Below are 72,089 nucleotides of genomic sequence, written 5' to 3' on the forward strand. Positions count from 1 at the left end.
TTGTCATTCAGGAAAGGCAATGCCCCTTCCAAAGCAAGGGAGCAAAAATGTTTACCTAAATTGGAGCTATCTGGACTGACAAGCCTCATGTCTCCAGGCAAGAACAGGAGATATGGAACCAGTTTCTTCAGCCTGGGAAAGATCTTTTTCCTGGAGAGCTCTGATGTCACTCAGCTCCTGACTTTTTCAATCTGTCACACGCTTTGAACAGAGCTGCTGCTTTAGGCTTTCACTGTCTACACCAGTTTTTTCTTCCCTTCGGAGCTGTCAGTTCAAAAGGAAACTAGTCTGGCAACAAACTGGACTTTTCAAAGTTTGTCCTCTATTTTTGGTCATGTTCTGAATAGTCTTTAAACAGCCACGGTTTACTGAGAAGAGGGAGCTGTAATCATCAGGCAAGTTTTGCAGTGCACAGTACCTGGACTTTGTGTTGCAGGAATGGTGACATGGCTGACAGGACTAGGCATGTAGAGGTCTTAAGAACTCTAGTGGCAAAAACGCCAAAGAATTAGAATCAGTATTAAAGCATTTTGGTATTCAGCCTGCTTGTTGGTACAAAGCAGAGCAGCAGTCTAAAAAGCTACTACATGCCTGTAAACTGAGTAGAAGAGCAGGTTTAATTTTAGGTCTAATGATTGCTAACAAGTTCCTTTTTATCACATCTTTAGCTCCACTTTAAAATATCATTTGAAAAGACTAGACATACAGTTTCAAACCAAAACCCAGCTCTGGATTCCTCATCTATTCCATCATTTCTTCCTAAGTTGCCTGTCACTGCAGCAGCTGAATACCAGCTGCCCTCATATGGGGGAGCTCAGGTGTCCTCCTGACCTGTACTGCAATATAGAATCTGTATGGAGAGTAAGACCAACTGGGAATGGTGCCACAAAATTTCATTTGCTGAAGAGGCTCTTTTCTAAATTAAACCGGTTAGAACTAAGCTGATTCATAAAAGCATGCTGCATTTTTTAAAACTCCACTTCTAAGTTATTCTCCCATTGCTTGAAGAACACCTATTGATTAAGGCCTGTCCTAACACACAGTAGCTCTTCAGTAATGCTGAAACCAGAGCAGTTGCCAATACAGAGTACCTAGATCATCCAAATAAAATGAAAGATCTTTAACAGTCATCAAATACAGTGACTGGAGATATTGGTATAGCAGAAATTACATGAGAAAACCAATGAAATGTTTTTATTCCTGCAAGCTGGGCTTGGTCCAGCTGAGGACAGTGCTTTTCCTGAGTTAGGCTGTGCAGTACAAATGACCCTACTGCATGTGGGAGAAAAAACAATGGTCAGTAACCTTGAAAAGAAGAGATAAAATTAGTTCTTCACAGTAAATTTTCCCTACATTATTCTAGGCAACTTTCTAGAGTCTTTCCATCCTTAGCCCACTGTAAAACAAATCCAAGCATTACTTTATCCTCTGTATGTTCCAGGGCACTTGCAGCAGGAATAGCATGAATTCTTGTATTAATCTGTCCTGGATAACAAGCATTTGCCGTACCACTCTGTCGCCCAGGAATGAATGTCCCAGGAATTTCTGGACCCAGATGTAGGGCCCAGAGCAAAAGCAGAGGCATATAGAAAACTGACTATGGTCTGAGTCATACTAATTTAAATTCTTCCCATTCCCATAGTTTCTGGGGAGTCAATGGGTCAGAGGCTCACCAAGATACTGACTGCCACCCCACAGAAAGCTCTTCCCCTCCACATAGCAAATGTTCATAACTAGACAGGTTCCCTCCTCCCAAGTCTCTTGGAGGTTTTAATGGCTCACAGAGAGACCTGATCTTGGTTCTGGGCTCCAGCAGAACAGAAACAGCAAAGGCAGCTCCTAAAAAAGATGTCACAAATGAAGGCAAAGTATAAACCAGCACACACCTAAATGGGCTCAGTGTTGTTAATTTCTAGGATGCTCACCCCCGCCCCCGCTCCCGCTCACATAATAGCAGATTATTATTCACCTACAGTAACATCTGTTCCTTTGCCACAGTCTCACCAGTGTCAGAGCTGTGCTGGAGCAACTTCTACATCCCCATCCAGGAAAATCTCCAGTGAGGCACAGTATTATAATGCCTGGCCATTGAGAGTTGTATACACCAGATGGATACTACCAACCGGAGCACTTTAAGCACATACACCCTACAATTAAAGCAATCAGTCAGCCTCAAAGAGAAGAAAGAAATATAAGCAGGGTTTTTTCTGCAAAAATTTCAGCTTCTCAATAAAAGCTGCAATGCTGCACTTTCAAAAGGTAAAAATTGTTTGATTTCATTAAGAGCATTAATTCTTATTTTTGTTTTCTGACTTTGTTTGTTGTTTTGTTGGGGGTTTTTGTGGCATGGTAAATTACCAACACTGATATTGTCTATTTACTATTTTAAAATACGAGAGGTCTATCTTTAATTCATTGAAACAAATTTATTGTCAGATTCCAGACTGAATTTTTTTTCTGAATTTATTTTCCCTTTGAACCTATCTCTTCCCCACCCTAAAGTTTCAGACTCTGCCACAGAAAAGCAATGCTGTTTCCTGAGCTCCTTTGTGCAGAGTATATACAGACACTGCTCTAACCTGTATAACTTGAATTACTCCCTTCAGCACTTATCAGGGGTTAAAACATCCTTGGTAAGCTGAGGAGTTAAAAGTCCTCTGAGAATTCCTCCCCATTCCTGAGAGATGTTGCATTGCCTGGAAGCCCCCAGTCACAGACATGTTCTCTGTCAGGGTTGAAGAGGGCAATCTGGAAGGGCTAAGTGAAGCAAAGGCACAATTAATGTAGTCCTCAAACCAGGGGCTGGTCAGGAAGATGAGCTCTATAACAGCTAGAACCTTCCACAAAGAAGAGAAATATACCTGCCTGGCTGCAATTCAAGGTCCTGTCTGATACAAAGCGGTGCAAGTCATTTTGTGGCAACCACAGCAATGTATGCCAAATTTGTTTCACCATTATTTCACTCTTCCATCAGATCAGGGTGCCAAAGGTGATGTGCCAGCAGTTTAATCAGTTTGCCCCTCAGTTTCTTCTTCCTTCCTGGCTTTTAGCATCTCATCTGACAGCAAGCTGCCTGAGTTCAAACAATCTCGGCAGCACTCACAAACCATATCCTTTTTGTTGTTCATTTTACAAAATTAAAAACATTAAACATTAATGTCTCTTGAGTTTCCTCTCCCCCTCAACCCTCCCACCTCCTGAAGTAAAATATGTTTTTGTGATTCCACATCAGAAGGAAACAATACTCTGTTGTGCCCAATACTTTGTGGGTGTGGGTGTTTTCAGGAACCACATCTAAGAAGAAATCCCAGAGGTTATTGTAATCATTCCTTTCACTCCTGGGTACTCAAGCACAGGATTGCCTGCAATCAATTTGCTCTTGCATCCTCGTATTAAACTCCTTGTGTATAAAAGTATCACCAGCACTTTCTATATTAATCTATGTAGCAATGTTCTAAAGAGCTTTTTATTATGCTGCAAAGAAATTACAATGCAGAGCAAAAGCCACTAAAGCCTACTTGAGCATTACCACCAAATATGAAAGTTGGGTCTGATCCTTCAGCCAGTGAATTGGAGGAGTATTGACTGCACTCACAGACTTTTCAGGGAAAATTCAGGTACATGTCTCTGTAGTCTACCTTAATCTTATAACAAGGAGGATTACAAATCCACAAAAAACATGAGAGGAAATTACATCACATGTAAAGCATATAAACAGAGATCCTGACTACTTTCAAGCTCAGGGTTTTCTTGGTTGTTTGGCTTTTTTGGTCAGTTTTTTTGGGTTTTTTTCTGGGTGAGTTTTAGCTTTATTTTTTGTTGTTGTTTTGTTGGTGTTGTTGACTTTGTTGTTGACTTTCTGTTTGTTTTTTGTTGTTGTTGTTTGGGGTTTTTGGGGGGTTGTTTTGTTATTTGGTGTTGTTGTTGTTGTTGTTGTTGTTATGGGGTTTTTAAAATATCAAATACTTGAATCAACAAAGATCCCAGAATCATAGGCTGGTTTACAAGTAGCCCTGCAAGAGGGTTTAACCTTTGAGCTCTATGCCCTGAAATTATCATCTGAAACTACCCCAATATTTGCTAATAGTATTAAATGTACTATTTAGAACTAGTGTTTGGGGAGCATGAGGGATTAATACAAAAAAACTTGACACTACTTTCTCACCTGCAAATTAACTTTAAGGAACTCGTACCACTCTTCTGTCTAGTCTTCTCCTTCCCAGACAGAAAGTTTGTCAGGCATTCTGAGCTAGTCTGTTTCAAGCTATAAACAGGAAGCATCTCTCCAGACAACCTTGCTGGATATTGGTGGAAGTCCACAGGTAATAATCTCACATGTCGCCTTTGAGAATTTTCACTCTGGTTAACTTTTCTACAAAGAATATATGAGCAGGACATGATGCTTCACTATATTTTTAACAATTTTCAAAAAGGTTGGGAGTGTTGTAGTTCAATTCCAAAAAAAGAATAATAAACAAATTTTCAATTTGTGTGCTGAACTGTGCCAATTGAGAGGACAAAATTCCTGTGGCCTTGTTTGCCCTTCCTGGCTGGACATGCACATAGACATTTCTACGTTGCACATTAACTTCTTATCAGCTCCATGTGCCTTTCCCATGAATGCTCAGGCACCAATTGTAAAATTCACTTTGATGAACATACTGAATAAAGCATTGTAGTGATTCAATCCCAAAATCATACAAACCTACCTAAAACAGAAGCTTCTCAATATTTGAGTAATTATACACAAAAGTACCACAAATCAATGAAAATGTACATTCTATCTGCCCACTTGTGGTAACTTGTGCAGGCTGGATTTGATCCAAATATCTTGCAGGGAGATTCCTTAGCTCTGCATTAATCCTTCACATCAACTCTAATCCTCTCAGTAAACTGTTTGCATTTTGCAAGTTTTCATCATAAATGACAAGGAATTTTAGGTTAGATATCAGACAAAACACAACAATGCAAGAAAGGAATAAATAAAGCAAAGCTATTCAGGGTCTGACAGCACTGAACAAGCAAGCAATATCACCCACAGGGCGAAAATAAGAACAAGAATGAACATGGGACTATATGTAGCAGGTTTTGTAAAATGCAATATAGGTTTGGAAGAGCCATAAAAGCAAGCCACACAGTAAGCAAATGCAGCTGTAACTGGAGTTTTATGAGTGATGGATTCCAAGAGTAGAAAAAGAAGCAACTCTAACCAGAAAACTGTGAAAACATGGGAGAGTTTCATGCTGCTGTAGGATATTTGAGTGTATGGAAGGGAGGAGAGGAGAGGAGAGGAGAGGAGAGGAGAGGAGAGGAGAGGAGAGGAGAGGAGAGGAGAGGAGAGGAGAGGAGAGGAGAGGAGAGGAGAGGAGAGGAGAGGAGAGAAGAACCCTGCAGCCTCTGAGACCAGTGACAATATTCACAAATGGTCACACAAATGCTCAGCGTATCCACAGATATAACCCAGCCCCAGAGGCTTTTCTCCCACATTATAAAGTCTTCTTTCTAAAGCTGGTTCATCTTATTTATTTCTGTTCTTTTTTAGTCATTCTGTGTAACTGAGCCATTGATGACAAAAATCCTGCATCGTAACAAACACAGAGATACTTTTAAGACTTCAAAGAACACATCTTTTTCCTGACAGCTTTTCAGTATAGCCATTTCGGTATAGTAACAATCTTTATAATGAAAATTGAATTGACAGTGATCATAAAAGAGTGAAGTTCTTTAAACAGGCCATTTTCCAAGGTATTGTCAGGTAATTTATGTATAGTTTTAGGCTAAATCTCAAATAGCTATCCACAAATCAATATCAAAATTATGCTTATTAAGTGCTGCATCAAAAGCAAATCTGAATTTGTGAACTTAAAAAGAACATGAATGAGAGAAAAAACAGAAGAGCACAGAAAGGAGATCATCACATCTCAAGTGTTTATGTTTATGCACCTGCAGCTTAGAAAAGTTATTAATACAACAGGGATTCTCCTGTTACGCTTTTTACTTTCATCATTCATGCATTTGCAAATACAGACCTTTCAAAACTCCAACAGCAGTGACAGTACTTCCAGCTGCACAGGATCTACTGGTTTTCTGAAGGCCATCAGGACAGACAAAAAAAGTCAGCCAAAGGTTCTTTTTTAGCAGTCACACAAGCCTTAGGGCCCAGCCCTCTGTGCTCCTAAACTCTGACTTAGAGCTCACAGAGTCAAACCCTTAAGTGTGGTATCAATGAAAAATAAGCAGAGGCTCCAGAGCAGAGAATAGCAACTTGAAAGGCCCCCCCACAAATCACCCAGTTCTGGAGGTACATGGACTCCATCAGTTGCACATCACAGAATTTGTGAGCATGCAGCACTCAGACGAAGCCACTGTTTGGTCTGCTCGGACAATTTCCTGCTGGTGACATGGGGAAAAGGTATCAGTGTCCAAGAACCTCGCTTTCCCCTTTGGCTTTTGGAGTCACTTCTGCACTCTCTGCTCATGATCTTTGACCTCCAGCATCACAACTGCACTGGGAGAAGCAGAAAGCACCCATATTTTTTCTTACTTTTCTCCTTTTACTGGTGAAGGAGCAGATGGCACAATGGCAACATATTCTCCTGTGACCTGGGAGATGGAAGTTTACTTCTTTACTGAATTACCCCCAGACATCCCAATCCCAGATGGGACACCCTCCAATATTTTAAACCAATATCACCTGCGCTGTTCACTCATAGTGAGGCTATCAAGATCTGTCTCAAGCTGATGGAAGCATTTTCTGAGTAAAGTCTATGAATTCTGGAAAGCACTTAAGAATTCTGACTGTATCTTATCCTCTTGCCAGCTCCTTTGATTGCATGTTGCTTCTGAGACTCTCTTCAGACATTACACAACCTGCAGCACAGGGTTCTGTTTGAGGAGGCACCTTTTCCTTCCATTGAATCTGCCTCTAGCCTGACCCGTCTTCACTGCCCTGGTAACACAGAATTCAGTCCAAGAACAAGGACAGCATCATTTCTTCCCTTTTTCTTTCCTCTTCTACACATTCCTAACTGAAATACAAAAGGTCTGCTGCCTACTATATGCAGGATCTGCCTGGTTTTAAAACAGCAAAATACAGGCCTGGTGCTCTTTAACAAAGGAATAGTGTTCCGTGAAAGACACCATGACACAGGATGCACATAGTGTCATGGCATGCCCATCTATCAGATTTCCTTCAGACTGGTTCACAGTTTGATGTCAAAAGAGGGTGGCTAAAGTGGATTCCATATTAAATAGTATCAGTCCTTTAGTATTAGTTGAACACAGGATTTTCAAAGTATAGGTTTATAAATCTCTACTTTGTAAACTGAGTGCTTTTCAACTAGAGCTCTAGAACCCTAGAGAGCTGTCTTTAGGAGGCTCTGATCTTTCAGGAGCACCTATCTTGTGTGTCTGTAATTGCCCTAGTTTAACAAGGCTCCATAACATTTCAAGAAACAAAAAAACCCTTTTATTAAGTCTGTTAACCTAAGTGACCATAGTGATGGAATGTGTTGCTGTGGGTACCCTGTAAATCCCCTGAAAGCAAAACCCAAAAGAAGAATCTCCATGATGAAATTAAATGAAATATTTATTAAACATGTTGCCAATGTCCCAGGTGGTATGAAGAAGCTTTGTGGTATGCTGAAAGGCTTGATCTTTCTAAGTATTATGAATGCTGATTTAAATGATTGGGTGAAAGCTGAGGAAGTTATGGCTGAAATTTTGGCTAAAGATGACAGGTCCGGGTTTCAAGTTGCACAAAGCGGTCTGAGGGATTAAGCCAACAAAACCCACTCAAAGATATCCAGTTTCAAAAGGGTAATCTTTGTATCAGTGATTCACACTCAGACAATGGTGAGGATTCCTCATTACTCTGACTTTGCCATATTAATCTTACTTTACAAATACATGCAGTGATTTATATCATGTTTAATTAACTGATTGAGGGCTCCTGTGGTAAAATGGCATCACATTAAGCTCTGTCCTTATGGCAAATGCGAATCACATCTTTAGCCTTGCAAGAACAAAATATCATGGGATTCACTGATGACAGGATGTAGGAATCGAAATAAGGTCCCTCCTGTTGTTTCAGAATCCAGTAAGGGTGGTTGCCATATGCTCATCATTTCCAAGGGAAAAAAATGACAGGATAGAAGAAAGAACTGCTCTAGTTCATCCAATATGTTCAAATCTCAGATGAAAATGATTGTACAGCAGTTCTGTATTGAGGCCAAGTTTTACATGAAAGTGCATAACAAACTTTCAGAAAGCTTATAATTAGAGATCTTTCTAATATGATTTTTTTTCTGTATTTAAATAAACTGCTGCATGAAATGACTCCTTTTTTGGAGAAAAAAAAAACACAGAAAAAAGAGATGAACTAAATAAAGAAAGGCTTCTCTGCCAGCAACATAAGACAACGCAAAATTAACTTAGCTTTTGCTATGAAGAGTTATTCCCCTCAAGCATTCACAACCTGTTTTTGAAGATAAAAACTACAACGGTTATCGTCTGATAAAATTAGATGTTGTATATAATTTGCTACTAACATTACCAAGATTAAAAGCCTTGTTTATGTTATTACAAAGTTTCTTAAAATTCAGAAAGCATTTTATTTTTAAAAGCTGTCTTATTAAGAGACTGCAATTTTTATACTTACAATGAACCTTACATCCAGTAAACTCCCTAGCCATTGACAAATCATTTTACATGAATCACACTTTGCTCCGAGGAATTCAGTGGATTTTTGCAATTTGTTTCTATGGCAAAGAAGATAGCGGTGGGATGGGAGAAGCAGGTTTTGCATTTTACAAAGCTATTATGCAACTTCAGAAATGTTCTCATTCCTCTCCAGGACCAAGATTTTAAAATTTTATACACAAGAATGAGAGATGAGCAGAGTATTTAAAAGGTGGGTAAGCAAAGCACTCAGTGCTGCCTGTTTTGCCACTCTCTCCCATTTTCCACAAATTGCCTCAGGTCCTAGTCTAGTCCAACACATCAGGGACACATCAGGCCTCAACACCTCCTGCTCGCTAGCAGGATTCCACTTTACATAAACAGTTAAATGCACAGCAAGCAAACAACTCAAGAGCCTCGTTCAGGGCACTCTGTAAATCTTCAGGGCACTCTGTAAATCTCATGTTCAAGTCCCCAGGCCTGAACCTCGATTTTCCACATTCCAGGTGAGTGCTCTGACCGATCGCGGTGCTACCTGATACTCCAACTTTGCCATCTCCTTCTGGTCTCGACCAGAAATTCCATCCGACGGCTGACAAATCTCTTCTGATGAGTTTCTTTGAAATCGATACCTGCCTGCAAAAGAAAAAGTTTCAGTTTCCTCAAGCCAGCCTTTTCAATCAAAGAAAGAGAAAATTCCCAACCCGTTCTAACCATTTCACTGACGGCTAAAATTGAGCCACTTGTATAGCTGGGCAATCCTCAACTGGGCTGGTGAGTTTGGCAATGCAGCCAAAATCAAGGGGTGACATTTTTGCCCACAAACACCTGGGCAAACCATCTTTCCCACCAAATGTGCTGAAGTAACAAATCTGCTGACTCTGTAACATCATGCTCCTGTGCCCCCTCTTCGTCCTTTATCAGAAGTCACTGTGCTTCACTGCTGCTAGAAACATTAACATGGTTTTGTGATTAGAACAGTTATGTACACCTTACAGTCAGTCACATCATCCTGCCCTTGTTCAGGTCTCTTAAAACTGAGTAGAAACAGGGTAATTATTTTCCCTTTGTGATATATATAAATTCCAAATCTTGTCATATATCTTCTCAAAATTTCACCATGAAGTAACCTTCTCCCTTCTCTCTGTGCCCATTACAACATTTGATATTTTTAAAAGCTTTGAAATTGTTTTCCAAATGTGAAGCACTGACAGGATATCAAAACCAGCTTGGTTTGTACTTACTTAGTAGGAAAACTGCTATCACAATAGCTGCAAATAAATGTGTAGTATTTCATATCTTCTGTTAATAATTTTCAAACTTGCAGGGATTTTAACACCTGTGCCATTAGTCCACAATAATTTGTGATAATTTCTGAAGTTCTGAAATGTATTTTTAAATTTGAAACATAATTTCAAAGGTATTTTTAAATAAAGGAATTCAACATAATCCATAATGATTTCTTGCCAGAAAAAAAGAATGTCTAAATATTCTAATAATTCTGATCCAATGCTAGGAGAAATTCAAATTTGACTGCACATAGAAGAGCATTTTGATGCTGAACAAACGGATTTTAAGACACAGATATATATGGTTTCATATTCTGAGATCATTTTCACATTCTATGGAAAATTAGCTACCTCTAAAACATACTTTTCATTTTACTGTTTTAACAGTCCTTTTAAAAGTTTAGCAATATTTAAGATATAAATATTGATAGAGACAGAGATATATGTAATATAAAATATCCTGAGCAAGGATGATTAACTATTTTTGGCTAAATTTTGCCTAAAATTTACTATTAACTATTTTGGCAGCTAAACTGCATTTCCCTTCAAAAATAGTTCACATTTGAATTTTTTTAATATTTAGAGTAGAGCTTTAAGCTATGTAAAAGTACCTTGAAATATGTGCAGGTCAAAGTAAAGCTTCATTTTAAATATTTCAAACTGTTATAGTTACTGCTTTGAGATAATATGACATTTACAGTAATTGCTGAAATTCCAATTACTTTCAGTAAAAGCTGCTTCTTTTGCAAGCCATAAAAATATAAAGGTGCATTGGATACTGCATTGCTGGAGACAGAGTCTGCAAGTAAAGGCAATTAAATGTGAGTTTGATGATACACAACGTACTGGACTAACATTAAAAAGACTTTTCCATGTTTGACTGTTTACCAGTTTTGTCTTTAAATAATAGTCTTCTTTTGGCATGTAATGTATATCTGCTTGCACTAAACATAATTTATGAATATTTTAACACATGTGTACTCAGTGGGGTGTATTATCATACTGATATAAATAGAATTAATGAGCAGTCAACCTGCCACATGTCATGACATATGACAGGGCAGCCAGAGCATGGGAATAATTCTTTCTGTTTCATATTAGAGCTTCTTTTCCCAGTTGAATTTTTGTTCCCAGATGCCAATGGACCTAATTTTCTAAGGACCATTTACAAAAATAGTAAGAAATTACAAACCTGGACTAATTTATCATGGGTAATTTCAAAGAATGATTATTTTTATGCCATTTCAAATGCTTAAATAAACAGGTTAAAGGAAGCAGCTTTTTTTCCAGTTATTTTTTTTAGGGTTTTCACAATGAGAGATTAGATATCAGCCTCAACTTTCCTTCTTAACAAGCAAACATTTTATTTGTTGTTGACTTTGAATTTGTTTCAGTGTCATGTTATAAGTTTCATCTGTTAAGGGTCTAGCATAGAATGACTGCCTAAATACAAAGATTACATGTACCAGGTAAACAGAATTACTTTGCAGAAAGAGATACAGATGCAGGTAGGCAATATCATTTTAAGCAATTATTCATTCTAATTTCAAAGGCTAGGTAACAATCTGATGAACATAACTACTAACTTTTTTTGAATAAAGATACAGAATAAGTTGGCAGAACACACAGAATACAAGGCTAGGCCAGATTCCCTGTTTGACACTTTATTTGAAAGAAATACTGAAGTGTAATATCAATTCTGTTTACAAATAGCTGCTCAGTCAGTTAAAGGCTAAGGTTCATAACAAAATTAAGAAATTAATATCAGTCAGACTGACCAGCTAGCCTCTAATTAAAGATTGCTGACTTGAAAAGTTTTCAGCAAAGAATGCAAATGTTCTTTGACGTTGCAGTGCTGAGCTACTGACAACAGGGAGGAAGGTACATACATTGTTCCTTCTTCTTTTTGATTTAAAAGCACTTTTTAAAAAATTATTTTACTGCCCATTAATCTTTGAAGTCATGACTCATTTTCCAACAGGAACAAGAGGGTCTCCTAAAGATGGATCTAGTTCAGGTTTGAAGAGTTGAAAGACATAAAAGAGACATATTGGAACAAGGAGTTGGAACAATTATATTAAAGAACAAGGAGACATTCCAAGTTTTTGTGTCCGATGTTTTTCCTGGTAGGGCAGCATGTCCCTTGGGAATCCAGCTCTGTCACTCTCAAAGAAAAGGGGCACCATCTAGTGCTTTTTTGGAGGAAAAGCTGCTAATACCAGTAGGGATGTGGCAGGGGAGGAAGGAACACGCGAGGGGGAGGGAGAAGAAATGACACTCCATTTTTTTCAAAAGACAAAGAAAACCTGTTGGCCTGTTTCATCTTCCATTTTGAGGCACTGCAGTATTTAGCTTCAGGCTGTAAGTAAAAATTGTCAGCTTTCACAAGGTGGAAGGATGGATTCCTAACAGCTAAAATAATATATACAATTTAAAATAGATAGGGGGTTGGTATACAGATATTTTCCTGCTTAACAGGTATTTCTTCTGCCTATTACTGTATCAAAACATTTCCCTATCACTCCTTTTCATTATATATTCTCTCTTTTATTAATCTAAAGAAAAACCTTTTTAAGTAACATTCATTTCCTTGAAGACTACACTGTGCTGTAAAGTTCTTGAAAATATTCTTACAAATCATCTTTCCAGAGTTCACCCATAGAGATTTTATGAAAAATTATTTGTAGCACAAAATTGTTTACAGTGCAATAAGATCAAGTTAACCACTGACACTGCTAGAAAAAAGCTTGAGAAGTTTTATCTGATTGACAAAATATGTTCATATCTGAGTCCAGGGAAAGAGTGCCCTTTGATAAAATTTCACAGCACTAAAGTCTCTATCTGAATGATTTTTGAAACCTCTTTGAAAACAACTTAGGGGGAGGGACGAGGAAATATTCTTTTCTACTGTAGCTTAGGGAATAGATGACTTTGGAAAAATTGTGAAATAGCAGCTGAATATTGTTTAATTTACTGCGACTATGAATTGACAGAAATTGTATTAGTCAAACTAATAAGTTCTCAGTGAAAATAACCAATGTTTCAAAGGTACATCTGCTCCTTGGGAGCCCCAGGCTGGAAATATTTGTTGTGGACTACAGGAGCTGCTGCCTTCAGACACCCAGAACAATCCCAGCTTTACAAAGAGTCAGAGATCAGGACATGCTGAAAAATTGAATGTGCTGATACTCCAACCAGAGGCCCCAAAAAATCACAGTTAAAATCAGTGCTTGTTTTTAACTTCTGGGCATAATCTTGGATTCCCTGGGTGCTTCAATCTCTTACTCAAATGTGTTGTAGCAACAAGGGAATGTCAGACCAGTGCATAAGACTAAATAAACAAGAAATATTTCTAATAGAATAGTGCTGAGCAAAGCAAATATTTGACTGGGTGAGTAATTCTCAGAGGGAAGCCTATCTCAAGAAACAAAAATATATTTTATGTTGTTATAATGGTTTTCTTGTGAAGTTGATCATGCTTATTAAGAAGATTTCTCACACAGAAAAAAAAATGCAGGTATAGAATGAAGAGAATTGACTAAGAGCAGGTAAGTGGGGAGCAAATATGAGTAAAAAACATCAGATTCCCAAATCCTAAATGGGGCTAGGAACCACATGCAGGTCCTGACAATCACGAAGGAGTGCTCTGGTCTAGTGGTCTGACTACAGGCTGGGGAACCATACTTGGGAGATACTTGCTCTGCAGAAGATTCAGCACATCCATTCAGGGCCTGCTGTATAGATATTCTGAGCACCCTCGTTTTCTAGTGAAATCAGGAGCTTGGAGCTTCTGCTGTTTGGATCGTGGACTCAAGTTGCTTCATTTTAGGCACCTATATTTTCAAATGGCACTATTTAACCTCTCTGCCTCAGTTTCCACATCTGTAAAACTTGATAGCTATGCTTACCTTGCATGGGTGTCAGGAAGATTATTTCAGGTCTCTAGAGAACTTTGAAAAGGAAAAGCAAACCAAACTGAATTTATTATTATTTGTAATTTTTTTATCCCATAAAATGGAAGTCAGATGCAGCCCAGACTGTGAACTATAACAAAATGTTCAACTAAGTCTTCCTTATGTCTCTAATGACAAAAGAACTGGTGAATTCAGCATGGCTTTGCAGGAAGAAAGCAGCTTCCCCATCCAGTGACCTGGCAAGACTCGGGGTAAGTAATAAGTTTATGTCTTAAATAATCCCAACATTTACTTAATTATTATTATTATTATTCTATATGTTTCCTTTATATTTTTAATTCAACTATCAGTGCAGTTCACTGTATTTCTGATGATTTAAAAAAAAACCTCTCTTAAGGAGAAGAACTTAAGCAGAGGGAACTTACTTTAGTGGCAAGAAAAAAGTTGCCAATAAAATCTCTCTTTGGGGTTTTCCTTGGTGCAGAATGTGCCTCATAAGATTCCAGCCTGACTCAGTCCTGCCTTGGCATGTTTTAGACCTTCTAGAATTGATTAAATGAGCCCATTAGAAAAGTCTACATGAGTTTATCTCTAAACCTGAAGAATAATGGGACACTTTACCTAATACATCCCCTTTAAAGCAGCCAATTGCATCCATGTTGGGTACTTTCACAAACTCTTAATGTGCCTCCAACTTTTTTGTCTGAAGCTTCCCTTCCCTTGCTCAAAGTATGCCATTTTTCTCTGGTCTTCCCAGTGTCACTTTCCAGACTCTATAGCTCAGTGAAACCCTCTGGTAATGACAGCACTGGAGTTATAATATACTTTCCTGATTTCCTGTTAATAGTAGCACTTGATCCAGCAACCAGTGCCAGCTCAGTGGCAGAAGGATGCTTTAATATTTTCTAGAGGTAAAAGGACCATTTAAATTTATAGCCTCAGCTAACTCAGCAGTTTTGCTCTGTCTTGGCACAGAAATTGGTGTTTTAGTTAAAACAAAGGTAAAAGAAAAGAAAAACAATCCCCCTTATTTTGCTCAGTGTCATGCCAAACAAAGTACAATTGTATTTTTCTCCCTGAGGTAACTTGTGAAAACTGCAAAATGCAATGAAGGAGTTAAAATAACTGAGGGGAAGGAGGGAAAATAGAAGGGGCTAAACAGCAGCATCAAAAAGGAAAGCAATTTGGTTTTCTATTTTATTAAGAGACACATAATCACAGACTATCCAACAATACATGTACCCTTGCTGAAGAGCTGCTGATATTCTACATTAACCTTTGATAGAGAGAGGTGTATTTCCCCTACTGTTTTCCACAATAAATTACGTTCTATCTGGCATCCAAAGCGCTAGGAAGTGTTCAGCCAGCTGGAAGCACCAGATTGGCCCAACATCCCTAACGTTCAGATTATAAATAAAGGGCACCTCATACTGCTTGTGTAACAGAAACGAGAAATGCAGAGGAAGGGCAACTTCCCCCCTGCCCACAGAAGCAAAAAGAGTCAGTTGGGGAATGAAAAACAGGAATTCCAGAGGGCAGAGTTTCTGCAGTGAGATGCAGTCTCCAGCACTCCAACCCTCAGACAAACGCAGGACATCAGCAGAGAAATGAGACTTCACCATTTGCATGTTTACTGAGGATTTGCACATTTAAAAAAAGCCAAGGGGAAGTATATCTGGCTCTGCTCTTCCCAGATGGTATAACCACACAAACACAGACTCACACAGACACATATCTTCCCACTCTTTAGGCAGCATTGTCTGTTCTCTTCCAGCCGTGAAAATAATTAGCTCAACCACAACCTCAGTTTCAGAGGATGTGGTCAAATGTGGCATGCTGCATGTTTCTCCCACGCCCTCAAATCAAGGGATATTACGGCTATAAGTATGTAACAGCATTGTGATAAAGTTCAGGAAAACCCTGCCTGTTATGATCTGGAAGGGGAAGATATCAAATAGGAAGAGAACAAAAGACAATCCCAAGACACAAACTGCAGTATCTGAGAAAGGTTATAAATGGGCTTTTTGGGTCCAACTGTTCTCAAGGAAATCACTTCATTAGCTTCAGTAGGAGCACAACTGAACCAGTGCTGAGAGCTGCTAAACCAACTCTACAGATGGAAAAATTAACCAAATCTATTTATTCTTAGGGCTAGACTACGGTGGTCCCTGGTGAGGATGTAATGGGAAGTAAGACACAAGGAGCTGTTCTCCTCACCACTCCTTTTTGGTAGGGGCTGGCCACAGCTGCAGTGCCTGTGCTCTCCTGAGGGCCAGAATTGGTCCCAAATTGGTATATTCCATCTTCATTATTCCAGCTACTATATTAACATGGCTATATGCTTGCTTACTTAAGCTGAAAAATGGAAAAGAGGAATTAAAATTAAGGTTAATAGAGCCAGACAGAGTATTCCCCATTTACTTTGCCCTCACCATGGCTGCTTCAACCCTTCTGCCTTGAGTGGATGCTTTCTCCCATAAAAGCACTGTTTTTCTCTTTTCCTCTCTTCTCTCTTCCCTTTTTTTTCCCCTGATGCCCTCTTCTGTCCCTCTCTTACTGCTTCTGTGGCTGTTTAAGTTTCTCTATTTATTGTGCCGCTTGAAATTTTTGATAGATACTAATACAGGAGCTGTCTCTCCCATATCTATTAAACCATGGGTAACCGCTCTGAAGAATTTTATTGATATTATTTTGGAAATTTGCTTTGTCTTTTGTTGAATTTCATGTCTGGAAGGATCTTGAAACTGGGCAAAGAAATGGCCAGAAAGATGTCTGCTAATGTCTATCCATCTCTCTCTCCCTAAAGTTGGTCTATGCCTTATTCGGAAAATTTCCATTTAATTCCCCTTTAGGCAACTGAGATGCTGCCTGAAAAGCCTCTGATCTGTTGGGATTTGTAGGCCTGAAAGGGTTGCCGAGGTGAAACACATGCCACAGAGTAAATCAGATGCCCTGATTTATTTCAGGAACATGTATTTGCTCTCCTCAGGACAGAGGGGAGGCTGAATGCAAGAATCACAAGTTTGGTACTGCCTGTACATCCCAGGTTTAGACAACTCTTTCATGTTGTCAAAACAACACCATGGCTGATGTTTCCCACTCAAAAGGTAGTTTGTTCAAATCCACTTGTCCCCCAAAAGATTGTTTGGAGGTTTTTAAAGAAATGGTGCTCCATCCCAAAGAAAAAGCACAGATGTACTGTTTTTCTCTAACACTAGTTATACCAGTATGAGATTTTTCAAAGACAAGAAAGACACAGAGAAAAAGTTTTGAAGAGAGAGGCAGATCCACAGCATTTGAATCCATGCTTTTTTTTTTTCACTGTTGGGGACAACTTTCTGCACAGCTTGTTTAAGGATTCTGGATAGTGTAGTCCCAGAAGACATTTCCTGTACTAAGATATATTCTCATTAGAATACATCTCCCAAAAGGGAGTATTCAAAACATTATTTATCTGCATATAATCACTGTATCAAGCCATGTAGCCTTTATTTTAATTTCCACTCACTTGCTAATTACACACCACACTGAAGGTCTCACAACTGCTCCCCTTTCAGCAGCTTTGTTTGCAAAGTGTCTGGCAATAATCTCCCAGCAGTGTATTATCATGCCCTTTTCATCACACTATTTAATCAATAGGGTAATGACCTCATATAAGCTAGTTCCAGGACCTAGCTATGCCATGCTAAATAAATGAAACAAACAAAACTCTGGGCTACATGCCTCCTATTTTAAAATCCTGGATGTGAACCATTCCAGCATTAAAAATTATTATAATATATAGAAATGGCAAATTCTTCACATCTCTTGCCAGAAAAAAAAAAAAAAAGAAAAAAATAAAACCATTCTACAGTACTGTAGGGAAATAACTGCTTTCTTTAAACTGACATAATTGCAAAACGTGTGTTCTTGGTCAAGTGTTCACAGGAAGATTTATACTGATAACACTGACAACAACCCTTTCCCCCATTATATCACGTCATCACTTACAGGACCAAATGGTGACCATCACAGCTAATGGGATGAAATCACACGCAGCACACTTCCAAAGCAGAGGTTAGAACTAGGGTTCTTTCCAAAAGGACTTCTGTTGCAGTGAGCAGAAGGAAAGCAGCTTCTCTCCATTTCCTGAGCTGTAAACTCACAAAGTGTGGTTCACTTTGATTTGCATTCCATGTCTGGATTATATTCTGTCTAATAAAGCGCATGTGAGATGTGCTTAGTAATGTGTGAACCCTGGAGCACATGTAGCATCACTCTAGTGAGGCGATTCTCTTGTCCAGAGGAATCGGGGTAGTAAATTGAGTCTTTCTGCTCTTTTTAACCACCACTTTTCCTAATACTAGTAGGAATTTAATTTCAGAAATAATTTTTACATCGAATTTTGTTGTAACTGGTCAACGGAGAGAGGAACTCAACTGACTGTCTGGCACATGGAGTGACTGCGTATCCCTTCTATTCTTTGGAAAATCAGGGCAAAACATTCACAAGAGCACAGAAGTTTCACCCCACGAAACCTCTGAAAAAATGGCTAGGAAAGAAAATAAACTGTTTTCATGACATTAATGCAGCTGGAGTTGTTCAGGGACATCTGAAAAGAGGATGAGTATGCATTAGAAGAAGCATAAACCACATAATTTTGTGTTACCATGGCATTATCACCATACACTGCTTTCACATGAATGGAGATCCCTCCTCCCTATATAGTGTGAAAGAAAAATAATAGTTTTTAATCTGTTTTATCCCAGATATTACCTGAAACCAGCCATATACCTTGAGACAAATTTTTACTGGAAATTTTTCACTGCATCAATGCCACTTAGGTTCTTTTGGCACCTTCCTTTTAGGTGTGTTATGAAAATGACAATGTGCCAGTCATCCAAGCTGTCAGCACCAGCTAAAATCTGTTCTGAGGCAGAGTAATTTACACTTGGATGAACACCTCCCAAGAAATAATCATGTAAATACCTTCACAATGAAATGCAACTCATTGCTGGTTAGATAACTCCTATAACGAGCCTAAGTGTGATCTGTCTTTGATCTGAAGATCTGAAAAGATCTGAAATTGCTTCAGTGCAAATATTCTTTTAATATGATGTAGATGTTGGAGAGGTAACTATGTAGTGCTGTGAAACACTTGCTGTGTTGCAAGATATTAGTTCTGAACTACAAAACTGCATCTTGGAAAATATTCTCTCAAAATGTCCTATATGACACTAGTATGGCAAAGTAGGAATTAAAAAAAAAACAACACCCTCAGAACCCTAATGAACTGAAACTCTCCAACTGGCCCATTTGGTCTTCTGGCCCCTGCAAAACTATTACCTTTACTTCTGATGCAGTGGAAGAAACAGCAGACAATAGCAAATAATGAAGGAAGTTATAAGACTAAGGAAAGAGAAGAAAGAAAATTCCAGACACCTCCTATTGAGGTGAATTAACTTCCAACAGTGGAGGGTTTCACTAGACATTAACTTGATCCCTGATACTTATCAGAAGGCTCAGAATTAGGCAGTGTGAAATATCATTGCCAGGTGACACCACCTTGCCTCTCATCAAAATCTGTCCTTGGATTATCCAGAAAAAAGGACATATCATTGAACTATTTCTCTAATCCATCTTTACAGGAAATAAATTATTCCTATAATTGTTGACATTGCAGTCCACCATTTGTTAAATACAAGAAATCCTGATGCATCTTGTGATAGGATACACTTCTACAATGGCAAAACATCCCTCCAACAGATGAACAGGAGTGGCTGGAATGAAATATAAGACCCTCTGTCCTTTGAGGTGCTGCTCAAAATCTGACAGAGGGATCAGGCAGGACAGGATGGTAATGACTTGCCTTCACAGCTCATCACTTTGATACCAGGTAAATTAGCATTGTAGTATTTCAATTGCCACCAATAGTTTCTAAGATGACATTGACTTGAACAGTCTTGCAAGAGTATTTCTTCTCTGTCAGGTAGTTTTGAGTTTTGGGGAGTCTCCATATCAGGAAAACACCATTGTGTATATTTTCTCCTATTGCTTTTGTTCTGCGAGCATTCTTTTAATTTGAAGGCAAAACATCTTATTCTGGAGCATTCTGCTTATGCAACAATATTAATTAAAAAAGATCAGGTTCTTAACTGAGCAAGTAGTACAAGGTCACAGTTCCCTTCAGCCCTGTACAGTTCTCTTCAGCCCTGTAAGCCTTTCTGCAGTCAGAGGGTGACAGACTACCTTGGTCTGCCAGACATCTCTATTTTACAAAGAAAAAGAAATGAGAAAGATGAAGAAAAATCAAAAACGTGGCAACTTTTCCTGAGATATTAAAACACAAAAAGTTTAAAGCCACGCATGTTTGGAAAGAGAAGCACACATTCTAATATATTTATGAAATGTTTTACTTTAACTCCTAAAAAACAAAACCTGAAAACAAACAAACAAAACCCACCAAACCAAACCAAAAAATAGCTAAAACACCCCCAAAACCATTACCTCCATTGTGCAGGTTGCAGGACTTAACCATACGGACAAGCTGCATAGAAAGGACATCTTATCAGAAATAGCTCTAAGTCATCCAGAGACCTCCTGGTGTCTGATCAAGGACTGAAGGAGTACCTCAGAGAAAAGTCCATCTGATATAGATGGGGTGGAAACAAATAAAAAAATCTAAGACATCAGAGCCTCAGATTTTTCACAGTTTGGATGTGTGTCAATATTAAAGTAAAAAAAAAATTAGGGATTTGATAAAAGGATCTGATAAAAAAGCAAAAGAGGTATATAAGGGATAACTAATCTGATAGAGAACTAAAAGGGATAATCAAATTAAAGTTGATCCACATGGGTTTCTGGAAAGCAGATTTTGTCAAGCTAAATTGATACCATTTTCTGATGTGATCACAAATGGGACTGCTAAAGGCAACCATTTTGATAGATGCCTGTAAGAGAACTGGCTTTGCATCACACCACAGTTTGATGGAAAAGCTAAAAAGCATAAGAGATGGGATTCATCCACACTAATTATAGCTGTCTAAAAGTTTGGCAGCTTGTCTTAACTTCTCTATGTTCCCATTATAGTCTATGAAAAGAAAAAGACACTGTCAAAAAGTGATTTATGGTTTTCCAGATAAGTCCACTACATCTTTCTGCGAAGGTCTCCATCTCTCCTAATTGACTATTAAGAGCTTTGAAAACTAACAATCATTAGAAACTAATTTTTGGATGGCTAAAATGAGATACAGTAAATTACAATGGCATCCTAAACTACTTATAAACTATGTAGCAGATATATCTAGCCAATCATTATTTGACTGGGAAACAAGGCACTAGTATTGGAATTGGCTCTTGCCTCCTAGACTACTTTTCACTTTTTTTTGAAAAATCACATTTTCACAATATGGGAAGATGATTAAAAAATGGAAAATAATGGAGAAGATAGTTGGATTAGGTGACCATAACCAGATATTATGTACCTCAGTATAGCTAACAGGAAGGCCATGGATCACGGAATTAGTACAATGAGACATTTAATGAGGAAAGACTCAACTCTGGAAAAAAGAGATCCCACAGAGGAGGCAAGGTTTTGGGATCACAGGCCATGACAAGTAACCAGATTACTATGAATTTTTAGAGAACTGCTAGAGTACTTCTAAGAGTACTGAATTTTTAGAGTAACAAAAAGCTACCATACTCATCAGATGTATGAATAATAATAAATAGGAATAGGGAGGTTGTATTTCCTTATTTTGCATCAGTGAAATGACTAGTAGTTTCACTGTGTTCCTGGTGTTGTTTTAATAAAGACTGTGAAAATTTCCATAGATTATGAGGAAGCCAGGGGAACAATTACAGTATTAGGAAACGTGTCTTACTACAAGAGACTCAAGGCACTCAATCAATTAACTTATCAGAGTAAAAGTTAAAGGATTATTTGATCACAGGCTACAAGTGCCTCCCACAGGGAATAAAAAATTGATAATAGAGGGCTCTTCAATCTAGCAGGCAGAGAAAGAACAAGATCGAAGGGCTAGAAATTATAGCAAGACTAATTCAGTCTAAAAATAAGGTGTAAATTTTAAACATTTAGGGAATAACTTGAAATAACTTGCCAAGAACTATGATTTTTTATTTTCTGTCACCAGAAAATAAGTTTTAATCAACACTTGGCCTTATTAGAACTTTATACTTCTATTTCTAAGCTTATTAATACATTAATTCTAAGAATCTCAGAACATTACTATGGAGAAAAAGAACATATGTTGTAAGTTGGGAAGTGCTCACTGCAATTCATAAACAGCCAAGAGATTTATTTTCCATTTGACCACCAACATTGAGTGCCTTGACAGACTCTCTACCATGAAGCTTCCCTAACTGAAACACCTTCTCACTACTCCACACTGTGCAAACCTTTTTGGTTAAAGAGTACTAATTCAAAATGGATTGCGCTAAAATTAGGAAGCAGGAAGAAATCACAATTTGTAATTATCCCTTACAGAAATTCCTTAGTACAAAATTTCTGAGTCCTTTTAGGCATGCCATTGTTTTCCAAATGTAAACGTAAAACCCAAATCACAACATGGTAAAGATCTCTCGGTAGGCAATTAAAAATTAATCAGCAAATTAGATCAAATGAACAAGAAAATAAGGCTCAGAAAGACATCCATTCTAATTAACATAATATTAAGTTACAAAAGACCTTTTCAGACATAAAAAATTGTCTTTATTCCAACTGTCAAACCAATCAATAAAAGGAAACAGTTATTTCTTACCTTGTTATCCCTATGACCAAAGCCACAAGGAAATTACAGTAAGAGTGAGTCAACTGCCTGTGCCTGTATTAATTTCTTATTATTTCTAATCTTGTTAACTATTTGAATCCATAATTTAACCAGATTATATTAAATTTATGGGGATTCTACCTGTATTGTGCTTGCTCTATACTTGCTGTGTCTGTTAAGAATCTTCTAGGTTCCTAAAAACAAAATTAATGTGATCAAAAGTCTCACCTAGGTTTCTCCTTAGCTAGATGACTCCTAACTAATGCACAGGGCTTTACTGTGGAGACAGAGGATGTCAAAATAAGAGAAAAAGTAGAAGGATTCTTAAGTCTGTGTTGGGAATGATAACATATACTCACAAGGAAGGAAATAGCATTATAGGACACCTTATTGAATAAACCTTACTGGTTAAGCGGAAATGCTCAGGCAATCAGACAAGGAATGGGGCATGGTTGAACCTAATTAGATAGATTGCACAGATTAAAAATACCTGCTATTATAGGACAGTTCCTAAAATATTTTTTCAAATGTCATATTACTCCAGCAAAGACCAACGACCTCAACCTTCTCGTTGGAGTCACAGGACATATGCCACAGACTTCTGGGCACACCAGGCAATTTGGCAGCTGGGAGATGACCATGATTCCCAGCAATCCAGTGCAGCCAACATGTGGATGGTTCCCTGCATTACCCACAAGCAGAGCATTGTGCAGCCCTTCACAGATGTTAATATGTTATCCAGATTAATAATATCCAGTGACCCCTTTCCAAACAAACATAGCTTCCCTGTCCATCTCATGAGACAGGCCTGGTTTGGGAACAATCCTTGGACAAGAGCTGCATGGGGTGCAGTGTTACAGGCCAGGCAGGACAAAGTTGCATTATTTACTTTTTTGGGTGGGGAAAAGAAATCTAGAAAGTGTGTGTAATGGTTTGGAAACAAGCTTTGCAAACCAATTCCATAATGAATGTATTTCACTTTGATCACCCCTTCTAGCCCATAACAAAATTGAGGCAGTATTTTGTTTTGCAGAAATTAGTACCTTCAAGACCTGCAGTGGATTTATTATTTCTGCTAGGGCTTGCACTTCCTTTCTGATCCATGGCTGTAAAATCCACAGGGACAGAACAGCACAGAAAATTACTGCAAAGATGTAGTGTGACATAGGAAGAGTCAGAGGCATTATGTGTGAACAACACGACAAAAGGAAAAGCCATCTGAAAATAAATGAAAAAATTAATAATCAAAAGGGTGTCTAATTCTTATCTGGGCACTTGTTTGCTCACTCTATGAATTCAGACGACCAAGCCATGGCATATAAAGCTGGAAGGGACACTGGGCCCAGAACTCAATCCTGCTTTAAGGAAGGTGCCATTCCTCAAGGAATGCTTGATGAAGCAATCATTCCAGAGAAAGAAATTCTTCCACCAGAAAACAAGTGAGGCATCAGAAACATAAATTTTTCTCTTGCTTCATTCCTGAAACCAGGGCTCTAAAATTCCAAGTCAAACCTCCATATCCAATACTAGCTTGAATCTTGCCACCAACAAATTAATAATGGTAGTTAGGGCACCTGTAGGGCCATGAGGAACCAGTCCTAGACTTCAAATCATTATACAGTGATTACAAAACCACTGTTGGGAGATGGTCACTTCTAATCACTTCAACATTAAAATCAGCAGAAGTTTATGTTGCATAATAAGTAACACACTCACATGGAATAGGGAGACTTCACTGTTAAGCATTTCCATGTAAACTTGACTTATAGCTAACGGAATACAGGCTCAAAGGATAATGCATAGAATTTATAAAATGAAAGCCTCAAAAAAGGCACTTTGGTAACAGAAATTGTTTTTTCAATTGCAAGCAATGTTCCCTGGACACAAAAATAGTCTATCCAGAAATTGCTGAGTATATTGGAGAAACAGAGAGAATGACTGTGTTTGGAGAACTTCATACTAGTTTGATCATTGATTTTTTAGTAAGCTATTTAGGCTAAACATTCTCCTGGAACAGATGTGTCATCAAAAGCTAAACCTGCTTTAAATAAATAAGCAGTGCATATTTTCTTCACCAGAATTCATGATCAAAAAGCTCTCCTCTCTGACCATCCACTGCTTTGTGTTCGGTAGCTGACAAAATACTTCACTAATTTACATTGTAGCATGTGAGAATTTTAGCAAGTTGAGGTCTGAAATACAGCTTAGTTTTTGTCACTGATGAAAAAAAAGTAATCTACAGGATATATAGTAGATCCACATTTGCCAGGCTTTCCAAACAAGCTGGAAACCTATTCTTTCCTGTTGTTTAAAGAACTCTCTAACTTTTTTTCCTATAAGGGATAAAAAAAATCCAGAAACTAAGAGGATAGAACAGAAAACCTATTTGTCACCACTTGCTAGCCCGGAGCTGTAATACAGCAGGATCAACAGATTTAAGCAAAACAAAACAAAAGAAAATCTTGTTGCCATAATTTCTATTAACAGTTTTTGGTCCTTGTTTATATCTTCTCTTCATATATTAAAAATAAGGTAGCAGAGGATGCATCTCAGCTGGGAGAGCACATCCTCCATGCCACAGCAAAAAATAATAGTATAGAAATAGGTGAAAAACAGCGAGACACTCTGAAAGCTCCTTGGCATAAGGAGAGACACAGCAAATAACTGAGTGGATGGGTGATGGCTGCCCCAAGACTCCTCCTGATCATTCCTCAGTGCAAGCCAGCACAACACTGATGTGCCCAAGTGATCATACCTGTTCCAGACGAAGCTGTTGAGCTGTATCTAGGCAGCAGTGCACTGAAACTGACTGGCCCAGCTAAGGTTTAAGGCATAAGTCTCCTCTGTCTTGCACAGCCCTGACTCTTCTCCTCAATGCAGTTCACTCTGATCCCTGGACAAGAGCTGTGGAATTAAGTCTACATGACAATAAATACCTGGAAGGTCCTCCCAATGGCTATCTCCAGTTTTCTGCCAGGGGTCTGAACCTCCAGTGCTCCCTACAGATCTCTGCAACTTGTAGTCTGTTCATTGCCTGACCTAACTCTTCTAAATAGCTCAGCCATTTTGGCTGACAATTTCCTCTAAATGCCCAGACACCAAGCAATGGAAAACTTTCTTTAAATTCCAGTTAATGAGCAATGGAAAATGTCATTGCAATGAAGTTATGCAGATACTGAAGTGCTCTGCTGGATCAGGTCTTTGTGAGCCACATTTTAGTCCCACATTTGATGAGATGTTCTGAGTGTGATAAATAAAGATGAAGCTCTATGATAAGAAGAGGGGGAAAAAAGAAAGAAATATATGTAAAATATTTTTAATGCTTCTATGGTTTTTGGATGGCATGGCAGAGAGAGAGAGAGAGGAAAAAATGCAAAAGCATAAACTAGGTTTGTGTAAATTACTCTGACATATAATAGCTCTCTACTAAAAATTCCCAAGCAAGGCTACTTCAGGTATTTTTAAGGTCATGTATCATCTACTGTCTAGGTCAATTTATGCATCAGCAAAAATTGCTGCAAACCTTTCTGGACAGCACTTTAAAATTAAAGGTATATGTAACTGTTTTGGACATATTTTTTTCCTCACCAGTTTCTGCTCTGCGAGCACTTCACCTTGGAAAATTTAAGTAACATTCTATAATAAGTGAAGTCAGTATGATATTTCAAGGCAAGCCAAGGACGAGCTTTATAACTGATATCAAAATGCTATCAATAAAAGCAAAAATACACACATGATGCCTGCCCTCCTCTATGGATGGAAAAAAATATTATCCATTAAGTTAACATTTCAGATATTCTCTCGGTTTTTCCTAAGATCCCAAAACCAGCAACAAAACACAAATCTCTTCTTGTTTACTCATGTAATCACACAGTGCTCAATTTTAGTAAACATTCCAAGGCTTCTTAAGAGAATATGTGGATAAGCAGGATTTCTGGGTTGAGAAAAGGTGGAAAACATTGAACTTTCATAGTTAAATGTTATAAAGGTATCTTGGTTCATTTTTGTTTGGGGTCACAGGGCCAAAGATGTATTTATAAATGCATCTTACATTAGGCATCTAAATTCTCTCCTCTGTTCCTATAGTTCCCCTCACTGCTGTACCATAACTCCTCAGTTTTCCCCAGGACAATCCATGCTGCAGTAAGTACAATTATCTCCTGTGAAACCAGACACAGCAGGTGAGGCAGTGCAGCTCAGAAACACCCAAGCTGGCTCTGAAGGGGAAGAGCTGGCTAGAAGAGATCAGATTCCCTGATTCACATCCCTCAGCGCCCATCTGCAATCCCTGAGCTTTGCTGAGTCTCCCTCTGTAGAAACACCTGACGAGACATATAGGTACATAGATATTACTTAACTGCTCCTTCCTTAGGAGAAAACATGTTTTAAAGTACCTTATAATTGTCCTGAGTTTCAGAGTTTGTACCCACATCATTTTAAAAACAGATTAACCACAGAAAAAATGGCTTGGAGAATTTGCTTCTTCACCTGGTCTCAGGTGACCAAAATGCATAGACATGTGTTTTCATTGGAGATAAATTATGAGCATGTGTGTGTTTTGCTTCTTTCATTTCCAGTGGTTGAAAAGAAATTAATTTCAAAATGAAAGACTGCTCACTTTGAAAACATCACGGAGCATTTAAAAACATACTAGGAAAAAAAAGCAGTATTTTTCAAATTAATTTCATTGTTTATAATAACTTCCATGCTCTCATAATTCTTGATATTTTCATTGAAATCATTATTATTGATTTTCCCTTTTCCCCAGCCCTAACAAGAATGAAAGATTAACATAGTCACTTCCCTTTCTTTGTTATATTTATGCAATACATTAGATATTTTGAAAAACTCACTAATGAGACATCCTCCGTCCAAGATAAAAATCCTCACTTAAAAGTTTTGTGTTCAAAGGACTTTAAAAATTAGCCTCTCTCAGTCCTTTTTTCAATGTTCAATGAATTCATTACACCAGTGGGAAGTTCTTAGGAAACTTCTCAGATCTGCCACATTCATTTAATTTAATTTTAGATTTTGTCTCATAAAACACAGTGAAAAGTTCTCGGGCAGTTTATACTACTATTAAAAACTGAACTAACTTTATTATTCATTCAATCTCCTGCATTATTTATCCCTTTTGATTTGAAAGTAGGACTCCCAACTGCAGCACTAGGAGTTTGCTGCAAGTCCCTGGAACACAGCCTCACCACAATTAGCCATTGATCCAGCTGCTCATGCCACACCAAGGGAATGCAAACTCCCTCCTTGAGGCTACAGCTCCACAGAGAAACCCTCCAACATCACAGGCTTCTAACACTACATTCCTAAACTTAATAAACAGTGTCAGCTCAGAGTTGAGTTCTTAAGCTGCAGTAACATACACACACTTTTATTCATTAGGAAAGTGGGATTTCTTTCCCGTTATAAATCTGTTTATCTTATCCATACATACAGATTATTTTGGGTTTTGCCATCTTTTGGTAACACAACTTTACACAGGCTTAAATTGATGCAAAAAGATCTCCCATGCAGAACAAAACACATGTTAAATATGCTTCTATTTTTTCTCCAAAATGCTTTTACTGCATGAGTAAAACCTCACAAATGTGTGAAAGACCTGTGGCAAATATTCACATTTTATGAATGGGGTTAGTGAACAATGAGCTCAGAGAAAGGAAGAAATCAAAGAAGGCACTGCAAAATTTGTAACACAGTGAATATGACAGATGTTACTTCATTTTAATTACTGATGACAGTATTTCAGATTATGCTTGTTAACAGAAAGAAATACAAGGTAGACCACTGTACAGTACCCAGCTGCTAAGAGGCTGCCAGAAAGTGGTGGCAGACATAAGATCTAGTGATACTTTCTAGTAAGTGTGTCAGTTTCAGTGTTTTGCATTCCCTTAAGATGCATCTGCTGCTACTGTACAAAATTTCTTCTCAGTCCCTATTCCAACCATAAATAAGCAGCAGGTACCTAACACAGTGCCTATTGCGCGGAGTCCAGGGAAGCCATTTTTTAATTACTATACTGCAAACTGGCAAAGAAAATATCCTGCACAGCTTTGCCACACTTCATGCTGATGTACAGACCTACCCACATTGGTAGGATTACAAGACAGTAGCAATGTTCAGATATCTATGATGGATTTTGAAGCCAAAATCTTAACTCGCTTTTTCAGTCCTCTATATTTTACAGTCTGCTTGCAGTACTTTACAGGTCTGGCATAAACAAGTTAACTACTCAAATGTCACAACTTTCTGTCCTTGCTATAAATTTGCTACATATATGATACTGTTTCTCTATTTAATACATAGTACCTTTTTTTTTCCTCCTTGTTAAAAAGTGCTCTCTTGGCTTTAATTACACATGAGAATGGAGAAGTGAAAAAAAATATTGCTTGCCTGAGGCCTCAGGTGAAAAGGTTTCATGGCTCAGGGAATCAATCTTTAGTGTCTTCAAAACTTCTTACTCCTGATCCACCCTGAAACCCACCGCTTACATGTTACAAACTAAGAATTATCCCAAAGTACTCCCAATCAATTAAATAAAAACCAGTGGAAAAAAAAAAAGGACAGAGTAGTTCACTCCTTGACCCTATATGCTTAATGGATATGTTTTTATATTTATTTTTAGAGGCTCAGAGAGGAAATATTCACGTTGTTACATAACATATACATATGTTCACATTTATATTGCTTAAAATAATGATGGAGTATCAGAGTCCTTCAGGAACCCCAAGCTAATTTCTTATCTACCAAATTTAGGTTCTGTAAGCCTCTCTTCACCAGCATCACCTGCCTCACTGGGATTAAATGATTTATGCCTGATGGGTTTCACAGTATCACAGACTCAATTAGATCGGAAAACTCCTCTGAGATCATTGAGTCCAACTTATGACCAACATGTCAACTAGACCACAGCACTAAGTGCCACAACCGGACTTTCCTTAAACATCTACAGGGACTGTGACTCCCTGGGCAGCCCATTCTAATGCAGAACCACTCTTCCTGCGATGAAATTCCTCCTGATGTCCAACCCAAACCTCCCCTGGCGCAGATTCATTAAATTTTCTCTCATCTTGCTGCTGGTTGGCTGGAAGAAGAGACTGACCACCACTGGGCTCCAATGTCCTTTCAGGGAGCTGTAGAGAGTATGTAGGTCACCCCTGAGCATCCTCTTCTCCAGGCTAAACACCCCCAGCTCCATCAGCTGCTCCTTGTAAGAATGGTTTCCTTCACTCAGTTTCACTGGTCATTGTTTCCTCACCAGTTTCACTGCCCTACTCTGGGCTCGCTGCAGCACTTCCATGCCCTTCCTGAATTGGGGGGTCCAGAACTGGACACAGCAGTTGGGGTGCCGCTTCAGCAGTGCCAAGTATGGGGGAAGTATCACTTCCCCTGGTCCCCTTCCCCTGTGCTCCTGCTGGCCACACTGTTCCTGATACAGGCCAGGATGCCTCAGGCCTCCTTGGCCACCTGGGCACATGCTGGCTCATGTCCAGCTGCCAGTGACCACCACCCCCAGGTGCTTTTGCTGGAGCCCGTTTCCAGCCACTCATCCCCCATCTTGTGTCACTGAATAAGGCTGTTCTGGCCACAGTGTAGAACCCCCCACTTGGTCTTGTCGAACCTCAAATTATTGGTCTTGGCCCATCAACCCAGTCTGTCTCAGATCCTTCTGCAGAGCCCTCCTGCCCTCCGGCACAGCAGCATTCCCACCCACCAAGATATCAGGCCAGAATTTCCTAACGGTAGATTCGAGGCACCTCAGGCCAAGCCGACAGCAAGAGTCCGCAGGAGGGCACATCCTACCCCTCTGCCCATGGCTGAGCTTTTCCTCCCCCCATTTGTAGGGGCAGCAGAGTGTCACCGCAACACGGCGGCGGCAGCGCGGGGCAGGAGGAGCCGGCAGCGCCTCACGGCCGGCAGGGCGGGGCGGGGCCTCAGTTCTCCACCGCCTCCGAAAGCCCGTCCGCCCGCCCGCCCCCACAGCGCGGGGCCAATGGCCGCTTGAGGCGGCACGGCGGCGGCCAATTGGCGGCGGTCTCGGAGCCCGGCAAAATGGCGGTGCTGTCGGTAGCGGGACCGGTGCGGTGCCGCCGTAGCGGCCGCCATGCCCAGTAGCCGGCGGAGGGGGCTGTCCCTCGGGCCCGCCGCCCTGAGGAGGCGCAGCGGCGGCGAGGAGCAGCTGACGCGGCGGCGGGCGGAGCCCCCCGCGGAGGAGGGGCCGGTGGAACGCGGCGCTGGCCGAGGCCTGCCCGCCGGGGAGGCGGCGGCGTGCTCGCCCCGCGCTGCAGGTACGGCGGGAGCGGCCCCTGGGGGCCCCGGCCCTGCCCGCCGTCTCTCGAACCGCGGGGGAGGCGCGGCTGAGCCGTGAGGAGGGGTTGGTGCGGAGTAAGTCTCCGCTCGCCCGGCTCGCGTGCCCTGGGAAGCGGCTGTTACTGCCGAGGGCCGGCTGAGCCAGTGTGCCCCGGGGGCCAGGCAAGCCAATGGTACCTGGTGTGCGTTAAGAAGAACATTGCCAGCAGGGCAAGGCAGGTGTGCCTGCTCCTGTGTTCGGCCCTGGTGAGGCCACATTTGGAATACTGTGACCAGTTCTGAGCTCCTCAGGACAAGAGACATGGAGTTCCTGGAACAGGTCCATCAGAGAGCTACAAAGTTGGTTAGTGGTTTGGAGAATGTCTTTGACGAGGAAAAGCTGAGGGAGTTGGACCCGTTTAGCCTTGCAAAGAGAAAGCAGGGCACATCATCAATCAGTGTAAATATCTAAAGGCAGGGTGCACAGAGGATGGACCAGGCTTTGCTCAGTGGTGCTGAGCAGTAGCATAAGAAACAGGCAGAAACTGATGCACAAGAAGTTCCACCTAAATATAAGAAAGATCTGTACTGTACGGTGACTGTGCACTGGAACGGGTTGCCCAGAGAGAGTGTGGAGTTTCCCTCACTGCAGATATTCCAGAACTATCTGGTCACAATCCTGTGGTATGTGCTCTGGGATGACCCTGTTTGAGGGGGAGGTTGGACAAGGTGACCCACTGTGGTGCCTTCCCACTTGACATATTCTGTGATTCCCACAGCAAATACTGAGAACTAACCGAGGAGAGGATAAAATCTTTGTGGCCATGCTAGGCACTTGAGGGCAAAACATCCTCGAAGATGTTCCTCCCATAGTAACAGCATATTCTAAATTATTTCTGTAGGCTTTCACATCTACAGCATCATTTCTAAAGGGCAGGGGTGACTAGCTGAGTTTCACTTAGGGTGTTTAGTTCACTTACTGATCAAAGGCAGCTGCAAGCAGGTTTTGTATACCTATATTCCTGCTTTTAATAGTCCTAGCTGGAAGGGCCCAGGGGAGGAAATATAGACAAATGTAGGTTATGACCCAGAATAGTTTGGATGCCCATTAAAATAGTAGTTCAGGTCAGAGTCTGGGTGAAAGACACAAAGCAAGCAAGAATACAAAATATTCTCTCATAGAGGTATACATAATTTTTCTCTTAATGTAAGATTAAGTCAGTGTAAGAACTGACATACTTACAATCAGATCCTGGGTGGAAAGGTGTCAGTATCATGTAATTTTCTCTTATCTCTGTGGAGGTATGATTGGCAAAGCTAAGAGTCCTGTATTTAATGTCTAGTTTTGTTGTGAGTAAAGGAATCCTGGTGAGTGTGAACTTGATTTTTATTCTTGATGTTCCTAATGCATCTTCTTTTGCCTTGACCTGTTCTGTGTTTTAAGTGATTTTTGCCTCTTATTTGTTGTTTTTTAATAAAGATCCTCTTTCTTCTTTCACAGAACCATGTTTACATAAAACACCAAAGAGATCATTGAGTAGAAAATCCCGAATACCTACTTTCAGCTCTCCTATTAATGACACTGAAACACAGCAAGAAATCTTTTGGGATTCTCATTCACCAGTTGCACACAGATTAGGTAATACTAAAATCGAGACTTCAGGACATGTGTTTGAGGCATGCAGTGGGAGTGTAGCAAAAGTTATAAACGATTTCTTGGAAAAAGGTTATTTTCTCTTATAATGGTTGTTTGATTTTACTTTCATTGAAAACCCATAAATTCTTCAATACAGCACCGAATCAAGCTCCCATGTCTACAGGTTTATTTTAATTATTTGAGATGTACTGCACTTCATAAACTGGATAGATAATTCAAAATTTTAAGAGGTTTGTTTGTTTTCATAGGCAATGGAAAAAGCAAGCAGACTGCCAGTAGATGCGCGGTAGAAATTTCGGAAATTGTTAATCGTATTGCTCCTCAGGTAATTGTAACTTTCTAAAACAATGCTGTGCGTGTGCACTAATCAAAAGAGAGTAGTGTTTCAGCCTTAGCCTTGTTTTAGTTACAGTAGTGTTGTGGTTAGAGTTGGGCATGTAGAAAACTAGTTTATAGAACAGGATTGAATTAAAATAGTAAGCATAGCATTTACTGATTGTTGTGTGAGTCACAGATGCTGTAGAAAAGGGCACATGAAGAGACTTGCAGCAGCTCTATTTTAGAAAGCTTTACTTTCAGAATACAAGTTACTGCCCTTGGTCTTAAGAATACTGTTTACCTAAGTTTATTTATAAATTTACCCTTAATTACTCATCTGTTAAAAGGTAAGAGTCTTTTCAAATACTAGATTGACTTGGCAGTTGTTTTTAAGCATTTTGAAGAGTCTTGATTAACTGCTAATTTACAATGCTGATTTTTGATGACCAAGATGAGAGATATTTTGCAGTAATATAAACATAGTAACCTTGCTTCAATACTATAAATCATTTTTCTCTTTACCCCAGTATCTCTTGCATTTTTCCTCTTGTCATGAAGAGGAACATGACATGTCTGATGTCCACAGCCCAGAAAGTCAAAACCAAAGTGGTGTTGCATTTTAAGTACAAGAAGAAAACATGTAATTCCTAAAATAGATCTGTAGTATTTAGCTTGCAAAACATGCCTCCTTTTTTGACAGGGCTGTTTAAAATATATTTACTGTTTAGTGTATTTGTGAGAAATTTTACTAAAAGAATTGGAAAATCATTGATAAGGAGTGCTACTGCATGCCTTTTAAATAATTACAGTTCTTAATTTCTTAACTTGGGTGCCCAGTGTGTCAGAACAATGTGCTCCTGCCATAGATCTTCAAACACTGGAAATGGCTAAGTTAAAATGCTTATTGAACAAACCTGAAGCTCCTAATACATTTTTTTTTTATTTACAGTGTCTGTGGTAGAACAAAAAAATAGAAAATGTTCTCAAGAGGAGATTGAAAGAAAAAAACAAGCAGCCATAAATGTAATCTGCTGCTTATATTCTTTTTTAAACAAAAAGAAATTTTAAAAAACTTAGTTTTAGTCTTAGTTAAATTTACTAAGAATAAGAGAACCTATTTAAAACAACCCTAGTAGTTAATAAAGTTCAAATTACTTTTGCTGGCTTATACACAGTAATATCCTACATCCCATTGCTCTGCCCCTCTAAACAATTCATCACGGTATTGTATCTCCTTCATTTCAGAATTCAAATTCAAGCCTGAACTTTGAAGCTCTGAAACAATTTCATTTAGTTTCTAAATGTCACTTAATTCTGTTTAAAGGCTCTTTTTGTAAATTAGTCGTAGTGGAAGAAGTCAGATTTTTTTTCTGTAAGCATGCAGAATGTAATTTATTTTAAGGTCTCTAATTTGTTTGTGCTGCTGGCCTCAGCCAGCTCCTTAGTAGTATACTGAAGTAAACTAGATGACTGCTTGTAACATGAATGTATGTAAACCTGAATTAGACTACTAGACTTGCATGCCAAAAGAATAATTCAGTTATTTTAATTGAAGTTCTGCTTTAAATTGATATAATTAAAGCGATGCAACTATCAGTGGACAACGTTGCAGTAATCTCACTTAACTTGTTTTTTCTCTTATCTGTGGTTTTCAACAGGTTTTATCCAGTTTATTTAGTTTAGCAACTTTTAACTCATGTAAGATGTGTGTCTAATCCAGTCTTTATCTGAAATCAAATTTCTAAATAAATTAATAATCAAATTTCTAATTTCCTGAATAAATCTAATTGTTCAGGATGAAAAAGCAAGCTGTAATGAAGACTCCCTTTTAGGAACATGGATTGGTGAGGATGCTATTCCCTGTACACCTATAGTAGTAAAAGGGCGAGCTAGGACAAAGTTAAGTTGTACAAGGTAAGTTACAGTTTTTTCTTGTTCATCACAGCTGGACTTTCATGAAGAAGACTGTGGTCTTCTAAGTATAGTGAACCATATAATTGTACATTAGCATATAGAGTGCTTTTAACTGTGGGCTTGTTGTGTCTTCTTGCAGTGGGTGTACATTGACTGCATATTGGAAGCAGTGGGATTTAGTCATACCTTTGTAGTTGTTAAACTATAGAATGAGCAGCTCATAGGGTCATGTAACTGAACTTGGCCAAACTTTCTCAGTAGCTCTGACTTTATTTTCTCTATTTTCTTTTTAATCCAGAGATCTTAAAATAAAAAATCCTGAAGAGGAACTCATGAAATTGGCTAAAGAGTTTGATAAAAATCTAGTAGAGTTAGATGCTGTTCAGGAACAGGAGAAGCTTGGTCACAACTTCATCCAGAGCACCTCAGAGCCTTCAAGTAATTCTAAAGATGAAATAAATACGAAGAACCAGAAATCACTCCTTGGTGAAGGATCTGAAGCAGATCCTACTGCATCCCTGAAACCAGTTGGACAGAGCACTGGCATCCCTGTGGCAGAGCCCTGTCAGTCCAGCAGTCAAAAGTCTGTAGACCTTGAGGCTGAAGTAGCCCTTCATGCTCTTTTTGACTCTTCTACCCAGAAGTGCAGCGGACAGTTGAGCCAAGGACTGTCAGATATTTCTTTAAATAATAGTTTTCATAAAATTAGAAGTACATTGGAGGAGGAGAATCTTCCTGAGATAGTTGGAGAGACACAGCATGGTAATTCAGAGGCATATCAAAAAGATACTCTGTTTGCAGTAGGAAGCATGGGCCAGACTGTACCAAAAGCTGATACTGACACCCTGACCAAAAAAAATCCTCCTTCTTTGAAGACACAATTGGTGGCCTCTGCTAAGCTTGCTGGAGTAGTTAATGATAGCTTTGATGACTGGGATACAGATCTTTTGGCAGATGACTCTTTTGTGATGCAAATAACCCAAAATCCTGAACTGCTAAGTACTGAAGAACCACCACAAATTCCTGTAAATCCATTTGTGCATGATTTCAGTGATGCTAGCAGAACAAAGCAAAGAAGTAGTGGCAATTCAGTAACTCTTTTGGGGACTATAAGCAAATCTAACAGTTTGCAGTATTCACCTTTGAAACATTCTAGTAAAAACTCACAACATGTAAAATCACTGTCTTTACAAAAGCCATGTAAGACAGAAAACGCCAAGACAGAGACCAAGGCCTTGCATGGTAAATGTGGTGTTAAACCAGATAAAACTAAATCTGTTTGGAAGAGTACCCAAAACAGTGATTTGAACCATATTCCTGTTTCAGTGCAATCTGAAATGGAGAATAGAAATGAATCTACTAAGCCTAAAAGCGATGCTCTTCCTCTTTTTCCTTCAAGATTTAATCCTCATGGACAATCAGCAGAAAAACCTGGGAATAATACTCATACTATTTCCTATCAGTCATCCAGTGTTTCTACCAACATGAAACCTAATGATCTAACCAAAGTGGTTAACCAAGCTAATACAGGTCACTCAAATCAAGTTGAAGTACCAAAGAAATGTCCTCTGTCATTTGATGACTGGAATGAAGCGAAATTCTCTGATGAGATACTAGGTATGTTTTGTGGATCCGATAATCTTTGGGATGCAAACTGTGAGGATGATGAATTGTTATATCAGGTGTGTGATGATATAGAAAAGCAAACTCAGAGCCAGGATGTTAAACAAGGAAATGAAAAAATTAAAACTATTCAAGGAGCTAGTATTAATTCCAGATCAAATGCTGATAACAGTTTCCCAGCATCTAAACAAGGACTACCCGATCTCCTCTTGGTGCAAAAAACAAATGCAAAACAGGAGGCTCTCTCACTAAATGACACCTGTAGGAATTCATCAAAGACAGTGCATGGGCCGGCCACAACAGGTCATGTCATGAACTGTAAGAACATCTCAAATCCTCTGACTGCAGTCTTGGGTCCTTCTGTGGAGTGTAAATACACACTCCCTAAAAACTGTCATCAAGATACTTCTGAAGATACTGCAAAGACTGTTTCAGGGAAATGGTACCGGTCAAATTCTGTGCCAGCAGGAGAGACAGGTTCTGAAGTAAGTCCTGTTAATGCAGTAAATATTTTTAGTAGAAAAGCACTCGACAGCTCACATTTCTTGTGTAATGCGGGAAAGATTCCAAGTAGCACCTCTGGTAACAAAACTTCACTTGTGCATTCAAAGTTTAAGTTCCGAAAGATTAACAATTCTCAGGGTAGTCATCATGTAGGGTCTGAAAGTTCAGGAAATCATTCTGGCATTGGAATTACTCTGCAGGATTTGGAAGGAAGCAAGAATCAGGTGAATGTCACTTTGCACCGCAAGCTTGACAATAAGAAATCACCTTTCAAGAGGCATCTTTCAGAGTCATTTGCACAGACTACATCAGGTATTTGTCTTTATTGTATCACTGTTAGACCGTTTGCTTCCTTACTGAAGTCAGAATGTCAGAGAAATTCATACTGTACTGCAGCTTAAAACAGGCTTCAGTATTCATCTGTTCAGTTAAGGTGTTAGCAGATGTTCTAAGGAGAATCTGGACTTCATTTTCTCAAAAATTAAATTGTCTTGATGCGTATCCTGAATTCCTGTCCTTCAGGACACCTTCTTTCCCTTCTACTTCTCTAAATACCTCACACCCTCTCTCCATAGGCACTCAGGTTCCCTAGGATCAATTATAGGCTGATGCAGCACTCAGCATACTATTTTCTTAAACTGTTACTTTAAAATACTGGTATTTTGATGCATAGTAAAACCCTAGTTAATAATGGGACAGGGGAAGAAGACACCAGGTGATACGGAATGCCAGTTTCTTTATAATACTGTACACCTGGAATTTGGAACCTCAAATCACTTGATACTTTTCAGAGCTCAGCCTCTATTGTTTGCTCTGTGGCTGAAATTGCCAGTGAAATATTGTTGTGTTATCAGTCTAAACACTACGATGCCCTTTCATCCAGAAGAGAGGTCAGTCACTTCTTTATTGCCAAGAGACCATCAGTAATATTCCATGCTCAGTGTTACTTACTGGGGAAATGGAGAACCAGTCAAGTGCCAGTCAGTCTTATTTTTTCTTGATCTCACAGCTTGGCAAAGTTTTAATCAATATTCATTCTGATAAAACATGCCTTTAAAAGTGTCCTGTATTAACCTCCATTATAAAGAAGCACTGTTGCAAAAGCAACAAAACAATCAATTATTGCAGAATGAATATTTTATCTGTTTCTTCCTCAGCAGAGAAGCCTATAAATGGAAAGTAGCAATTTTGGATTATAAGGGGAAAAAAAGCAGAGAGATAGCTAGTTATTCTGTGGAATGTTCTAGAGAGTAAAGGAATGAATGAAGATAGCATAGATTTTCTGTACAGATAAACCATAGCTTTCTTCATCTTAAATTTTAAGGGAAAGGGCATTAACAAAAAAATTGATATTAAGTGGTCCTTTTGAAAATTGCTATTTAATTTTTCATGGACACTTTTTTGTGAGAAGCAAATATACCCTTTGTTCTATTTATTCACTTGAAATACTTATTAAAAATACATTAATTGGAAATTGGTGTATAAAAAATAGTAAAATTATTTCATATGTGCAAAAAGTGTTCCTGTTTGTTCCAGTGAGGTCAGGATTTTATAGTATGGGAATTCATAGTTCTGTAACACACCATGTAAAATGGTATGCTTAGCTATCATGTTCTTGTCTCCTTTGCCAATTTTTATTGCTACTTTTGACCTTTTTTCAACCTATCTTGTTTTATTTGTGTGACACCTGTACTGTATGTGACCCCTGTATCTATACTATCTCCATGTTCATATCTCTGCCTAACTCACTAAATTGTAGAGCCCTTTTCACTCTGATAGCCTTAATTTTCTTAACCCATCGCAATCTCCTATGTTGACTCTGATATCATAAGGTTCACTTGAAGGGCACCCAAGTAAAATTTCCTTGAAGCAAATGTGTGCATCCCAGTGTTTTCATTGGGAGGGAGTAATCAGTAGCACTACAAAGGTCATGCATCTTGCCCCCTTCCTGCCTAGGGGACAGGATAGATGAGCCTTTCTTAACTTGGGTGCCCAGTGTGTCAGAAGAGTGTGCTCCTGCCATAGATCTTCAAACACTGGAAATGGCTAAGTTAAAATACTTATTGAACAAACCTGAAGCTCCTAATACATTTTTTTTTTTTATTTACAGTGTCTGTGGTAGAACAAAAAAATAGAAAATGTTCTCAAGAGGAGATTGAAAGAAAAAAACAAGAAGCTCTTGCACGAAGAAAATCCAGAACACAGGCATTCTTTAAAGATGCTTGAACTTGGAGTGTATTTTGTCTGTGGAGTAAGCTTTTGGTAGGGAAATACTGTAATGCTGGAAGACACTTTTTGAACTCTGTTCACAGCTATTGATGGCACGCATTTTCTGGTTTTGAATATAAAAAGATCTGGAACTGAACTATAACTAATACTCTGGAGGTACTTAGTTTAAATTAAAAACAATCAGTTATAAATGTGTAGTCCCAAACTACATTCAGCTAGATGAAGATTCTGTTGAGTATGGCCTGAAAATCATGAAAGTATTGGTATATTTACATAATGAAGGTGTCAAAAACAGACTGGTTGTGTTTTGGCTGTGTTACCACAAGTATTCTAATCTACAAGAAGACTCAAGTACACACAGACTAAGAAATACTAATGTTTGCTCTCAGGTAGAAGAAAGTTTTAAAATGTTGGGTTAAATAAACTACAATCTAAGAAACATCCAACATCAGAAAACTGATGGAAATGAACAGACTTTGGAAAATGTGCTCAGTTTGTCCCTTACTAGGGGTAAGAACTGTACATAGAGAAGGAAGAATTTATTACAGAAGTTTCATTGTGTGAAAAAGTGCCCTGCAGAGGACATGTTATATTCTTTTAAATTCCTTTCAGAAAGAACTTACAAATATAAATACCTTAAGGAAATTAGACCACCTTTTTCTAAAGGCACATCACCAACCTAATTAAAAAAGGTAGCCTATGCCATTTTACGAAATCATGAGCAATACATAATACACCAGGTGAAGTCTCAACTATGCATCAGTTTAGCCATCTGAGTTGTACATATTCTCAAACAAAGGCTAAATTAACAAAGGTTAAATTATAAGAATGCTGTGTCATGTCAGCCTAAGGGTCTGATAGAATTTTTGTTCTGATAGATGAGTGTAGGGCTCAGACTGCAAAAAGTGCCTCTGGGTAAGCTGCAAGATATTTTTCAACTGAGAAGTGTTTATATGTAAACATGTGACACTATGAAAAGTGACTGTAATTTTTCTTTGTAAATAAATAACTAGGAAATGTTCCTCCAAAGGTTGGGGGAAGCTTTTGGTTTCTGTAGTATGCCATTTTTGTAACTCTTGAAAATGTAAGTATTGTATATTTGTAAGTCATCATTAAACTTTTTTTCACATTTTTCTAGTCTGTTTTTGAAAATATTCTACTACAGAAACTGGTAAAAGGGAGTGAAATGGGGATTCCATATGGGCTTTACCTGAAGCCCTCACTTGGTAATTTCCCTAATTACTCGACACCTCAGTTTTCTACCCATAGTGGTGACAAAAGCTTCCTTTGATCCATTTAAGCTAACAGTCCTTGATGGACAAACTGTTTAAACATACAGCCAGCTGCAGTGCAGTCCTGAAGTATTTACCTGGGGTCTTTTTGCTTGTATTAACCATTGTGGGATCAGTGTCTGTTGATTAAGGCCACTAAAACCCGTGCAGGTGCCCAGTTAGCGTTACAGTCTGTGGCTGTAGCTCCCTCCCCTGCTACTGTTGAGCAATGTATGATGAGTTGGATTCATTTACTGATCTGACTGAAAATTAACCCAGAAAAAACATTTTTCAGCTTTTCAAAGAAGTTCATCATAATACCCTCAACAGCCAACATACCACGAAATAGCAAGATTTTGTTGTATCATCAAGCCTCTGCTGGCAGTTTTGTGTTTAAAAGAAGATTTGCATGTCCATATGACAAATAAGTGTAAACCCCAAACAGCAGCTATTGGAGAAATTTGATTTATCCAGACAATAGAATTTGCTCTGTGTATCTGAGGTATCTGAGGCTTTTCTTAGTTTAGACTCTTCTAGAACACCACAATCAGGTAACAGGCCAGAAGCAAAGCAAAAGGCAATGAGAAAAGGCTACTACCATCAGTATTAAATATGAGAGTTACAAAAGTGGCTTTTAAGGTACCGATGCACAAGAATGTTAAATTGAGAAAGATAAAAGAGAGTCTTTTGCTACAACAGTGTTCAGCTTAACCATCACTCCCTTTCCATGTTTCCCTAGATACAATTCTGTAAAGAAACCAGGGTAAATTTTGTTTTCAGGAATAATTTTGTTAATTACAATTTGAGAAGATGAAAGGAAGGAGCTATTGTAGATGTTGAGTAATTTTTTAGGAAGATTTCATTCTGTGATGTGAAAGGACTGACTTTTAATCAGGTTTGAAATGGGGGTAAATAATGGGGGCTAACCACATTATAGTTCCCCAAGCTCTGCATGGAAATGACACAGCCTGAGTGCTGTCACTGTGTGTTGTTGAGCATACTCAGAATGTTTAAAACCAGCTAACTGCTGATTTTCTCAGCATCCACAATAGAAAGGTCCTGGAGCTGCCCACCTAAAATGCCACCACAGCTCTGTCTTTGAATATACTGGCTCACCCTTGATTGTGAGCGTCAGTGCTGTAACATAAGAGTTCAGTGTATGACAAAGGGAATGCTCTTTCCATGGAGCGTGTGGGAAGAGCCCCTTGCAAACTTTCCAATGCAGTGAGACTCCAAAAACTCCATTTCAACCAATTGTCACTTCTTACCCACTCAAGTACTTCCTATGTGCTGCTTATTTAAACCATATTTAAAGAATCTGCTGGTCAGTGTGACACATACCAATTTTGATAGTGAGGTAAATGCAATTTATTGCCCTCTGTTTTTAATCATGATGGAGAGACTTTGTTATTTATTTTACTTTTAATAAGTGCCTATTTTTTGATGGTGAGACAAACTGCCAAAGTTTTTGGTCATGGCCAGACTATCCCCAAATTGCCCTGCTATACCATCTCTCAGTTAACAAACTGAATAGAATTACTTCTTTTTGTCACTTGACTTGCCTTGTTCCCTCACCACTGAGAAAGAAAGTTGAGCAGCAGGCTCATGACCCCACAGATTTTACAGGTTTTGCTCAGCATCCTTTGTGCTTCCTGGTGAGTTCTGGTGGCCCGCTAGTATGCCTCAATCATGGAGTCTTTTGACTGATTGTGGTAGACAATAGATCTTCGTTAGGAAAGTATCTACATAATTTTAATTAATACATATGTACACTTAAGAAGTTTAGTATTTCAATAGCTGGCATTTCATTATGAAGCCACATCTTCCTCCAGGCAAAAAAGTCCCATACAAATAGTAACAACAATCTTAAATCCATTGTAAATTAAATTATGACTGTTTTCTTAAGCACCCATCTTCTCATTCAGAGCATACCAATTTTTTATGTCAGTAGAATTATCAGTGAGCTTAAGTGTAATGTAAATGGAATTCCTGTATGTCGCCATATCTAAGTATAATTTTTATTCCACAGATATTGATGGATTTCGCAATGAGTGATGTTGCTTGCTAAAATCCAAGCATTATCTTTCTCAAGTAAAACCTGTAGTGGATTTTTTCATTTCTTTTAGGAAAGGCAGATACAAGCAGGAAGAGAATCCATTCACCATTATTCTCCAAATCTGTGTCTAAAATTCTACACAGACATACATTCACACCTTTCCTCTTCATGCTAGGGAGGGATCACATTTAAAGCATTTGAGAAATTTGGTAATACTGGGGTTTTATTGTGTTAGTTGTATCAGATTTTCAGAGAGGCCAGCATCCAGCAGCTCTTCAAATTTTGGCCTATAAGGCACAATTAATCTTGGGGCTGCAGTTCAGGAACAGCAATGTAATCTTATACTATGTGTACCACTTATTACATCTAGACCTTTATACCCAGAGGAATAACATAGATGAATTCATTGATTTTATCTTCTTAAGCCTAAAAAGAGCTACAATTTTTCAGTAAAGAATAGCTGGAAGCAGCAGATAGTGACCTAAATAGTAGAATTCCTAAGATAAAATAGAAGAAAATGAACACAAATGCTTCATTGTTTGAGAGCTGTATTGTCTGCAACACACTCCAGTGAATCCAGTGATTGTGGAAGAGGCCAAGGCAGATATAATCTGTGGAGCTAAAAATGACAGCCTGAGTAAGTGGCCATCAGAGATGAAGCTGGGAAGACTCTGGCAATTGTGCTGTAAATCATAACTGCAGTATTTGTTCACAGCTCTGGTTTCTACATGTACTGGTGGTTTTGCTGGAATAGTCAGAAAAGTCCTGCCTCCTAAAACATTTAAGGGTATCTTATGTACTGTTCTTATGCAACTAGATATAAATTTCAGTGACAGTTGTCTGGGTATAATGTCATTATGGAGCTGGCAGACCATTAAGGGCCTGATCCTGCTCTTGCAGTGAATTCCTTAAAGCAGTGGAGGTAAGGGGGTGACTCAGCTGAATAACGAATCAAGCCCATGCATTTCACTATTACAAGTAGTTGTCATCTTTAGCACTAGCATTTATCAAAAATATTATTGCTTATGCACATTTTCAAAATTTTTTGGGGAAAAGGTTGCATTTGCACATACCTTCTGAAGACCACAATTAACAGCTTTCACCTCAAACAATGCGGTTAAAAGAGGTGAAGACTAAAGGATTTATAGATTTATATTTAAATGAAGGTTGTCTGCTCTTTGCAGCTTGTATTCCCTAAAGGAAAAACTTGATTTAAGTTTTAACCCTGGGAAATTAGGACCTGTGTAGATATGGAAATGAAGTTTTGCATACACTGCCACACTCCATGGACAGAAGAGATGATCCAAGTAAAATATCATATTCTAACTAATCATGGCAAGTTAGGTTTGAGGTGTTGTACTTTCTTTTGGCTGAGCAGGGGGGATTGCTTACATGCCTCAAGCTGAGCGTACATCAGGCAAGTTTTGTAGCTCTGGGGCCAAGTGTCAAAGGGTATTTAAGCACCTTAGGAAGTTACTCATGGGGAGTCACATTGGTGGTTCAGAGGGGTATGATAAAGAGCCCAATGAACAGCTGGTTTTGAGTATCCCAGTAGATATTCACTATATCTACTTAGCTGCATCTTTGGGTGTTAGAGGCCTTCAGAAAGCTGAAGTGTGACAGCAAAAAAAAAGGACATAATGAGGGACAGAAAAATGTGTTCGCCAAGCCATGAGTAAGCGTTCAGAAACAGCAAATGAAATGTTAACACTTCTGCCATGGTTTCACCCCAGCCAGCAGCCAGGCCCCAGACAGCCACTCCCTCACTGCCCCACCAGCAGGGTTAGGGAGAGAATCACAAAGGTAAAAGCTGGAAAACTCCTGGGTTGAGATAAAGACAGTTTAATAGGGAAAGCAAAGCAAAACAAGGAATTAATTCACTACTTCCCATGGGTAGGCAGGTGTTCACCATCTCCAGGAGAGCAGGCTCCCATTACGCCTAACAGTGACTTATGAAGACAAATGCTATCACTGCAAATGCTCCACACCTTCTTCCTTCTTCCCTCAGCTTTATATACTGAGTATGATGTCAATATTATCTGGAATATCCCTTTGGTCAGTTGTGGTTACCTGTCCTGGCTGTGTCTCCTCATGCACCCCCAACTACCTTGCCAGCATGGCAGTACAAGAAGCAGAAAAGGCCTTGGCTCTGGGTAAGCCCTGCTCAGCATAAACAAAAACATTTCTGTATTACCAGCCATATGCTTAGCAGAAATCCAAAACTCAGCCTCACATCAGACACTGTGAAGAAAATTAACTGCCCCAGCCAAAACCAGCACAACTTCCTTCACCAATAATGACTTGCAAAGGATCATTTTTAGAAAAATTTCTCATGTTCTAGATCAAAATCCTGAAATATGCTGAAATCCTGAAATATGCTTAGAAATTCAGAAATTTGAATTCCTGACTTTTTGGTTGCTTCATTTAGGTTATACTGTACCTGGATAGGGACATTAGAGATAGATGATTTTGTAAACTCTAATGATGTAAAAGAAGACAACATTACCTGGAATAACTACTTCTTTATTGAACTTGAATAGGGTTGGCAATTAATAAATGACCCTGGATTTTACCCTATTTTCCACCTTGCTGAAATTGCAGCATGCTTACTTGTCCTGTGACTTCAATGTACACCACATATCAGAAGTGACAGTCAAAAAACAAAGACCTCAATATCCAAGATACAGTGTCAAAAGCTTTCAAGATTTTCTCCTTTTTTGGAATGCCAGATTGCCAACCAATAGTAAGAAAGGAGAAGAAAACTGTGCCTGTTTATGGGCTGGGAGTGGAGTCTCACAGGCCTATTTTTGGTACAATTCTTTTTCTAGGCCAACCTCTTTACAGAAGCCTGCTATCCATATCTCATATGGACATTTTTGAAACTCCTTGGGGCTCTTTTCTTCTCTTTTGTAACTGTAATGCCAAAATGTCTGATGTGATGTGCTGTGTCGTTCTAACTAGGAATCTTGTCCTATTAAACTTCCACAACAACCAGACTCCTGCTCCTTTGTGGGAAACTGGAGCAATCTACTATTTCAAATTTACATTTATTTTTAGTTAGATCTCTACCTCAGATATTTTCTTCTTTGTAAGTTATGCACTCCTAACATTTCAGGATCCCAAGTTTGACATGCTAAAACTGTGCAGTCTGTAATCTCTGGGTATGGAGTGGAGGAGCAGTTGGACTTCTTCTAAAGGATGTGTGCGGAGTCAGAACAACAAGTTCATATATGATCGATAGAAATCTGCAGACCTGACATTTTTTAAAGGCCCCACATCACAGATGAAAAATTTGTAGAAATCAAAGCAAACTTTGAATACACTCCACCAGTGTGTCAAATCTTGATAATGTAACACATTAAAAAGGGTCTGACCAAATGGCAGTTCTGTAATAGATAACCAGAGAGATATAAAGAAAACTTGGAGGGCAGCCTGTGGAAAGACTTATGGAGGTGAATGGAAAGAAATTTGACAATGGTTTAAGATAATGTCGATCAGTGTAGTCCAGGTAAAGACAGACCCTTTTTTCATGTTCTTGAAAAGTCTGAGGCACCAATAAATCTACATAAAACATCTGTTAGGTATAAAACTGTCAAACAAGTATACATTTGGGAAATGAAAATATTCAGACATTCATGAAAAGGAGAGAGAGATTCTTGGAAGACATATATTTGTCATCTCAGCAATTTGCCTGTGTTCCAGAAAAAACACAAGTAGTTGTGAGCACTGAAAGCAATTGAGCCTGATTTCCTACAGACTAATTAATGGAGTTTCTAAAAGATGAAAGTTCGAACTGAACCTTTTCTGGTTGAATCCCATATTATGAGACTCTACCATGGATTCTCTAGTAACAATGATTGCCTCCATGAGTTCTTTGGCAGATTCAAGGATTTTTTGAGACTTTCTTCTCCCTCATCTCAGCCAGTTTCATCAAACTTCTGAAAAATACTATTATTTTTTAGACTCTAAAGGGCTGACATTCTTCTCACCCAGTCTACTCAGTGGAATTTCTCCGTCCTTTCCATGTCATGGTAGTGTTGTGCCCATGATGGCCTGACCACATATGAGAAATGGTTGCTTCTACCCTTCAGATCTGATTTTTTGTTATTCACAGGAAGTATTTCCATAAATTAATAATTAATTTGGTGCTAGAAATGACAGAAGATAGGAGAGGGCCTGGGACTTTCATTCCTTTCATTCTCACCCTGAGAAGTCCTCTGTATGGCTGTTTTCTCCATGCTGTTGTCAGTCAACTGCCATACTGCTGATAGAAGCCAGGACATCTGCTTTCAGCCATAGTAACAGCTGAAAGCAGAAGTCCTGCCCTGTTTTATATATGTGTACATATTTTTATTAATTTTCTATACAAGAATATCTATCAGCTAAAATCAAGAAGTAAATTATCTTAAAATGAAGGTAGCTTCAATATTTACTGCAACTTAATGACAACATTGGACAAGAATTTATTACACCGAGCCAGCGTACTATACACATTGTAGGGAGGTACCATGGGACTTATTTTAAAGAATAATTTAAAGTATATGTTTTAGACTGCTCCTCAACAGGATCTTAAATCAAAATATCTCCTCTAATAGAGCGCATTCGTCAAAACTGATTACAATAGTAGCTACAGTACTAATGGAGACTTAGTGTAATTTTTTGTTTTATGGTATAAAAGACTTGCAAGAACAGTCTTGAGAAGTTTTGTTGTAATTTAGTATCATAAGCTAAAAAATTCTACAGAAATATTTTTTCAGGGGACCTACTTTTCCCCTTTAGTGCTACCTAGAAATATGTGCTTTATATCCCTATATTCACACACAACATCAGGAGAACATTGAAATGTCATGTGCTCTGCAGAACCAGCTTCGCCCAAGAAGTGGACAGCTGATAAGGATACACAAGACTGAGCTTTTTCCTTCTTCCTGCTCACTGCTGGCTTTGTGCATACTGAGCTCAAGGAGGTTTACAAAGCAATGGTTTCCTTGTTCACTGTCACCTTGGTTTTCTGCTGGTACCAGTCACAGTGTTACAGGGAGAGGAATGTGTTCTGAAATGTCTGTGTTTCAGGGCCTTGCTGTAAAAATGCCACCTGACCTTTGCAGCATAGCTGCATCCCACCACAGGGACATATGAACTACCTGTGTGAATACACAGAAAGTAGCTAGCCAGACAACTAAATTCTCATTTACACTGACCTTTTTGTACTGCAAAGAGTAGTAACTGCTGCTGCCTGTCAATACCTCAGGCCTTGCCTACCTTAGGCTGCTGTTTAACTGTTTGGCAAACTTAATTGAATAAAACGGCTGATGCTGTTCCCTGACTGAGCAATTTCTAGAAGAAAATGTCGGTGAGTTAGCGCAATACCCTGAGGTGAATGAGAAGCTAGGTGTGTTCTGGGATGAAGCTGCTCAAAACCACAGACACAAATTAAACATTTTCCTAAAACACAAGGGAACTTTTTTACCACCTAACTATCCTGTGGGGCAACTTTTTAGTGGACATAATTTGTAGGTCTTCACTTAGGTGGGAATAGCTATATTTCATATTGCTGGGGCACTATTCTATTTTAACCTTATGCCAGGCATATGCTCGAGGATGCTTCTACTTTATAGACAGGCAGGCTGTCTCCTAACTGTTTCAAAGTCATCCAAAGCAAGATTTACATGCACACAGTGCTGTTAACAGCTCCAGAGGAACTCTAACTAGCCATGAGTAAATAAGGTCCATAACCAAAAATGCTGAGCAGCACCTCAGCTGGTATAAATTGTCACAGCTCCTCCATGGAGCTGGGGACACTTTACACAACCAGAAGATTTGTGCACAGAAAGTCAACCTCTGATACGTAAAATGTCCTTTTACTACAGAAACATTAATTTTGTTTTTTAGCTCAGTGGTAAACTTGTGGTTACTTACTTCAGCCCCACAGGTGTGCTTCACCTTTTGCTGGCCGAGATAGTTGTTTGCAATGGTGCACTTGGTAACAGAGATGCCTTTTCAAGTTCCTTTTTCTAAGGTGTATTCTAAATGCCTGGGAAAATTTACTTGCAGCTGGACAACTCACACAGCACTTGGTAACCCACACAGATTTTCAGTATTCCTAGGCAAGCATAGTACTGCATGGCCAACCAGTGTTATGCTGAAGGGGTCATGAGGCTTGATTAGCCCTGACTGGCTCAGAGGCCAGGAAATTGCAGTAATTACCTTCACAGAATCACTGAATATTGTGAGTTTAAAGGGACCCACAAGGATCATCAAGTCCTACTCTTAAATGAATGGCCCATACAGGGATCAAACCCACAACCTCAGCATTATTAACACCATGCTCTGACCAGCTGAGGTAATCCTGGGCACTAGAACTGAATAATGTAAATCATGTAAATGTATTCAAATCAGTTTTGTGATGGAGAGGGCAGGCCTAGGCCTGACTGCCAAGGGACAGCCAGCTGGTCCTGCTGTCAGCACACAGACAGGTGTGGAAGAGGAGAAGAAGGGATGGTGGTCACCTTCCAATTTTCTAGATTGTGGAGAAGCATTGATCTCTGAGTCAGAGGTCAAAGCTGGCTCAGAACTGAAGTATTCCCAAAAGAAAACCTTTCCTATCACTCTGTAAAGAAAAATGGTTCAGTATAATATATGGATTGCACAAGAAGGAAGGCGGAATACAGAGGTCATGCAGGGGCTCAAAGCATTTAATCTAATCTGATTTCCTGTATTGGAGGAGTTTTAATTATCACAAAGGTTGTGACGTGGATCTGGAGACTGAATTCTGGATTCTTCCATTCATTTTTCTGGAACTCCCCACTTATAACCTTCCGCTCTAGACTTTGTCCAAACTGTATCATGGTCGTGACACAAAAAGAGAGTAATTTGCAGAACACAGAATATACTGGTCTGAAGTTCATAACATCAAGCGTAGCCCTGTATGAACTGGAAAATTACTCACTTGTCCAGAGTACATCTGGACTCTTGAGTCAAGGCCTACACAGCTTCATGACTCTAAAGAATTAAATACTTTGCATCATACTATGTGGCATCATTCCCTTCCTATATCAGAGGGAATATTTCTGATATCTCGCTCAATGGTCCACACACTGCAATATTTTGTTACTTCTGTCATAGGGAGTTCAATTGTTGCACTCGTCCAGCACGCCTTTCACGTTGCCAGGGGAAATTTTGCAGAATAAAATAAAAACCTATGCAAAAAAATCACCCTGCTCTGTAAAACCAAGATAACCTCATGCTAATTCCTACATGACCTTAGTTGTAAAATCTCATCCAGTAAAAATTCTGTGTAGCAATGCTTTCCAAGTCCCAGCAAGTAACTGGGTGTACCAAGAACTCCTGTCCTAACTTTTAATGCAAAACTTTCAAGAGAGTAGCCAGTGTGTTTCAACGCAAGATAAGAGCAGTTGTAGAATTTGCAGCTTTCAGCTTTGCTCTAGGCTTCAAGGCATTCCCCATTTGCTTTTTTTTTTTTTTTTTTACTACATGAGAAATGCAGTTACTTCATTTCTTAGCATGCTGACAATTCTGTGTTCTTAACGGCGATGTATTGTAGCACACTGAGGTAGTACTGAACATGTAGTTCATGCATTTCAGACATGAGTGCCAATCTGTGCTCTCTACCATCTCCAGGTGATGCTTGGAACAGTGCCTTCACTGGGGCTGTACCTGGGCCTGAGGGGACATTACAGTAACAGGCCTCTGGCCAGTATCAGTTTTTGTCTTCCAGCGCATTAAAGCCTCTGCTTGACTGAAAGGCACAGTTCAAAGCTGAGAGATGAGTTCTAATAAAAGATTTCAAGAAGCAAAAGAAAAATTGCTGAGGGATGACCAAAAAAAAATGCTTCCTACTCTATGGAGCAACACAGAAGAAAACACAGAAAGGAAAAAGGGGACAGAGGAAGTCTGTAAAAGAGAAGAATGCAAGAAGCAGTCGGATAAATTGAATGGAAAATAAATGGCAGTAGAACCTCAAGCAGTAGATTTCACAGAATTTTTAATGGCTTGCATTTCTTATAGCAGGCAGTAGAAAATCAAGGAAGATGGTTGGTGAAGACAAGGCAGTATTAGCAAGCAGTATTTTAGATAGAAGGAGAGGAGTGGGAAGATCTTGCTGACATCATCCATCAATAACAGAGATTATCATAACATTTTTAGCTTGTGTTGATGAAAAAAATCATGCTTGCTACTGCGATAGAGAAGACAATCAGTGGCAGAAGGGGCAGCAAGAGAAAAAGATGTTCTAGGAGACAACTGAGGAAACAGCAAGTGTAACAGGATTGATAGAGGAGATGTGGATCTGAAAATCAGCAAGAAGTGGTAAATAACTAACCTTAGGAAGTCAAGCCATTATGTAAGTGACAGCAGGATGCACAGAGGCAAATGACTGTGATGTGCAGAGGAGAATAACTGTCAGAGAAAGGCAAGTGCCTCAAGAATTCTGACATGGACACCTCTGTGAGGCGATGGGGAGAGCAAGTGGCAAAGAGAGACAGAAAAAAATAAAGGAGCTGTCAGCGAAGGTGCATATCCAAAGCAAACTGAAATGAGAGCAGATTACATAAGACAGGTGCTGGGAGGGAAGGGTCAGTAAAAAAAAGGACAAAGATTCCCTTTAGATGAAGCCAAGTACAGAACCTGGAGAGAAATGTAGATTCTCTTACCAGAGACTGAGAAGCTTCTTAGAAATGGCAAGAAACAACAGCTTCTGAGAAAATAGAGGCAGACACAAGGAAAACAGTGGGTCGCTAGAAAGACAGACTGAATTAAAGGAATTTCATTTTTTCAAGAGCAAGAGCTTCCTTGAAAGTAGAGTTTCTAAGAAAACAGAGTGGTTGAAAATAAACAAGAATTGAAGAATCAAGAGATAACAGAAGACAGAGAACTTGCACTGTATGAAGAGATACTATATGAAGTACAAAGAGAGGGAAGGGAACTGGAATTTGAGGAAGACGATGCAATATGAAGCTGGGGGCCTTACTTATTCACTTTCTCCTTTAAAAAAAAAATAGACTAGATCCTGGCAGAAGGGGGACAAAGGTTAGCAGAAAATGACATTTTGTTAGTCATGAGCAAACACAGAGGATTTGAATCTCCCATCTCAGTCTGAACATCTGTATGAGAGGCAGCTCACTCTCTGGAAGAAGTCCTGACCCTATTAAAGTCAATGACAAAACTCCTGTTGCCTTCAACAGAGCCAAATTTTCACCTTGTGTCTGTGGCCATTCCATTGAGAATTCCAACATGAATGACAATTAGTGCCAGTTTCAAAGATGATATCTGTGATACAGATATGTGCTCTACTGGAAGATGAGCTAAGATTATCAAACTGAGTTTGCATAGACCAGTAAAGGTAAGTGTGATATTCACTAACAATTTACCAAGGCAAATAGATACGCATACAGAGAAAAACCTGAGATCTTGCATATGTCAAAAGCATGCTAAAAATAGCACCATGATTGATCTAAAGACAAATAAATAAAGAAAAGAAAATAGTAACTCAACCTGTGTGTGGCAGGGCTAAATTAATAAATTAGTAAGTTAAAAGTCAGGCATAAAATAATGTTTAATTTAAAAAAAGGAGGAGGAGGAACCACTTTAAAGAGTAAATTATCTTATATTTTTTTACTGAATTAATATAAAAAATAAATTACTTGAGGATAAGGCATGACTGTTGGGAGCTTTCAGATGCTCAACTTATATGACAGCCACTATTAACACATTTAAATTAATAGTTTAATACTAGCTGGAATATTAAACAGAATGTGTCGTTCTGATTTGGCAAAATGTCCATCTGAGTATTATACTCAATAATGTGCTGATCTGAAACATTTGCAGGCTAGGTACCACAGTACTCAAAACAGATACTTTTTTAATGTGGGTATTGATGTTCTATATGTTTTTATCAAACCCCATGCAATCACTGTACAATTTAATACACAATATCAATTCAATCTCCTGATAACAGTGAACACTTCCCCCTTTAGAAGTCTTTGCAAAACACCAATTTTACAAGTGACTCTGTTGATTCATACCTGTGTCTCCCAACACTACTGTCCCATTTATGAGCGTAAATCTGGCCTAAACTGGTATAGATATACCCATCCTCCTGGTTTGCATAAGTTTTATGTAAATCAGAAACTTTCCCAATGTGTCTGATTGCAAATCTCCACTCTGCTCTATTATTCTCATGTAAACATTCAATCCACTCTGTTTAGATCAGTATAATAATTGTTTAAAGTCAAGCAAGAGAAAACCACAATAATACACAAACTACAGTAATATATTCTGGGTAGCAGGTAAGCCACATTTCATCCACTAAGAGATTCCTGCTTCAAGGCAGATCTGTACCTCCTTCTAAGCCAGGTTCTGAATAAATATACAATCCTATCAGGAAGCCATCACACTGCTAATCAAATGCACATGTCCAGACACTGACATGGCCTCTGAGCAGCTGATGTACACTCAGAGGAGACTGAGGGTTGGAAATCCAGCCTGATCGTGCACTGGCAAGTCTGCATGTGGAAGCTTGCACATTACTTGCTTACACTGCACTTAGCCCTAGGAAATACACTAATCTTTTCACGTTTTACATACCAAATTCAACAACAGCTTTGAAAGAGAGAAAGAAAGACATAAATCAGTTTTTAACTGTTCCCATTATGCGTGATAAAATGAAAATTAGGAGAGATAGTAAGATGTAAACTCACTTCTCTTCTGCCACTATGTGGAATAAGACCTGCTCAGCATTTCAGTACCTTTAACGTGTGAGACCGTGGGACGAACAATCCCAGCTGAAACAAGATGAGCAATCAGGCTTTTTCAACTTGTGTCACACTGCCAGATTGGCTCTGCTTTTGCTAGCATGCAGCTCTCTCCTGATTTCAACCACAATCTTGTGCAAAGATCACAGGTAGAATACAATGGCCTGCTTTGAAGTTGTACCAGTGTCAAAGAGAAAGGGCACAACCCCAAAGTGCTGAATATGACCTGCCCTGGGACCTGAAGTCAGGTTCTGAATGGCCATCCCAACACTGGAGGTAGAAAACTGAGAAAATTATGAAGTTTTCCTCCTATAGCTGTGGACTAGACAGGTTTTCCTTATGGAGAAACTGACTTGTCCAATTCAGAAGAGAGGAAGGGGTGGGGATTGCGGGTGTTGTGCTATGTGTGTGTATGACAAGTGAGGAGAAGACAGGTTTAATTAATCTTAAATGCCTTAGCAATTCAAGAATTGTAGCTCTGGATCAGTTCCTCTACTAACATGATTAGCAAATATTGACTTTTGAGTACAATAATAATGTGTCATCTGAAACCCCTGATAAGTAACTTAAGTACTTCCTTAGCTTGCATCTTATTAAATTAGATGAGGTATGGTTGAGACACATAACACAAAGCCATTAAAATGAGAAATCAGACCTTAGAATTTTAGCATTGATTGAGAAAAGTCAAAAGTTAGAATAAAGATGAAACTCTGTGGCCCATATTTTGATCTCGATTCTTTTCTGTGAGCACAGATTGCCTCACTCTAGGATTTATGCTGATGCTAGTGAGGTATTCAAAATTCGTTTCAGTATTTACTAACATGGATATGTTTTCTTTGGAGTTCTTTAGCACGGAGTGAAGTATTCTTTTTCCATTTTTGAGTACTGTAATTGTCATAGTTATAACAAGTGTAAACATTTGCCCTTTGTGTCTTCTTGGCATGCAATCCATCACTTGATTATGTATGATGACCATATAATGTCAGTTTTATGGAAGGTTAACTGGCAGAAGTTTTAAGCTTTTGAAGTTAATATAAGAGAAAAAAAGAAAGGCGTCACCCTTGTGTGCCTGTGAATATAGTACGTATTACATACTCAAATCTGTTCATAAGGTTTAGTTTAAAAATATGTACAGCAGCTCAACCAAGAAGGGAGTTAAAAGATGTGATACTCCTGAGATGCAACCTGACAAATCTTACTTTATTGATTAGTTTTCAAAAGCAGTGGGGTGAGAGCTCTACACTTACAATAGACTTTGGAATGAGTACTGGGGGGGAGAAAAAAGTTCCAAATGTCATCAAAGCAAATGGTCTGTGAATGTTGCTTCAAAGCTAGTCATTAGTTGCCAGGGTGTTCTGCCACAAAGCTTGTAAAGAGGTTTTCCTGGAGGGGAAGGTATGACAAAATGCATTTCTTGGCAAGATGACTTCTGCTTAAATAGCAGGACACATTAATTCTTGCTTGATATATAAAATTAATTAGAGGATTAACATCTTTTATGAAATTTTGCCAGAGATTTTTTCCTTTTTACTGGGAATAGACCCCAGGCCTTTTCTGTACTCTAATGAAATTGCAAATTGACTTGTGTTCAAATGATGCTTGACTAAAATGAATAATTAAAAATGTATTGCTAACAATGAGATGGGTCAGCTGATCTTTTCAAGGATTAATTAGTTTCAAGAACCATCTTTCATATGTAACACGGCAAAAGCCAATGCCAGACCACCTTTTATTCATGCAGTAGCTCTTCTTGAAGTCAATGGACCCATTCTACTCCCAATTATCCAAGGTTTTTTTCCAGATTCAATCTGTTTAGAGTGGGTTTTCCTCTACAACAATTCAGAGAGGAGTTATGCCTGAAGGAGTTGAGCTGTTACTCTATCTACAATTCAACGAACCCAACTCGTTTCTATTAGGATCTGATCCAAAACCAAGCTGAACTGATGGGAGTCTCCTGTTTGTCTTCATTAAGCTTTGCCTAAAGATGAACAGTGTAACTAACATCAGTGTAAGAGCTCCATGACTGTGAAAAGAATAGTGTTTAGATTTTCCATAGGTGAACAAGTGGATAAATGAAGAAAAGCAAAGACTAAAGGGAATAAGGAAGCCTATGTGTGGTTGTGTCCATGCTTTTCCACAAAATATGAATAAGAAAATTCAGGTACTAGGAAAAATTACTCAACATAAACTTTTCAGAAGCAGGGCAGGTATTTAGTTTTCTGATTTTTTTCAGGAGTTTAAAGTGTTTAATTTTCAGAAGCATCTAAGTGTAGTTACTTTAGTTTCCATTTTAACATGTGCCTTGAAAAATCCCATTGAATGCCCATCTGCTTCTCCGCACCTCTTTGAAAGTAAGTCCTCATTAAAAACAGTGACTTGCACACTGTGGCATCTAACTCTGGTGGCTGCCACACAAAGAAATATTTGGAGGTTAAGAGCAGAAAGCTGGAAAAACTGCTCTGCTACAGTGATTTTGTCCCATTTGGTACTTGAGTTAGTTCATTTAGAGCTGATGTGGGTATTTGTGCACAGTGCTGCCCTACGCCATGGAGAAATTTTCTCAGGTACTCTGAAAACTTCACCTTTAGCTTCATGTAAAGTGAGATTTATACAGGCATAAAAGTGCAAAGGGAGCTCATGATTAGATTCAAGGACCCAACTGGTAACTTGCTGCTGAAAATCTCTTTCATTGATCTTTCACTTTTAAAATATGAAATGTATGAGTTTCTTCCCTAGTGTGTGCAAATAAGCATGTTTCACTTTTTAAACTCCTTGATCACTTTGTATGTTTGTAAAAGATCCCTTTCTGCACTGAGAATTTTAAAAAAGGAAATCTAACATTCAATGGCAGTGTTTTCTCAAAACACCTAAATCTCAAAGCGCTTATTTCTACTCGCATTTTTCTGAGTTCCTGTCTCTGATGGATTTTTCAGATGTGTTTTATGTTGCGTTATGATGTTTCTAATTTGGGTGATGAAAGGTTAAAAGATACGCCTGTATGAAATTACTCAGTGGCTCTTGTGAACTAACATCAGAGCTCATTGAGTGTGATCACTCTGTCATTTGCTTTGGCTACAGCAAAGCTTTCAGATAGAGTAGGACTAAGCTGGGATCCCCAGAGCCTACTATAGAATTTGAAGTGGGGTAAAAAGACATAGTTTCCTTGCCTAAGACCTGCTAGCCATGTTTAAAGAGACGATGCTCTGGAAAACGTTCTTTTTCTTTGGCTGCCCTTTTAGTCAGATCTCCTCACTGCTGGCATTGTGCAGAGTCAGCTTAAAAGGTGTATTTAGCATTGAGGGATTTGGTAAATACTGCTTTATTGTGCTTCATACTCCCTACATGGCATTCTGAAGAGATGAATAATAAGTGTGAACAGGAAGAGCAAGTTTCCAGTCCTGTCTAGAGCAGTGTAGAATGAAGTAAGGTTTGCCATTAGGTAGGTTCAAAACAGGCAAAGGGAATCAGTCAGGCATATACAAAAATGTTACCCTACTTCTATTATTATTGGTTTCTTTGAATCAGATATAAAATGCAGCTATGTTTTGTTAACCATAGCAAAACATCTTTCAAATATTGTGTGTAAAAATAGAGTAAGCTAGAGAGCAAAGTCCCGCTGTGGCAAAAGTTGCCAAGTGATGACGCTGCCCTTAAATCTGCTGTTCGAAAAGTGTTTGCTCACAGTTTTAAGGAAATTACTGACACCAAGCTTAATGTCATCTAATTCCGTAAAGACATTTTAGAGATTGACTCAGCTTGCAGCTGTAAAACAGTCCCTCTGATTTTCCAGCTGCCTCCTTCATAATTTTCTGAGACTTGCCTTTTTCCTTACAGCAGCCCAAAAAAGCCATTCTTAGTGTCATACTTGGGCTCTCGTTCATGTCTCTTCCTAAGTCTTTTTTTTTAGACAGACATCAACATGGAAGGTAAAAAACGGTCTGATCCAAATCCTGCTTTGGTCAGTGGAAAAGATTCCTGCTGAATGAAGTGAGGGCTGGATGAGGTCCTCTTTAGTAGACCCTTTTTTCATTCTCTTCCCAGACAGGAATAATCTCTATTGTGCATTTCCAAGCTCTGGTATGAAATGACTCAAATTCTGGGGCTACTGCTTCTCGTGAAAACTGGCCCCCAGACAAAACAGATCATCTGATAAGAAAATTGTTTGCCCTGTTATCACAACCCATCCTCTATTTTCTTTCCCTGGAAAGTACTAATTTTTACTGCCCCTCAGTTTGTTTTCACATTTGAAGTGATCATTATGCATATAACATATTCATCCAGCACTTCGCATTTGTGTACATTTAGGCCTTTTCATACTTCTTTCTAACTAAGCCCTTTGTATTTTTGGAGCATTTTATTATTCTTCTGTGACTTCACTCCAATGCCTAAACCTTTCTCTTGCATACGGTATCTGTAGACGTGAAGTCTTTACCACAATATACTACAGCAACTGTCCCCATGAACAAGAATATTTGGGTGAAGTTAGATTGATCCTTACTCACCCTATACCACTTTTTGGTGATAAGGGGAAAAAGACAGTTCCAGGCTCTAATTTACATCATCCTAAAGGAGAGGTTTAAAACAGGTGAGACTATGTCCTAAAGGGTTTCTCTACTGGGAAGCTTACAAAGGAGTCTAGAAGGCCCAGTGTGGCTGTAGAATACATTTACCATAGACATATTCCGTCCCATGAAGTGAGTCATGCCTTTGGAAATGTGCAACTGGAAATGTTATTCAGAGTGGCTTTGAAAGGAAACAAATGTTATGTCAAACAAAATACATCTGTTGTGAAAAACTTATTCCGTTAACTTCTTATTCAGGGAGGATAACAAGTATTAGGCTTTTTTATAATCTTGGAAGTTTCTCCTTTGATATTTATAGAATGGAAGGTTGTGGTTGCTGCTGCTGGTTGTGTTGAAAAGTTCCAATGAAGATAAACCAGATTTCTAACATAAATTAACAAAAAATTATGCTGAAACATGAATGAAATGTTTCAGCATTCCCTGCATCCCACTGACAGCTTAGCCTCAGGTTTCTTTTTTCTAATTTTGGTTCATAGACAATTTCAAACTTGTTATGCTCAGCCTGTCTCAGAACAAAATCTCACATTAAATGTGGGATTTCCACCCAAGCTGACACACTGGAGTTTGCTCCCTCTCCATTTCTTTTTCCATACACAGCCTTCTTCAATCTTTACTTTTGTTCCTCTCTTTTAATAGAATACAGGAATATTCACTCCAATTTTCCTCTATTTACTGTCTTTTCTGAAGCTCCAGTTTACATGTCACTGTTGACCTCTGATAAATACAGCTTGTTCTCTAGCGACCCATGTGAGGGTGTGGGAAGGAGCACAGAAGGTCAGGGAGTAAATTTCATCCTTGTGCATTTCTGTCCAAAATTTATCTGATGTGAATCAGCACTGCTTCGCTGACTATTGCTGTGTGCCTCTAAAGAGCTCAGATCTCACCATAGTACATTTCTTGGCCATTTAAACCCAAGGAACAGGCAAATCACTGAATGCTCTCTCCTTTTAAGGGTGGTGCAGTGACATGGGAGTCAAAAATGCTGGCTCACTGAAAGAAAGCATGATGAGGAGAGCTTCAAAAAAACTGTGACATTCCTTCAAGCAGGCTTTTGCCACTGATTTTCTTTCAGTTCCCTAACTTCAGTTTTTGGCAGCCAAGGAACTCCTGCTCTAGGACCTACAGAGGGAAGATCATCCACAAAGGGAATAGTTTTGGTGCTGGGGACAATAAGAGGTTTGAGGCCTGAGACTTAGAGGCAGACACTCCCTTCTCTTTTCCAGATGATTTCAAAATCCTTTGGGTTTAAATCCAAACTGCAAAAAAAAAAGACATTTTGCAATTGCAAAACCCTCCATAAGCTGAGTGATCTTTCTCCTCACAGCTCCATCCGAAACAGATGGAAATTTTGTTAGTGAAGTGACCACTTAATTAAAAATATGTGATACCAAATTAATACCATTTCAGCAGGTACTTGGAAGACAAATGAAGACTGTCGAACCTTCTCCAGGTGTCTAAGACAACTATTTATTGTTTTTTAAGGTGTCTGGCAGCTGTTAAGTAATTTAAATGACGCTTGTCAGCTCCCAAATAGAAGAAATAAATGAACACAAAAGAGCAAGATTTCAATTAAAGTTCATCATGTAAAACAGGCCTCATGCCTTCCCTGACCACAAAGATTAGCTTTTGTGTCTGGAATTGCATTTAATAAACCTCCTCCCTTGACATGGAACATCTGCTCCCTTTAGGACTATTGTTTTACACCCATAAATAAAACATAAAATTATATTTTTGTCACTCTTCAGGCCAGATCTTCAGCTGGCATAAATCAATGGCAAGCAGTCAACCTCAGCAGAGCTCTGCTGACTTAAACCAAATGAGGATCTGGCCCTTGACGCTTTGGTGCTGAAGAAAATAATGGGTCTGGGCAGAGTGTGCGGGACATTGTTTATCAGAGAATGTGTGTGAAACTACATGGAGCAAGTAACCACAAAGCATGATTGATCTCTCCAGCATATTTTAACACTTTTTTTTTCATTGTTTACTGAAACCTTTTAGGTAGTGCAGTCTTCTCAGATATCATTTTATGTTTGAAAAGCTTTCTAATTCAAAATGAAAAGTTACGCATCGCTCCAAAGTTATGCGCCGCTCCAGTGAATCTCTAGCTTCAATTACTTGCTGTGCAAATGGTTGGCCTGCATTTTGACCAATGTTTATGGTGCTTGGCAATTTTTCAGTAGCTACTTTACCCTGATATGATTAATTTCTTGCTTAATATGAGGTTTTGCATGTGTAGAGCTAAAATAATCCTACAAGGCAGAAGAGAAATAAAAGAGCTTGTGCGTTTCAGCTTCAAAAACTTTTGAAACATAACATCACAATTTTAAGTGTGCCAATGATAATACAAGTTAGCAATGGATGAAGACTGCCACAAGAGACATGAAGTTCCTGATGGGATTTGGTAGCATGAAAGCCATTACTTGGCTGGTGAGGTCAGTACACTAGATCATAGCTGGGCAGCACCAGGAGTAGGGAAGCAAGAGACAGACCTGGAGTTCATCATGCACGAGTACAGCAACAGAGGGAAGAATGGCTACTGGTACTTGTTAACTTTCATAATGTCAAATCCTCCTCTACGTACCAGTATCCCTTTGTACCAGGAATGTTCACATGTATAAACTTCTCTGAAGTTAAAGGCAATATAACTTGAATAAGGGAATTTTATGTTTTGATTTAAGCCCCTGAGGAATCTCACTGTCATCAGGCTGGAAATCTGTGTTTGTGCTTTGCCTTCTGTACCAGGATCAAACATTACAGTCGGAGACTAGATAGCACCACAACCCTAAAAGGACAAATATTTTTGACAGGATGTGAGGAGAATGAGGTGCTCAGCCACTGATGCACAGTAGAGCAGAAGGACATTTCCATGGGCCCTGGCACCCAGGTCTCTTTGGGCTCTTTAAAAGGAGAGATATGGAGCATTATCACCAAACTGTCTGCCTGCCTCTGCCACATCAAGAGATGCAATTGCTGTGATCCAGTTCATCATTTAGAGTAGGAGTCTAGATGCAAGCACATCCTCTTCAGTGCTTTGAGCTGAAATATTGTGTTGTAAACACCTGAGGCTCTTAGGCAGGCATGTGATCTCATGTGCCGACTCATGGGGCATACCATCTTCAGCAGAAGTTGCAAAAGAGATCACTGGAGGCAGCAACTTCTTAAACCAACTTCAATGGAAGCCCTCAGATACCTCCAAAATCTCAACCTCCATACTGTTATTTAAAACAATCACATAGTCATCTTAATAGAATGTATGTCTACAATGCAAATTCCAGTAGTCAGACTAGCTGTAAATGAGCTAATCATAAATAAGCCTGCTTTCTGGTAGAATAAATTTGCCTATATGCAGCTACCACTGGCAAAAAGCAGGGTAAATTAGTCCTCTTGGTATTCTCTGTTGGCTCATCTTGACTGTGTCCAGTATCCACAATGGTTCATTTACATCCAGCTTGGACATTTCTGCATTTCTAAATGTGGACATACTCAGAGCAGTATTGTTATTATTGCCTTAACATCTACAAGATCACAGGAACTGAGTCCAACAGGGATTAGTTACCTTTTGCCTTTGCCTTTTAGCTCAGAGCAGGGGGGCCAAGTCAGAGGGGACAGTGCAGCAGCATGACCTCAGTGATTTCTGCTCACATGGAAGCACCCAAAGAAGATGGTTATCTTGGGTGATAATGAAAGCTGAGTCATCCTGAACACAGGAAATTACCTTACAGCCACAAAGATATGTTACAGAGAAGCACTTGATGCTGACACTTGGGAGATTTTTTGATTTTTGACTTTTTTAAGTCAGCTAGTTTTAAGTTGGTGCTTTCTTTTTTCTTTACTTTAAAACAAAACAGCAATATATGTGGGATTAATTGATCTACACTGGATAACTCAGACAGTTTGGTCCTTCAAGCTCTGAAGAGACCTAATTAAAACATTAATCAGGTTTTAACATTCTTATTTAACATCTAAAGGCAATGTTTTCACAGATCTCAAACATTTTGAGTGGTTTTGAATGAAAAAGAAAATTTTAAAAATTAAGAAACTTGTTAGAAAATAAGCTGAATTAGCTAATTTCAAAACTAGTCCTGAAGAAACATCTATGCCCGAAAAGCAATGTGGAACTTCACAAGGCACCTACATGGACAAAAGAAGTGAAACATTGAACAAAATTCACTCTATACTTAAAATTTCAGATCCAAGATAGGTAGGAAATCACTCAGCATAGGTACACTTATCTACTTCCATTGACATGAAATGCTTAAGGCAGGACAGCTTGTGTCAGTCTGGTGAAGTAAAATAAGTTATGCTGATAAAACTGCACTGGCACCTCTGCATCTGACCACGAGCACACTGGCACAGCTGTTGGGCAAACAATTACACCCAGTTTAAAACCCACATGCCAGCAAGCTCTCTAACAACAATTCTAAATATGCCACGTTAACAGAATTCTATAGGTTTCAGAAATTAATTTCATCCAATAGTGCAGCATTTTATAACTAGACAGAATGAAACATGAGAATCCACTCCAAATTTCTGGGTGACTTGTGTCATCTCCCTCAGTACCATGAAGACTGAAGAAGACAAGTTTAAAATGCCCCAGTGCTATCTAGTTTCCCACTCAGTGTTCTGCCTTTTTTAGTCTTTGCAGCAAAAAAGGGCAAAGCAATCAGCATGTAATGAAATCTCCTCCAAAATGTGAATGCAGTTCTTTCTTTTTCTGTATTTACTTACAGATCAGGGTACCCCTGAAGAACTATAAACAGCTGAGAGCAAGAAATAAAAGGACCTCTGAAAAGTTTTATGTCCTCCAAACTATAAATGTCAGGTGGCAATACTAGGCAGTTTATTTTTCTGAAGAAATATATAATTTTTTTCCCATGAAAATATTTTCTCAAGGAAAAAAAACCCAAAAAAACAATACCCTAGCTCATCACTGGCAATTTTATGAAATTTATATATACTTGCAGAAATATTGAGGAATGTCTTTGATAAGTTGAGGTGACAATGCATTTTTTTCTCCTGCCCAAAAGAAAAGAATGAGCATATTAAAATGTGCTCACATTTCTAGGTTTTTGTGGTTTGGATTTTCTTTTTTTTTTTTTTCAGATAGTGGAGGGGTAATGAGAAGGACCAGATAGAAGAAATATGTCCAGACATCTGTATAAAAATCCAGATAAGGTAACATATTGTTATAGTAGCAACAAACCACAGTGGGCTAGGTAACTTCAGCAACAGCATTTGCCAAACCAAACATTACATTTTCACCAAGGTAGGGGCCAGCATGCGATGAGAAATGCTGGAGTTGAGTATGTGCACATGGCTGGGGGGCAAAGGGCACACACACCATTTTCTGAAGGTGGAATTCCTCACTACTGTGCTTTCCCTCCCCAATTAAGGGTTGAAATGAGCCACTGGAATCTTCTGTATATCCTGGGGAAATGAATGCCCTGGCTGCTTTCCAACTCGTATTTCTCTCTTTCTACGGCAAACAAACAATAGGCCCAAAGTAGGATGTTGTATGTCGCTCTGGGGAAAAAAAAAGAAAAAAAGTGAAGTATTGATAAACTGAGATTAATTTTTACAAAAATGTTTGTATCAAGTGCATATGCCTTGCCTCTTGGCCATTATGGAAATGTCAGGGGTTTAATTGGCAGCTGTGAATAGCAGCACCTGCAAACAGCTCAGGGCTTGTTCCTGTGGTCTGGCAACATTCTTACTTTATGCTTTAAATAAAGGCTTACTCACTGAGACAGAAATAACTGACAGCGGATGATTGATGATTGCCCATCACGCAATGGGCTGACATCTACCATTCACTGAATCCATTTACAATTCCACTTCCAGATTTCATTAGCAGGGCCAAGACATCCAGGAACAGGATTGATACAGATGGCAGCTCAGTTACAGAGTTCAGCTGATGCTGATCATATGTTAAGCATGGAAAACAGATTACTATGAGCTCCAATCTATCTCATGTGGTACATTTTGGAAACCCTATCTGTTTACTCCAGGTAACCTTTTATAGTTCTATTTATCCTGCCTCGTTTCAAGGCAGATAGCAATTTTCCATAGTGGAGAATTTATAGTGCCATTTACAACAATGTGTTTATAAAAGACTTACCTCAGTGAAATATTAAGACAAGATTTTGGCATTCTAAATGTTTCCTTTTTGCTTAAGGAGGATCAAAAAATGTGAGCACATAAAATCTGTGATTTCCTTCATCACAAATATCCTCCTCTGAGCAAAAGAAATGGCTCACTCAGCACTGCATACCTGTGTAGGTCTCAAACCCCAGTGGCTGTGGAGTTCAGAGGTTCAGAAGAAGTTTCCAGCTAGAGGGGCCAGTCCCACGTTGCTCGAAACTCCTGCTGAGCTCCATCTGAGATGAGACATAGCATCCTGCTAGTCCTTGTTTTTAACTCAAGTTCATCAGGTTCATAGGCTCTTCTTCAGGAAGGCTGAGGAAATGCAATTTTCCATTTTCATTAAGAAACTAGGCCAAATATCAAATCTGAAGTTGTTTTCAAATCTCAGAAAGTCTGGAGCTGGTTCAGACACAGAATTTCAAGTCAGCTCGTTATTAGCATGAGGGACACTTCCAAAATTCAATGCTCCCTTCAGAACAAGGGCTAATGTTTGGACACTTCTCCTTTGGTATTTGGGTGGAGAAGTAGAAAGTGGTAATTTTATTTTGGCAAAGGTAAATAGTCAAAGCCTAGAAAACACTCAGCCTATTCCACGCAAATAAACAGCCTTAAATAACCCAAAGCAAGGAGAGTAAGCAGAGCAAAACCCAGGTATAATATCTCATCCCTGTAACTAAGGGTGTCACTTTCTGTGTTGATGCAACTGTTCTATAACAACCAGGGCTCTCAGGGCAGCTGCCAGAAGCTTCAAGGAGACAGCCTTAATTTTCACATCCACAAGCTTGATTTAACATCAGCCCACCTTTCAAAACACTTGAACGTACAGTTGACCATTTGTCAGCTGCTTCTTGAAGTCATTGTAGCTTCACCCTCTTCCACAATGTCATTAATAAGGTCTTCTGAAATCCAAATTTGTGCTGTTCTTATTCATACAGCCAAAAGATTTTGCAGTGGAAACTGGTGTTAATGTGGATCTTTAGCAGGTGCAGAGATTGCCAATATCCAGGCTGATACTTGCAATGGTTTTCCTGAAAGAGCTCTGTTTTGTCTCAGACTTTCTGAGACAAATCCATTCCTTCCATATTTCACTGAACTGTGTATATTTAGGCCACTACTTCAACCTCCCTACATAACTGCATTCTGACTGTCTTGTAAAAAACAGTGGTTCTTTTCTTTATTATGATTATTTAAAACAATTAAAGATGACCACACACAAACTCCAGAATAAACATGGTGCAAATATTTATATGAAATATCCAAAAGCTGAGGGTTTTATATGCTAAATATATAAAGCTAAGTCTTTTTCCCCCCTATCTAGATGAAACATAGAAGTTTTGTTCCAGAAAAAACATTGTCCAGTTTAGCTAAAGACAGCAGGAGCAGCCTTCCTTGCCACCTCATTATATGAAAAGCTCCACGCTTCTTGTCTCTGGGCCTTCACTTATGTGGGCTACCACTGGTGGGAATAGATGACAGAACAGAGGTTTTCCAATAAATACCCCTAAAGGTGAAAGAAGTACATTTCTGTAATATTTTTAAAGTCAATAATGCAAAAAAGGTTTTTAAAGCTTGTCACAGATACACATAAAATACAGCAGCTATAACAGAAACACGAACACCTTGCTTTGGGGATCTATGGATGAGTTCATATAGGACATTGAAAACTAAATTTTTTATTCCTGTTTCTGTAATTCTGGCACAGTTATAGCTCTTCACTGAGCTTTTTGCTATCTAGCACAAATCTGGTGGTAGTGGAATATTTTTTGGTCTTCTTTGCAAGCATCCCATTAAAAGAGCACTAAAAAGCTACTTCAGCCTGGCACTCAGGGCAGTGCTCAAAGCCACCTCTCCATAGCAAAGACTGGAATCAACGTTTTAAAGTAAAACATGTGCCCTGGTGCTCTGTTGAGCAGGGGCCTAAAAATATGGCAGATACACCCCAACATCAAGAAGAAGAAAATTCCACAACTGGCTTAGACACAAGTATCTACTTAACTGCCAGCTAAAATGACATGAGACACATCCCATCCAAAAGAACCAAAAATTTCTAGAGAAACCTTAATCATGTCCCAGGAGTGGAGACAGTACAAGTCTACAGATCTTTCTTTTTTTCTTTTTAACTCCTGTAAATCCTGCTTTATCATTTTCAGGCAGGAAATAGATGAAACAGGAGAGTTATTTACTTCAACATTTACTTCAAGTTATTTACTTTATTTAAATTAAATAGTGTTTGAAGGATTCTCTGCCTCATATTTGTATCTGGTCTGAGGATGCTGCAGTGTGGCTTGTGAAGTCAGGGAAAGCTATGTCCAGCGGGAAAGACCTCGATTTGTAGGTGGAGTGATGTATGGAGTGTGGATGTGATGGAGTCCTGCTATTTAACAGGACATGGAACACTTCCCTTACAAACTGGAGCACCTGCCCCTATGAAAACAGGCTGATAAAGCTGGCACTTTCCTGCCTGGAGAAGGAAATTGTCACATTCACATTTTCTGAAAAATCCCTTCACCCAGGATTTTTCTCCTGGGAAGCTGCAAAGCTTCAGAGAAAAATGAAAACAATAATTATCTGGTTTCCTTCTCCTCTGTTTTGCTCATGTGGAATGTGTTTGGAGATTGTTTATCCAACAGGTGATTGTTCGATTTGTTTCTGGCATGAGTGTTTTCACTCATTGGCCAATCAGTGCCAAGCTGTGTCTGGAGACTCTGGAGAGAGTCACGAATTTTCATTATTATTATCTTTTCAGCATTCTCTAAGTATGCTTTCTGGATTCTTTAGTATAATATAATATTCTTTAATATAATGTAGTATCATAAAATACTAAATTAGCCTTCTGAAAACATGGAGTCAGATTCATCATTCCTTCCTTCGTCTGGAGGGAATGCAAGTACAATTAGAAATTATGTGTGGACACCTCACAGTATCTTCCAGTATCTGAAGGAGACCTACAGGAAAGCCAGAGAACGACTAATCATCAAGAACTGTCGCACCAAGACAAGTGAGAACGGGTACAAATTGAAAGAGAGGAAATTCAGGTTGCATATTAGGAAGAAGTTCTTTACTGTGAGAGTGATGAGACACCAGAACAGGCTTCTCACAAAGGTTGTGGATGCCCCAACCCTCGCAGCATTCAAAGCCAGGTTGTTTAAAGCCTTGAGCAACCTCGTCTAGTGGAAGGTGTCTCTGCCTATAGCGGGGAGGTTGAGATGATCATGATCTTTAAAGTACCTTCCAAGGCCTTAACATGTTATGGTTCCATGATTCTTTCACATGGGACTCAGCTTAGCCCCCTAATTCTTGCTTGATTTTACTTTTTCTCAGAGGTATCAACTTTCCTGTTCCAAATAAATGCTAGCAAGGGGAAATTTTTGTGCTTTAAATTGTTTAAATCCATGCATGTGAATTTGGGACAAACAAACTACCAGGGCTACTTCTGAAGGTAAAATTTCCAATGATTTTTGATACTCAGATCCTTTAAAAAATGGGCACAACAGGTGAAGGGGAGGGAAGGGAAGGGAAGATGTAAAATAAATGGCACCGTAAGTTGCACAGACAAAATATGGGCTAAAGCGCTACTTTTCAGAGTGTCCCAAGAGTTCTAGCTTGCAATTAGTATTGTTTTCAGCTCCTTCTCCTATTTGTATTTAAATAATGATGCACCCATATATAACATGGCAAAACATGTGATGGAAGGTAACCCTGTAGAAATAAAAAGGTGCTTTGGATCAGATTCTTGTTTCTATATGGATGGTGAACATTTGATCTGTATTTATTGCACTTGGACTGAAGTGTGCAGATGAGCAAGTATCCTCAGTTGGGCAGTTAGCAGATCTTTACTTATCATTTATAAATAAAGACTATGTTCCACTGAACAATGGCTGAGTGCAGCCTACTAATCATCACCTTTATATCCACCCCACTTAGATAACCCCCCTTCCTTTTCTGCATGGCCGTGGTTGAGTTCTTCATAGGGTTACCCTGTATCATATCTTAAAGGCACACGGTGTGGCATTCAATTGTTAATGTGAAATGAAGGAGAAAATTGTTTTCCCAGACACCAGAAAATACCAGGGATATATCAAGTCTATTTGGGATGTCCCAGGAATGTAGCCCCATTTCCATAAAGAGTGAGGGGGGTGAAAGGGTATGGAAGTATGGATGTATGGAAGTATGGAAGTATGGAAGACAGCTGAGAAGTTTGTGTTTACACCACTTGGCCTTGTGAAAAAAAGGGCAATTTCCCCCAATTCATAAAATGTAACCCCATTTTTCTCCCAGGGTAACTTTTATTGAAAGGAAAGGAAGCCATTCCACCTTCTCACATTCCAACTTCTGTTTACACAGGCCCATTGTGCAACCCATCCATGCCACTGATCCTCTTACGCTCTAAATAATGACATTTGCTCGGACCATTACGATTAAAACTCATTCACTTCTGGCAGATAAAATCTCTGTTTTTCATGCATGAGGGCAGACAACAGAGTAATGAAAACTCTGATTCAAGAGCAAAACACTTGTGAGTTCTTCAGGGCAACACACTGAAAAGGCAGAAAAGTGTGTCAGAAGTTTAAAAAGGGGACCACCAAATGGGAAAAATAAATTTCTGTTGAAAAAATCAACAGAAATTTTTTACTGTCACAAAGGTGTTAAGAAGCCTAAGCATTAATGAAAATCAAACCCTCTTGCAGAAAAAACAGATGTTCGCTCATAGCCCACAGAAAAATTAATGGCAGATAGAAAAATAGAGCTATGACTTACCCTAACAGTGGAACCCAACTGATTTTAGCACAACCATCTACCTTGCGAATTTCACTTCAAAGGCATCAGACTTTTACACTGCATGGACAAGGTGTGGGTGGAGGAAAAATCCCCAAGGGACAACCGTATCTGTAACAATTTCCTGCCAGGCCAACCTGGATAACTTACTAACCAATCCAATAAAAAGCACATTTGCAAGACTATCCTAAGTAATTTTCTCTGGCTATAAACAACATCTTGTGTTTGAGCTCCACAAAAAAGTTTTGAGTTGACTTACCTATGCCTTAACTCTCTAAGAATGACCCTGCTGCATAAATTCACACTGAGGAGAAATTGATAGCCCTTCAGGTGAACTGGAGGTAGCCTCAAATTCTGGAAAGATGTGTTGACCTTGATTTTTGAAATTACAGAAAATCCATCTTGATCATTTGTATATGCAAGAGTTTTTTGTAATGTATCTTTTTTTAATTTAGAAAGAGACAGCTAAAATAGATAACTAATAAGTGTTACTGAGAGAAGAGAGGCAAAATTCTCGCACCAAAGGCATGTAGTGAACATTCCCTATGCAGAACATCAGCATGAAACGTCTCTGCTTGAATTATGATACTCAGCAATGGCATTGCAAACAACTAATTTTTTTCCAGGGGTTCCTAACTCAAGTTTAACAGATTGCTCCATGCTGACACATGGTTTCAACCTGGGAGCAAGCATTTAGTTTATAAACAGCTTTTCCTTTTCTTTTAAATGGTGATTTCTTTTCGGTTTCACTTGTATGTAAAATTATCTGGGATGCCTTTTGCACTTGTGTACAGTAACTCAAAAGCAGCTTTCATTGGAACAGTGAAATTTGGCAAGTGAACAGTCAATATTGCCCTCTAATTGCTTTTAGCATTTTTGCAAAAATAAAAATGTCATTTCAAATGGCTGAGATATTTCAGTTTGAAAAGTGGCTACTGAACAGGCACAATAATGGCATGGATTTTTACTTTGTGTTTGTAATGCACATCTTCAGCATAATGTGATCTCTGAAATACACATCCCCAGATTACGGCTGTACTAATAATTGACTTTTTTTTTTACTTCAATTGCTAAAATAGAAAAATCAAATCTGTTTCAGCTGATATAGAACATTTTTTTCTTCCTCCTCTCCTCCGTGAAAACTCAAAAACATTTTCCCATAGGAGTAATGCATAAAAATATCTCCATTTAAGGGTCAAAAAATACAAGATGAAAAAATACATTAAAAAAAGCACTACATTACACACACTGTACACAAAGAGAGAAGGACATGATCATGTTCTTCTCTTCCTGTTTAGGCCACATGTCACACTCTGAGGACACATATCCTGCAGTTTAAACCCCACTTTCTTTAGAATCCTTCAACATATAATGAATTGGGGATGCTTTTAATACTAGGCTACCAGGGACTATAGGAAAATCTGGTCCATTCACAGTCACTCTCACTGGTTTTCTATGGCCAAGGGAGTGCATTACTTGGAGAAGCCTTTACTTAAAATGTGGACTTTGGAGTTTGCTCCTGAGACCTGAAGATAAACTAGAGTACATGCCCTTACTCTACTCTGGATTATGTATCAATTCTCTCCACAGGCCAATGCACATTTAGCAAAACCTTCCATCTCCACCAGCTTTGACAACACAGACTTGCATGTGTGAGTATGTCTTGACCTTCCCATGAAGGCAGTCACGGGACAAAAAGGCCACAGGAGCACAGGAGAGGGAGGAGAAACTGCTCCAGCAGACAGGTAATGGGAAGGGAAAAGCGCCACCTCCCTTCTCCGCTGATGTTTTGGGTGGCCTTGAACAAACCCAGGCTTTGCCAATGAGTGGCAGGGGAAGAATGCCTGTTTTGTGAGATCTGCCATTTTGCATGGACATTTGTGGTCCCGCACATAAACCAGAGTTTAAATATCCACAGGTGACCTGACCAGTTTATACTTAGGCACCACAAGCCTTCCTACACCGTGATATGGCTTTGTGCTGCTTTGAACCTTCACACCAGCATCTTCTCATCATGAAGCAAGTTTCAAGGTTGTGACATTGTTAAAAGTACATTGTTTTCATTTGCTGTTCTTTGTTTTTAACATGCAAATTGGCAACATGCTTTTGTCCTATTCTTCTACATTCACGAGGATCAAAGTTCTATTTTGTGGCTGGGATTGGATTTTTTTTTACAAGAAGCTAGAGATGAGTCTATATTCATGTGACTACAGAACCCAAGGCTTTAGAAATCATCACAGGAATCTCAGTAAACATCATGTGCTGACAGCAGAGCAAATAGCGAACATTCACTTGTCTGGTGAGATTGTATATTAATTCAAGACCATCAGGAGCCACAACCATATTTCTCTAAAAGCCAACAGCAAGTTGGGGCGGACTAGCTTGGAGAGACAGCTGAACAAACAGGCGTTGTTCAGACCTTTAATCCCTTTGAGGAGTGCCCACTGTATCTCTCCCACCCACCCCCTTTGTCTGAATGGATCCACCACGGTCACTAAGAGGTTTTTAAAACGTCTCCCTAAGTTACAATATGCCATTCTAGGTCCTTTTCTGACAGGAAATCCTCAGGTCCATCTATCCAGATGGAGTTAATTTGGCTGAACTATGCTGCCCTGGGTGAAGGATTTTCAAGTATAAATGGTACAAATGCAACTTTCTCTGCCAATAAAGTCATCCTATGTTACAATTTCCACCATCTCTACCCCAAGCCTGCCTTATAAGGAGTGCACTCCTTCTGCTGAGATTCCTTTTGTCATTAATCTACGTCTTCTTTCAATGAAAAAAGAAATATGGAATGAGATTACCAGAATGGATGGCCTGGTGCAGACTAGAGAACACTTCTTTTTAATAGGGATTTAAATTTGACATCAGTTAAATGTCTTGTGCCATCACGTTTCAGCTCTGTTATGTGGATTCTGGACCATGCTACCTACTTGGATATGAATGCACTGGGCTCATTTTAAGGCTACTCCCCTGGCTATTCAGAGGAACTGAAATTCCATATCCTGCTCCAAAGCTGGCTCATTTGGCCAAGACAGTGGCACAGGGTAATGGAAGTTCTTTCCAAGTGGGATGGGCAGCCACTCTTCACCGTTGTGCTGTGCTGTCTGCCCAAGTCAGCTGGGAAAGGAGGAATGAGAGGCAAAAAGGAAAAGGGCTGCTCCCAGCACCTGGACAAGCTTCTGCACATAAACCTGCCAGTCCTGAGCTTCTTGTCTTCCTTACAGTCACAGGAAACACAAATATTCACTTGAGTTACTGTGTTGTGAGAGGATAACAGGGTAAATGCAGAAA

General features: G+C 39.0%; 1 protein-coding gene across 1 annotated transcript; it reads left to right on the top strand.

Annotated features, from left to right (window-relative positions):
• Positions 1–30,766: 30,766 nt before the first annotated feature.
• On the top strand, positions 30,767–40,328 carry ETAA1 (ETAA1 activator of ATR kinase). The gene is made up of 6 exons (XM_054290509.1): positions 30,767–30,950; positions 32,453–32,590; positions 32,857–32,933; positions 34,722–34,840; positions 35,139–37,279; positions 39,078–40,328. The coding sequence occupies exons 1-6, from the start codon at positions 30,767–30,769 to the stop codon at positions 39,191–39,193; spliced, it is 2,775 nt and encodes a 924-aa protein (XP_054146484.1). The 3' UTR covers positions 39,194–40,328.
• The last annotated feature ends 31,761 nt before the right edge of the window (positions 40,329–72,089 follow it).

This window comes from Melozone crissalis, unplaced genomic scaffold, assembly GCF_028551555.1.
Source record: "Melozone crissalis strain CALT ecotype California unplaced genomic scaffold, PUWL_Pcris_2 ptg000081l_1, whole genome shotgun sequence".
NCBI lineage: Eukaryota > Metazoa > Chordata > Aves > Passeriformes > Passerellidae > Melozone > Melozone crissalis.

Bases quoted from the DNA above. Each gene is read 5' to 3' on its own strand.
- ETAA1 (XM_054290509.1), top strand. From the start codon at position 30,767: ATGCCCAGTAGCCGGCGGAGGGGGCTGTCCCTCGGGCCCGCCGCCCTG. The intron at 32,591-32,856 runs GTAATACTAAAA...TTGTTTTCATAG, and splicing joins ACCAGTTGCACACAGATTAG to GCAATGGAAAAAGCAAGCAG. The intron at 34,841-35,138 runs GTAAGTTACAGT...TTTTTAATCCAG, and splicing joins ACAAAGTTAAGTTGTACAAG to AGATCTTAAAATAAAAAATC.